This window comes from Cygnus atratus, chromosome 1 (genome assembly GCF_013377495.2).
Source record: "Cygnus atratus isolate AKBS03 ecotype Queensland, Australia chromosome 1, CAtr_DNAZoo_HiC_assembly, whole genome shotgun sequence".
Taxonomy (NCBI): Eukaryota; Metazoa; Chordata; class Aves; order Anseriformes; family Anatidae; genus Cygnus; species Cygnus atratus.
In genome coordinates, this window is record NC_066362.1 from 42,906,130 (window position 1) to 42,978,218 (window position 72,089).

At 37.2% G+C, this 72,089-nt stretch overlaps 1 protein-coding gene and 1 pseudogene across 1 annotated transcript; one reads left to right on the forward strand and one right to left on the reverse strand.

Moving 5' to 3' along the window:
• The first annotated feature begins 5,391 nt into the window (after nt 1–5,391).
• Nucleotides 5,392–57,441, forward strand: LOC118246871 (acyl-CoA synthetase short-chain family member 3, mitochondrial-like). Its single transcript, XM_035544350.1, is given in 14 exon segments — nt 5,392–5,409; nt 5,770–5,901; nt 6,168–6,308; nt 7,783–7,863; nt 7,953–8,048; nt 19,000–19,151; nt 26,975–27,078; nt 41,823–41,912; nt 45,259–45,322; nt 51,992–52,073; nt 53,062–53,184; nt 56,679–56,778; nt 56,858–57,024; nt 57,325–57,441. Coding segments are annotated over 14 exon segments (1,467 nt in total).
• A 7,770-nt stretch (nt 57,442–65,211) lies between these two features.
• Nucleotides 65,212–72,089, reverse strand: part of LOC118246872 (liprin-alpha-2-like) — a 17,525-nt pseudogene continuing 10,647 nt past the window's right edge.

A 72,089-nucleotide genomic window follows, 5' to 3' on the forward strand; every position in this document is an offset into this window, starting at 1 on the left:
ATGCCTCGCGTATGCATATTTTAAAATATTAAAATTGAGAAATGTAAGTGAGCTGGCTAAAGGAATTTATGGTTAGAGTGGCATTTAAAAATTGCAAAACCTTGCTATTGATTTTTGCTATAATATTATAATAATAATAATAATTCGTGTCAATCCACTTTCATTTTATATAAAAAGATGTATTACAGTGTTTTAAAAAGTATAAATTGTCTCTTCAGATCCCTAAAGTTTGAATTTTATGAATATCTGTAAACTGAAAGCACTTCTTTTAAAAAGTTGAATTCATTTCCCCTTTCCTGCCACCCCCGTTTGGTGTCTTAACAAAGCAGAAGTTAATAGAAGAGCTGAAGCGCTTTGCTGGATTTATGAAAAGTAGCTTGAAGGAGACTAATGGCAGGTCCAGTTTTTCCACGTCTTTCTTCCCGCTCCCTGACTTTTTCAACAAGCTGTAAAAATTAATTTTAACTCATAGAAGTTTTTGATTAGGAGAAAAGTAATAGATTAGATTTTGATTAGAAAAAAATAAACTTTTAAAATGAAGGTTGTTACAATATGAATCATCCAGCATGTTTATTTTTAGACTATTTTGCAATTGCTAACTATTTAATCTCAGTAGAGTTTCTCTGAGGGACAAAAAGAGACAGCACTGTAATCATAGTCTTTTAGTCTTTGCTTCATGCATTGAAAGGAAAACAGAGAAAATTTAAGTTATTTACTCAAGGTCACATAGCAGATCTTTTTAATGGTTAACTATAGAAATACTACCTGCAGGCCATGGATTAAATCTTAATTTATGTTGCCTTTTTCTCCTTTAAAAGGCAAAGCTAAATATTTTGTTTTATTTTTTGATCCATCTGATGTACAACAAAAGTGTAAGAAAATAGGAGAGGCACATTATCAATCTAAATTTCAAGCCTTTCCCCAGTTATGCAATACTATAAAACTTCCCTGATAAGTGAATTGCACACTACTGGATTATCTTTAAGATATGAATATAAGTAGCTGTGATAGAAAGTGTTCTCCTGAACTCAGATATTAATTGAAGCAGTCTCAAAACCCGCCAGTATTTGTATTAGGCTTTTGTATGAATTAGGTACTGCAGTACAGGGCCTAATTTTGGAAAGATTGACTAGAAAGAGTTAAAGACATGAAATGGAAATCTGGCTTTGAGGTGTTTTTTCGGAAGAAAGGTCAAACTTCAAGTTTTGTCAGAAGAGCTAAATAACAGACACTTTCTAGTGACTATGAAAAGCTACATATACTTTAACAGCTTGCCTTAATTTAACATGAATATTAAATAGGACTGGGAATGCTGCAGAGTCCTGCAGCTGATAATTTCTACTCTTGTCAGGTATCGGCAGTGTTATAGACCTTCTGTGGTGAATTGTGATGAAGTGATACAGTGTATGAGAAGAGGCATTTCTTCTAATCTTTTATTTCATCTGAATTTGAGAATATGTAGTTTTCAATATCAAAACAGTAGATACTTTTGAAGAACATTAATTATATTTTGAGAAATTAACATGACATTTGTTTAAGCACTTTATCTTAATAAACTAGGAAAGCTGAGAAGGATGTTTTAAGAACAGTGCTTCTATGTTTATTTAATAAGGTAGTTGCTGTGCCTTTGACAAACAGATTTTTTTTTTTTGAATCACAAAAATTATATAGCAAGTCCAGAGGGCTTTTTAGACTTTAAGTCTTAACCCTGCAAAATAAATATGAGTAATAGAGTTTTTCGGACATGGTTTTTGAAAGCTCTTCAGGCTAAAGCAGAATTATGGTTTGCACATGAACAACAGTTCTTTGAAATGCAAAATATAAGAGATACCCAAGTTATTCAAAACTATCTTTTATTATCCTCCACTGAGGTCAGAAATATTGTATTCCTCACTTATTTACAGTTGACACAGTCAGGGATTTTAATAAGGCATCCTTGAAAAAATGAGTTAATATTTTGTAATAGTTTATTCTGAATAAGACATAGTTCCTGTGCACAGATGTGGCTATAAATGGTTACACCTACTTCTCGTCATAATGAGCACATACAGGACCATGGAGAGTGATCAGAAGCAGCCAGCATGGGTTTATGAAGGGCAGGTCCTGCCTGACTAACTTGGTCTCCTTCTAAGATACGGTGACCTGCTTAGTGGATGCGGGAAAGGCTATGGATGTTGTTTACCTTGATTTTAGTGAGGTGAGGCATTTGACACCATTTTTCATAGTATTCTCCCAGAGAAATGCAGCTCAGGTGTACAATTTGCTGGGTGAAGAATTTGCTGGAGAGTCATAGTGAATGGAGTTCTGTCCAGATGGCGGCTGGTCACCAGTGGAGTTCTCCAGGGCTCAGTACTGGGGCCAGTTTTGTTTAACATTTTTGTCAATGTGGATGAGGGAATTGAATGCATCCTCAGTAAGTCTGTAGATGACATCAAGTTAGGCAGGAGTGTTGATCTGCTTGAGGGTAGGAAGGCTCTGCAGAGGGATCTGGATAGGCTGGACCAATGGGCTGAGTCCAATCACAAGATATCCAACAAGGCTAAGTACTGGGTCCTGCACCTGGGTCATAACAACCCCATGCAGTGGTATAGGCTGGGGGAAGAGTGGCTAGGAAGTCGCCTGGCAGAAAAGGACCTGGGAGTGCTGTTTGACAGCCGGCTGAACATGAGCCACCAGTTAGCCCAGGTGTCCAAGAAGGCCAACAGCATCCTGGCCTGCATCAGAAATAGTATGGCCAGCAGGACTGGGGAAGAGATTTTTCCTTTGCACTTGGCACTGGTGCCACTACACCTCAAGTACTATGTTCAGTTCTGGGCCCCTCACTACAAGAACAACATTGAGGTGCTGGAGTGTGTGTAGAGAAGAGCAATGAAGCTGGTGAAGGGACTAGAAAACAAGGCTTATGAGGAGCAGCTGAGGGAACTGGGGAGTTTGGAGAAGAGGAGGCTTAGGGGAGACCTCATTGCTCTCTACAACTGCCTGAAAGGAGGTTGCAGTGAGGAGGGTGTCCATCTCTTTTCACAGATGACAAGTGGTAGAATGCGAGGAAACGGCCTCAAGTGGCATTAGGGGAGGTTTAGATTGGATATTAGGAAGAATTTTTTTATGGAGAGGGTGGTTATGTGTTGCAACGGGCTGCCCAGGGAAGTGGTGGAGTCCCAGTCCCTGAAGGTATTTAAGAGACATGGGGACGTGGCATTAAGGGGCATGGTTTAGTGATGGGACTCAGTAGGTCAGGTTGATGGTTGGTTGGACTTGGTGGTCTTGAAGGTCTTTTCCAGCCTAGATGGTTGTATGATTAAGACTGCAGGCTCAGCTGCTAAAACTTAATTGCCTTATAATATTTGCAGTTCTGTCCTGTCTTGAAGCACTATTTATTTTTGTAATATGTTTTTAGAAAAGTATTATAGATTAGAAGGCAGTATCTTGCTCTTTATTTTTTACTTGTATGGTATGATTCAAGTCTCTTTGTAGAGCAGTGTATAATACCTGATGGAAATAAATGTTCATGGCAGTCTGAAATGGACCATGTAACAACATAACCAGAGTGGTATCAGCAGGTGCAGCAGAGTTATATAATGGTTGTATGAGCACTGGATTTCTTTAAAATGTGTGTCACTTTTCTTAAGGAGGAGGGAGATGCAACGAAAGTGCAAGAAGTTTGAAGACAGGCTTGTGATCAGATGTGTGGCTGGGGCAAGAAATGGAAAGAGCTTTGTGTTGAATGGTTGGTTCAGTGCTTGAGTGCAGGATCTCTTTGTAAACGTCTTCATGATGGTACTGACATTTTGTGCTTGCCTGTTTTCAGTTTAGGCTTTCTGAAGCTTTCTGAGTTGGCCCACTAAAAGCATTTGTTGCTTCTTCTAAACCTTGCCTTGCATGCTGCTAGGCACTATGAAAGAATTTGTAGAAGGAGCCTTCACAGAAGAATAAAATTGTTGGTCTAGTACTATTGGACCTTGCTTTATCTCACTTCTACTTCTTCATTTTTTTTTTTTCTACAGCTCACTATCTCTGGCATTTCTTCACCAGCAAACCTCAGAACTTCTCTGCTTTTCCATCGTACTAGTTGTATTTCTATGTAATCTATCATGCAGGATCACATGGAGGCATGGAAAAGGTGGGAAACGGGTGTGTAAAAGCAATATGGGAGTGGAGGTGCAGGGAAAATAATATCAGTAGACAGAGACGTAAATCACTAGAAAACAACCAGTGATGAACCTTTGATTTGCACAGAGTGATCCATGATGCTTACAAGCATCGCTTGGGAAATACATCACCTTAGCCAATGTAGTACTGGCTCTATTTAGATTTCATTGCTGCTTACGAAGTAGTTGATGAGCAGAGGGGGCACAATTTACAAATGACTCTAAACCTGGCATTGACAAGTCGTTCATTGTAACAATTGAATACAAACATGTTAATAACATATTAATTATAACTAATTCCAGGGTAGCCTCACGATGAATTTTCAGTTTAACTGCATTGTATTGTATCATCTTTTTATCAAAATAGCTCCATCCCAAAAGGGAAAGATGACACATGCTGAAATTTTAAAGCTCATCAGAAACCTTTATTTTGAGTATAAGCTAATTAGCAAACTTCCCTGAATGGCAGATTTAGACAGGAAAAGTTTTGTTATTATTTGAAATAATCTTAAGAATAAATTTTAAGAAAACAGTCTGTGCTTTCTGTGTAAAGCTTAATGCAACCTTAACTGTGGCATTGCGGTTTGCACCTACCTAATGAGATTTATGCTAATGCATACATTTACTAAACTAGTTGGATCAGACTGAGGTACACAAGATAAATATACTTCTAAAACTCCAGAAGCAAGGAGATTGAAGGCTCATTCTTCTATAATTAAAATGTGTTCTAACATATAGTTTCTTTGGTGCTTTTTGTTTCCTGAAATACAAGAAATAAAAATACTTATCTTGGGACTTAAATCAAAATTGTTTGTATGCAGTGAAGTGACTTTTTTGCCTTAGGAAATCTTACATCAGCATCTTACTGAGGTTGATTTAATGAAAAATGTAATGGAAAAGCTGGAAATCTTCTAAATCCACATCTGGAGATAGAAATTATTAAAAAAAAAAAAAGCCAACAACAAAGCAGAACTACAGAAATTTGATTTTAACAGGATTTGCATCCTGAATCCTGCAGCCATCACTTGAAAGACTCTAGCTTAAATTCCCTCATGTGCTTTATGACTTTAGCTTATTCTTTTCTGGTATTTCTAGTTTCTTGTCATCTCTTGTGTGTTTTCTTTTTCCTCTTTCCCCCTCTTACCCTTCCGTGTCATTTAATTGCAGGCTGAGAAAGAGCCACCAAAGCGCTATAGCTAGTTGGGTTCAGACAGATAATTAGGAAGAAGGCTAACTAGGATAGATGGTTGTTGACATTGCGGTAGAGCTTTTCCTTTAGTGGAGGGCTACATGGAGATGGGGTTTTCTGTCTGATCAGTAAATTTTGTGCAATTTACAAGATCTTAATATTGTTGCTCAAATTTGGTTGAAAATGGTGAGGTGTGTCAGAGTTATTAGAGTACTGAAGAACAAAAAACAGATGCATGGAGAGCAAGATCACACAAGCTTTGTTTCCTTAGAAAACTGATCTAACCCCTTGTTCTAATTACACCAAGATAGATTTTCTATATTGAGTTCCATTAACCAACTAATTGCATGGAAAACATGTTATTAGGTTACATATACTTTATAAAAATATATTGCAAATGTATATATTAACAGTCTAACTTCTTCATTTTAGCCCAAACTTATTGTAACAGCAAGTTTTGGAGTTGAACCGAAAAGGTAAGTGGAATACATATCACTCCGAGAAGTTGCACTTGCAAGAGTACAGAACAAACCTGAGAAAGTTCTTTACAGGTGACCTAACTTGGTGAGTGTACAGTTGCAGTGCCTTACTGTTAACTTTCAGATATATATGTAGTCCGTGTTTCTTCTGTCTTCTACAAGTAAAATTTTTTTATGTATGTGTTCTAGTTTGGTTTTGTATTTTATGGGGAAAAGTTAAATGCATAATATTTACATAGTAAATAGAACTAATGCTACTGTACAGAAAATTGAATAGTATGTTTTTTTGACCCATTTACATTTTATTCCATCTGTTTGTCTTTGAACTTTTTTCTGTTTTTCGATGGGCAGGGACATGTTCCTCTTGCCCCAGGTCATGATCTTGACTGGGAAGAAGAGCTTTCAAAAGCACAATGTTATAAGTGTGTCTCTGTTCCTTCAGACCATCCGCTTTATATTCTGTATACTTCTGGAACAACAGGCTTCCCCAAGGTAAAGGACTATCTGTAGTCTAACTGTCTGTAACCTATTTGCAGTTCCACTTGAGGAAAATATTTAACTAAAAAGGTTGAAAATGTTTACCGGAGCTCACTGCTATAAATTATTAGCATTGCTAGATATGCTTTAATCTCATTTATTCATATTTTTCTACTTCAAAGTCCAGGAGAAAATTGTGTTTGTTTATTTAAATAGTAGTAATATAAAAATATACTTCATTTAACCCCAAATATTCATACAATAAAGCTTGTGAGGATAGCAGAAGGTCTTCCATCCATGAATATCTTCTGTACTTTAACTGTTTGAGATAAGCATAAGATACTCCTTTAATGGCAAGATTAGTTAATATATCACTTCTACGATAGCATTTATAGCTGAATAGTCTTTGCTTATTCGTTATTTACATATTAGCTAATCTTCTCATAGATGAGGTGTAATGGATGACATTACAGATTAAATGTAATTAGGCATCTTCTAAAGGCTTGCACTGCTGAACAGTTCGGAGACTATAAATCCCATGAAGATGAAAGTTAAGACTGAGTAAGACTGAAAATCAACATAGGGCATTCTTTGGAAATGTTTGCTTTCAAGTGTCAAGTAGTCTTAATGATCTGTTTTTTAAAGATCTTATTTTAAAAGCAAACTCTGTGTTTCCTTGGTTCTTACAATTCTTTTATGAAGAGTAGTTCAATCTGAACGTAGTTTACCAGCAGTGATCTCACTACCACAAATTCAGAGCCAGTATCACACTGATATGACTTAATTCTAAGTGATCATGCAAGTAAAATTGTTAAGTTGTGATACCTTCATAACAAAACTTCTGTTAATCTCAGAGTGGAGACTAAGTTAGAGACTGAGACTAACAAAGGCAAACAGCTTTCTGAAATTCACAAAGCATTAGTTAACCATTCTCTGTTGTGGCAATCTCCATTTTAATGAGCTAATGTGTCTCAATGGTCCCAGGTTCTTGGACAAGGTCTGAAATAATGCATGCAGAAAGAGAGAGTAATTCACCCCAGTTATTTTAGGTGTTGGCTATTCCACAGTTGCCCATTTTTCTCTATTGATACCGGGATTCCGGGAGACTAGACAGTAAGTGTAAAATATGACTAACTTTTAGATGGATAAAATGAGGTAAAGGTTTGATCTCTTATATTTTTGGCAGCATATGTTGACTAAATATTTGTATCTGATTTCAGTGAGACAACTTCAGTCTTTGTTAGTTGTCTTCAGAAAACTGTTGTCATAGGGCTTGGGTTTTTCTTTTTTTTTTCTTCCCAAAATTACTTCTTCAGTTGGAACATTAGCAGAAGCATATACTTGTAAGAAAGGATCCTTTTATTAAGTGAGGAGTATTGGAATTGGATAACTGTAAGTCTCTTACTGCTAAAAATTCAAAATTTCATTGAAGACAGGCATATTATTGCATCCTTTAAATGATGTTAAACATTCAAATTTTCTTGTTTAGGATTTTATCAGACCAACAGATGGCTATGCAGTAATGCTGAACTGGACAATCTCAGCTGTATATGGATTCAAACCTGGTGAGGTAATTCTGTATAAATGTCATGTAAATTTTTTGGAACTTGTCTTAAAAAAAACACCTAACAGTATTCTTATTTTTTTATTTCATTTTAGGTGTGCTGGGCAGCTTCTGATTTAGGCTGGGTAGTTGGCCATTCCTACATTTGCTATGGGCCTCTCCTTCATGGGAATCCTACAGTTTTGTATGAGGTAAATGCATACTATCAATTCCGACATTTCTGCAATAAGTGCAATGTGGAATTAGGGCACTGCTTTTTCTTTCAAATTTTTCTTCTCAGGTTGTTTCAAAGTAAAAATATTTTAATTGAGTTCATCAAACTTCCATTACTGGCTCATAGTACAAATCTAGTTTGTGAGCCACTTCGAATGACTTCATGGGCAGCCTAAGTAGCGCACAGAGAAGTTGTTTGCCCTCCTGTCTGACAACTGCAGTGAAGAGTAAAAGCTGAGTATGACAGATTCCAAAGCTGATTCTTGGATTAGCATCAAGGCAGAAGATGGTGCCTGAGCTGGAACTACAGCAGAGAGTCTGGGCTGTAAACTAGCATTTTCTGGCCTAGTTGTCACTACTGTTATTTTCGTAAGAGAGGAGACTGTGTCTCCATTGCTGTGTGAAAGAGTATAATAAAGGCATGTCCTGCTCTCCGTTGATGTGTTCCTGAAAGTACAGTGGTTAGTTGTACAAAGGCAGAGCAAAAGATAAATATAATAGGAATGTAATAAGGAATTAATGTAATAGGATGCATGCAGGGACTTGCACGCAATTTAAATACAGATGCCTGCCTGAGTAAGTGCATTTATTCCTTTCCTACATGTGTATTCAGTGAGGAATTGTGTTTAGGAGATTTCTGGTCCAGTCAGGGCACTGGTCCCAGAGCTGTGGAAAGGCAATGCAAGTCTGCCTGTGAGAGCTATAATGTCTTGAGATGATTCCCCAGGGGCAGTGGGCTGTGAAGCAATATCTGTGGGGCAGGAAGCTCCATCAGAGACCACCTGTCCTGACCCTCCTCTGCCTGTGTGCCAGGCACGGTCCTGGCAACTCCATAAGCCATGCATGTGGCATGCCTTGATAGCACGGCCCCTGCAGGTTTCTGCACAAAATTCCACTGCACTGTCTCTTCCTCTCCTCAAATGCAGTATACAAGGGACCTACCTAGTGGTTGTAGTGCTTGTGGTGGTACTGGTCCTTGTGGCCATGTTTCAGATCCTGTTCCTATCTTGCAGTTAGCTGCTTGTACAACAGATACCATTCAGGATGATTTCATTTCTTTGAAATGGAATGGGTAAGGTAGTGTTTTTTGAGAGTGTATCATTTATTTCTCCACCCAAAGTCACACTAGGAAAGTTCATAAAGGGAAGGGCACTGAGACCTGGGTTATGGCATAGTTGGATTTGCGAGGTTTACCCAAAACAAATGGATTGAATACAGCAAGGGTGTATGTGGAACACCAATGTGGAGGATGGGAAAACTGAGGACAGCGAGTAGTACTGGGAATCAGTTCCTTCTTAATCTTTGCACAGCATTTGCAAGAATAAAGATTTAGATGTCCTGTGGTAATACCCCCATTTGACTACATGCACACCTGAGTGCTCAGTGGGTAGAGAACTCCTTAGCAGAACAGAGTCCTGACAAAAATGCGTTGCTGGATGCCCCATGTATGACAAAGAGCAGAGAAATGAGCATACAGGTATTCCAGAAGCTGTCTTCAGAATTTCAGTCTGAAGGACTGGTGGTGGGCTAGTGGTGTCCTCAGAGATGGTTCAGGCACACAGCTGATACCTTGAATTTGGAAGGTATAGGAAACATTTGCAGAGTGTCTGTCCCACATAGCCCAGTGTCTTTCAGATGAACAAATATAGATTGTAGTTCCATTACGCATTCAGTAAAAGCACAATTAAATTAGACGTGCTGTGTCATTGTCCAGGTGTACCTTATGGCTTGGGGCACAAGGGTATGCAGCATCTTCTCCTGGTGCTCACTGGCATTGAGGAAACCATGAATGATTCTGCCCCTTCTTGGCAAGAAAGCAGTGGCATATGCTTTGGTTCTGTGACCAGAGTTAGTGAAAATAGGGGATACAGAAATTTTCTGGCGGTGCCTACTGGTGATATGTGACATGCTGGTGACATGCTACTGTCATCTGCAAGAGACAGATGAAAGGGACAGCTTGACACTTCCTAGAACTTTCATCCAACGAAGCAAAGATCTGTAGGATATCTCTCCATCAGAATGATTTGAATTGCATTTTTGGTCCAGTGAGCAAGGCTAAATCTAGTCTAAAACAACCTCCAAATAACATCTAATAGAAGATGTAAAGAGCATTGGCATTAAATGGTTTGATCTACTAATCTGCTCTAATTCACCTCACTATCTGCTATGTGAACCATGTCTGTGACACCGTATGTGCTCACATTCATGTTTCATGTTACTATTTCACATGATACTAAGTTTATATTTGACAGTGTGTGTAGTAAGAAGAAGATTGGTAATCTCTCAAAGAACAGCAGATTGTGCCCATCTGACACCTGTGTATGTTGCTTTGTGCTTTTGCTTATCATTTTTATAATGGAAAAATGTGAAAAAAAGAAACACAATGCAATGTTTAAAAGCATAGAAAACTTTGAGATCTTAAAAATGAGGTATGGAATTTGGTCTCGTCTTCATGGTTTTACTGATTTCTTTTCTTCGCTGAAAGACTCCAGGTAAAGTGTTAAGCTGTTATATGAAACAGAAAGTGATCTTTTTTTAGGGTGTTTTTCTTCCATATGTTGTGATCTGTAAGGTCTGAGGCAAATAACTTTGTTTTTTAGCGTCTAGGCCTTGAATTGATTTTTCAATAATCTCTCAGGAAAGCAGGCGTGCAAAACAAGTATTTTTTATTAAATATTCAAGTACACAGAGTGATAACAATAAGTTTTGTTTTGTTTTGTTTTCCTAAACTGCTAAGTCATAGAGAATCTCACATACTTTAATATTCCCAGCCAATGTCTGCAGCAACTGGAGGAAACTTAAACAAATGGTTATTCTTAATTTCAAACCCAGTTTCCCTTCGGGAAAGATGTTGTTTACTGACTTGCTGAATGTGTCAGCATTCAGCATGAAAGCTTGAAGTGAATGCATTATTTTCCTGTGAAGATGACAAATAGTCTGGACACTCCTTTTAGCATTATGGGGTGACAGAAGAGATGACTGTGAGCAAGCTTTGGCTCTGAAAAATTAACTAAAGTTAAAATTTTGCATACAGATATATTCAGTATCCAGTTTTCACCTGTGTTTTTCTGAGGTGGAGAGATGAAGAAAAACAGTCCGTGTTTTGCACACAATGTCCCACAAGATTCCATTTGTCCTTCTCCTTTTAGGTGGTAATGATCTTTGCTGTTACACCTGTACTCTATGTAAAAGCTCTGCAAGGTCTTTGGAAAAAAGATCTTTGGAAATTCAGTATCTTTAAGCAAAAATCTGTTACTTATTTTGACCTTGTCCTGTTTTCTGGAAATGAAGGCTTAAAAGTATGTGTGGCCATCACTGCAGGCTATATTTAATTACTAAGAAGCCATCCCTCAATCTTGAACCTACTTTCCCAGCAACCTAAATGATTCGTATAGGTGATCAGAGTTAATGTTAGGTATGTTCAAAATTCAAGAAGCTGAAATACACTCTAGGAAATACTTCTGTTATTTGCTGAACTTCCAGTTGATGACTTTTTTTTTGTAGGAAAAGAATAGGTTAATAAATGAGGTTACATTTCTGGTATGTGGTCTCCACACAAGCTAGAAATCTTTGTATTCTTCCTTTGCTTGGATTTACTCATATGGGGTAGATCTTCTGGGCAAATTTAGGAGATAGACAAACAAACAAATTGTGGGGAATGCTAGTAGCACTGGTGCTAGCATTTAATATTGCTCCCTGTAAGAAGGGCATACGGTATTGATTAAAATACCATTTACTGAAGCTAACACTAGGAGGAAAGGGGACAGATGTCCCCTGATACGTCTCTTCTGATACGTCCCTTCTGATGCTGCTCAAATTGTGCAGCATTGTAAAACAAATTAAAAAAAAACTCTTCATTTTTGCTGCTGCTAAACAAAAATATGTTCACATGAGAGCATGCTGCTTTGCTCTAAAATAAATACAAGGCCACTCTGGTAGCCACTGCCAAGAGGGAGCTGTCTACAGACAGGCTCCTCCGTTAGGATTAGCTGGCAAAGTTTGTCCTGCAGCCAAGGGTTATGTGCAACACAGCCCAGCCTTTAGGGCCAAATTTTATGTGCAGCACAGCACAGGCCTGCATCTCCTCAGGTCAACTGTTAAGTGGATTGCTAACTTTGTGATGTGCAATAGTCTTCCAGTTCAGATCACTTCTGGTTTTGGAGTACATGAAGGAGTAAACCATTGACTGTTTTGACTAAATATTTTGTAGACTGAATTCTTACTTATATGTGTATGAATTTGAGAAATCTCAGCATATGCTGCTAGGAGCTGGTGCTTGCAATGTCAGTGTGTGTTGGGCATGTGCATTCTCCTATGCTGGTGTGTGTCCATCAAGGTAAACCTAAATGCCACATAAATATACCTATATAGATACTAATCTCTTTTCCTGCCCTTGTGTTTGTGTTCTTTACATTTCTAAGTGTATTTAATTATCCAGAGTTTTCAGTTGATTTGTTCATCTGTTCCATCCACTAGTCAAAATGTGCTTTTTTTTTAAATTTTCTTTCTAGAAATCTAGTTTCTAAATAATAGAGTCATAGAGTCATAGAATCATTAGGGTTGGAAAAGACCTTCAAGATCATCTGGTCCAACTATCCCCCTACCACCAATAATACCCACTAAATCATGTCCCTAAGCACCACGTCCAACCTTTCCTTGAACACCCCCAGGGACGGTGACTCAGGCTCCTTTGCTGTTTAATTAAGAAATTTTGCAGGCAGTGAACACATAACATACCTATTTGGAGTGTATTGACACTAAATGTGTGAGCTCAGCTGAAGTTTGGAAAAGAAAGAAATTAAGCACTTTTCTATGTCGATTTTGCGGTTTGGACAATTTACCTAATGTTGCCTACCTTCCAAACCCATCTTCATCTTTATTTCATTTCCAGGTGCTCAGTGTAGTTCTGGTATACAATTTTGGGGGCTTCAGTGGCTTAAGGATCTCTACAAATAATTAAGCAGAGAATTCCAGTAATAAATGTCTTTCATTAGAAAAACAAAGAAAATAGAGTAAAGAAAAAAGAAATAGTTGTTACTCCTTTTCAAGTTTAATTCTTTTATAAAATAGTTCCATTTCCTAGTATGGAAAAAAACAACACACAATGGTTTCCCAGTGGACTGGTGGAATTTTAAGGCTGGGGACCACCACGATTGACTTTTCTGATATTCTGAATAACACAGAGCAAAAACTTCAGCTGGTAGCAGAAGTACACATTCATAGAATCAAATATCATATTAGCTTGAGTATTAAATTATTATACTCTAATTAATGTTTAAGCACATAATAGATGTTAATTGGATTCTTTGTTCCAGAGGGATTAACTCATCACCACCGCTCTAGTTAAGTAGAAGAGGAAAGTGGTGTGGGTAAATGACATTTTCCCAGACCTCAGAAAAAGACTTGGATAGTTTTATAGTATCTATTCTTGAGCACTGAAAACGTTAAAGTTGTTGCATGCATTTGTCAGAAGAGAATCAATAAAATGAATACTGCAATGAAGATGTTTTCATTCTAGAAGGTATGAAGTAACACAAGAAGAAATGATGAGGAAAGAATGTGTTCCTTCAGTAGACTCTTACATGATTGTCTTACAGAGGAGCTTTATCTCTGTGTGAATGTGTGAGGATCAGGATGGTTACTGTAATTATAAAAGTACCTCTGAATTTAAAATGTGTTGTTTTTGGAAAACATGTAAAAATCATATTTCTTCAACAAGAAATATTAAAGAAGAAGCAGAGTTAGTATCTGGTTGACCTATGTGCCTGGTTTGTGACTTTGCTCTCAGTGAGATCATCATTAAACAGTAATAGTACATTTCCCATCTTTCTGTCTCTAAGATGCCAGCAATGGAGCTTTCAGACAATGTTCATGACATCAGTGACTTCTTTTTGAGGACTAAAAATGGGAAGAAAAGAATTCTGTACACATAGGGAGAAAAATGATGTTTATGAAAGGGAATAGCATATAATTTTTCCTCTGGTCAGAAGACTCCCTCAACAGTGAATATTCATAAATTTGTAGTCAAAGTTTTTCCTGAAGATAGCCTAATGCCAAGTTTTGGTTAGGGAGTATCAGCAATGTTCTTCAGGTAAGAGGAAAGAAGACCTGATCACATTTGCCCACAGGTAAATATAGACTGGACTGACTTCTTAGCCACACTTCTCAGAGTGATTTGTTTATTTTTAAATGACATCTTGTCATTTGACAACTTGTCGTTTTAATAATTGCTATGGAAACTACATGCTTTCAGTTTTTACTTGCTACCAAACCATTGTCAGGAATGTGAGAACAGTAATGAATTCCTTTGAATACAACAAGTATGTTTTTATCTGTCCTGGATTGTTTTTCTCTGAGGAATGACAGACTTCAGATATAAATAAGCTACCTGAAGTCTCACAGCCCAGTCTGTGTTGTTTGTGAGGATTGGATCCCAAGCAAAAGGGCAGCAGAAAGAGAAAGTCTAGTTTCCTCTTGTGATCTGAAATGCCAGGAAGAAGGCAGCATTGTCATTACTGTAATGCTCAGGACGTGGAATTAGAGCTAGGGAAAGGAAGAGGACAATGCCCATGCCTGCCAAGGAGCTGTGCCTTGAGGACTTCATTTGAGTGGTCTAGGACAGAGAAGGAGTTGTAGTCCCACACAGAGCTGTAGTGAGACATTTTTGTGCTTGGGGAGCCTTCCCCCCAGCTCTCACAGGGGTCCTTCCAGTCACTGCTCTTGCAACAAGCCTACAGCCTACACAGCAGCAGCAGCAACAGAAGGGTCCAGGTTTACAATTACTCTACTTTGCCACATTTCTTAGCTACTCAGGGGCATCCAGCCTTGCTACAGTTCTTGTAAGCCATTATCAGCTTCCAAAGAAAGCACTGTCCCTGGAATTTGCCAGTTCTGCCATTGCCCGTATTGGTCACATTTGCAGAATGAATTCAGTAGGATGTGTCATCTCAAGTCTGTAGTGAGGGGTTGGCAGCAGGGCTGGCAGCAGAAGGAGGAACACCTCAGAATATTTTCTTTTGAATCCTGATACCTCTTTGGTGTCAGCAGATTTTAGTGGCATTGAGCTCCATGTATAATATTCTCTATGCAAAGAGAATTTCCTCATCATGAGTTGAAGTTTATCTTTAATTGAATAGCCCCATGTTGTTAGGAGTCAGGCAGAAAGGGAATTGCTGAGCTGTTACTGATGTGTAGTTGGTTATTTTATTATAGCTTTTCTAACATGTCTTTTTTCTCAAGTAATCCATCCCAATGGCTTCTGACTTTCTCCACAGGAGAACTTTTCTATCCCCTTGATCATCCTTGCTGCCTGTGAATTTTCTTTCATAATCATGCATTATCCATCAACACATTCTGCCTGAGGATGTCTGCTCAGTTGGTAGACATTTGATAAATTACAGGATCAGTCTAGGTACTTCTAGAAAGAAAGACACTCCTATCTGTCTGTCATTCTGAGTCTCTTGGTAGGTTATTAAAAGAAAGTCTTTTCTACCTGAATCTCCCTATCTGATTCAAGAAGTGTCTGTTCCTACATCTCTTTTTTAAAATTGGGTGATGCAGATCACTCTTTTCCTGACTGCCTTGTTCTTGATCATCTTGAACATCTCAGTTCCTGCCAACCACGGATGCTATTGACAGTGATCTTTTTTAATAAGTTTTCATCTGCAGTATTGATGCAAATATTGCATCAGGTCTTGAGCTGATCCCTGCAGAAATGCAGTGGAGTCATCTCATTTGCTAACGTTCCCCACTTGACTCAGCAACCTTTCAGCATGTTTTGAATTCAATTACCTTGTGCTGTACTTTTTATAGCAGTGACTTTTTAAGAATCAAAACTGCATGTGATAATAAGCCTCTCATGGCATCTTGCAGTACTCTTTACAATTTTTTGTATGATAAATGATAACACAGTTTGGTAATTTTATTTGTAGTTTTTTTGTGATCTGAAATTAATTTGCTCTGTCTCAGATTTGTTTTGCCTATGTCAGTTTTTGTTCATGCATTTGCTAAACTGTGAACATCTGCCAAGGCACTGGAGAGCATTTTCTGCAGAATGAGTAAGAATATTTTGCAGCTAGGCCAGATTTTTTTCTCCTAAATGAAAATTTTAAGTGTTGCCTTATTGGGAACTATTTCCAATTGACTGTCAGGGGAATTTTCTATTCCTTTACTTCCACAGTTCTTGTTGTTTTACTTGTTTTTCTCCTAGATCTGAGAATTGCACTTCTCCAAACTGAAGCTGAGGTCAGGGTTTGGGCCAGCTGGAGCTCACTGGAGGTGCAAGGCCCAGGCAGTGCTGCAGCACGACTTGGCCAGGCACCAAGGGCAAGGGCCTTGAGTGTACATCACCTCTGAGCCAAAGGAGGTTCCTCACAGCTCTTCAGAGCTCTCTCGCCACAGGTTACACAGCCACACCATAGCAAACCTGGCCTTGAGCACTTGCAGCCAAGCCCAGAGGAGGGAGTTGGGTGTACTCAGGGCCAGACACAGCATTTTTAGGGGCTCTGGAAATTTTCATTTGCTTAAAAATTGCAGGCTACATTATTATAGGCAGAGGAACCAATTTCAGATTGCCTCACAGTTAGGTTTTTGTTTGTTTGTTCTCTTCTGTCCAAGATGACTACAAATGGTACTAGTTCAATTATATAATTAATTAATGAGAATTTTATGGAAATTTGGATTTTTTTGCTCAAAGTCCATTTGTTTTACTGATGCAATGTTTAACTCCTTCGGAGATTATTGCAGATCTGCAGGTATAGTGACTATTATATGGAGACAACATGAACTTGAATAAAGAGGTTCATCAACGAATACTGATGAACACTTGGATGAATACATGAAAGTTACAATGAAGATGTGTGTGAGGAGAAGTCTTAAGGACAGAAAATCTGATGAAAGGTTTTTCTTTCGGAACTGTGTGTTATATGAAACAAACAAACAAACAAAATTTTTTTTCAGTACAGAAATCTCCTTCTGCATGCCTCTTTGGGAATCTAGGACAGGCTATTAGTAAAAAGAAAGTTTTGGGCATTAGTGGTATTCCTCCCTACTTCTTTGGCTGGTAAGTCTTTCTTTTGGTTATTCTCTCTTCATTTGCTTCTCATCACCTCCTCTATCCTTTAAAAAAAAAAAAAAAGACTTCAGTTGTGCCTTCTGATTTGCCCTGCTTTTTTTCCTTTTGCGGCCATCCTCCACTGCGGCGCTGCTCTCACCAGCAGTAGCTCACCATAGGGCTGCAAAGCCAGCAGTAGGTGGCCAGCCTCGGTCCGGCATCCTGTGCTCTTGAAATTGCCAGCTGGCTATTGTTGGTCTTGCAGCTGGTGCCCAGCGAGCATGGGGGGATTTGCAGTGGGGAAGGCAGGAAGAGGGAAAAGGAATACCTGGAAACCTGCATCACAGCCAGCAGGCAGTTTGCTGTGTTGGGATGGGGCAACAAACCTGATTTGTGTGTGTTTCTGTAAAGGCATTTACTGTTAGTGCCTTCTTACTGCAATAAAAATATGGGATTTAGTAAACTCTTCAAGGTATTCAAATGCCTATGTTCCATTTGCATTTCGACAAATTGAAAAGTATTAATTAGAGTTTTATATGTTACTTTTTTTCACTGGACCTATTAATCTATCTGTTGTATTATGTTTGTGTTATTGCAAATGTGCTGCTTCAGAGGAAAAAAGCAAAAGAAATAAAAGTTTCTTGAACATTACTGGCAGATGTCCAGACCGTACTGCCTGTGGCTGGTAAAGAATTCAAAGTTGTGCCTGCAGCTCTTGAAAGTAATAAAATAAATGAACGTAGGTGACGCTTGTTGGGAAGGACACACTCCAAATTTGCATTTACACAAGGCTGGTAGAGGTATAAATTTGTTTTGTGGCTGGTAAACTGCTGTAAAATTGGTGACATTTTCAGTGGTGAAACTTTCTCTTTATTCATGGTTTCCTGCATAACGCATTGACAAAGCTGTGTTTTGCATTATGAAAAGCATTTGTTTCTCCTATCTTGTTTGTATACTTTGTCAAAGTTCATCTTCCAAGCTTGGCCTTTCTAGCGAAAAGGTTATGTAGCAATACCTGTAGAGCTAAAGACCATTCCACTTTAACAACATCTTTTCATCATTTTGATATACGTATGAAGCAATTCGTTCATTCCAGTAACACATACAGAAAGATTGTTGTTAGGTGATCCTGTGCTGACTGCTTTTCATATTTGCAGCACCACAGAAAAATATTTTTGATTATTTTTTGTTATTATTATTATTTACCAGTGGACAATTTGTCATGTCCAATTACTTCTGTTTACAATTTTCCTGCCTGTGCCCTGTAGCTCAAGACAATGTTTAGTTTTCTAAAAACAAACAAACAAATCCAACAGATACCACACTAACACAGTTAAAGGGGTCTTTGGCTTCTCTCCAGTTTTCACATGCAGTAGCAGCACAAAGATGCCAATAAACCAGTTGTAAGCAGCTGAGTGGGAATTTTTCCAGAAACAAGAGACAAATCCTAAGTGACAAAAAGGGTATATGGCTGACGTGCCACTGTATCCAGAGACTCCTAGTTCAGTGGGACTCCGAACGTTTTACAGCCTGTTTCACAGTAAGGACAGATGTAGGCATGACTCCCTCTGCTGGCAGTGTGATAACAGCTGTTTGAGGCTGTCTTTTCATTTGCTTGTCCGTTTGTCCTATTTTTCTCAGTAGCAGCCAGTACGTCCTTTGGTCATTCAAGAGATTGTGCCCAAAGCTTGTGAAATTTATTTCTGCAAGTGAGTACGCTTGCTTTATTATTATTTTTAACAAACCCTTCTTTAAAGTCTTACATGAAATTAGTTCAGTTGCTGTGCTACCGCTACTATTACATGTTAAAGCCTTGAACTGTCAAGGAATTATGAAGTATTTTTATCCTGTGACATTTTAAATTATTCTCTCCATAGGGGAAGCCTGTGGGAATGCCAGATGCTGGTGCCTATTTCCAAGTGCTAGCAGAGCATGAAGTAGCTGCCCTCTTTACTTCACCAACTGCAATTAGAGCAATCCGTCAGCAGGACCCTGAGGCAGCCCTGGGAAAGCAGTACTCTCTGAAAAGGTGAACTAAGGATACACTGGAAGCAGTTTCTTACAGAAGCAGACTGGATGAGCTAAGAATAGCAATGTCTGGGGCTTTGCCCACCTCTGTATAGCAGAATTCAAATATAGTCTAGGTGTACGTGTATTTGCTTGTGAATTTATATTGATAGTTTGGAGGAAAGGCAAGCTATTAAAAAGATGACTCTTTAATTGCTCATTAAAAAGAAGACTCTAAGGTTAAGAATTCTTAGCGAGTTAAGATTGCTTACTGAATCTTCATTTTACTCCACTGTGTTCATACCCTGTAATACAGACTTGGATTACACAATCCCATACTGTTTTCCCACGTGACCTCCCACTTCTCTGAGTTCACAGGATCTTCAGTGTTCATTTAATCAGCAGCTAGTCAATATCTATCTCCCTAAAATTTAGTTACTGCTTATGGTTATATGTTGCTATTTCATGCTGTTTTTAAGTGTTTATCACTGTGCTACCTCATGCTTCAAAATCATGACTGAGTTCATCCTCACAAATCCCTTGTGAGATGAGAGAGTGGTATTATCCGTGTTTTGCAGATGAGAAGCTGAGGCACGGAGAGATTAAGGTCAAAGTCTTCTATTAATTTTGCATACCCAGACCGAGCCACTGAACTACCACTATTTCCGCGTTTTTAGCACGATATGGTTAAAATACATTATTAGTATTTTGTGGTTAAAATGCCTCTCACACTGACTTGATGCATCCGTGAGTGTTTAGTACTTCTACAAATCATGTTTCAGCATTGTATGCCAAATATTCTAAAAAAGAAAAATATGTGGTTTTAGACCAGATGCAATCTTGGACCTGAATAATTTGCTCAGCATCAAACAAGGGCCATGTCAGATTGTAGGCAGTATTCAGTCATGAACATCTTTTATCGCGCTTCTCTGTAGGCAGTATTCAGTCATGAACATCTTTTATCGCGCTTCTCCAAAGAGAAAAGGAAGATGTAAAGTCATGTAGCTTAATTAGACCTCCACTCTCATAATTGCTCTGGGAAGTTTTGTTTATCAATAAGCTGGATTTATTCCTCATGTACATTACAAGTTCATCATTACTTTCTTCCATCTATTTTGAGTGTTGTCATCAATCATTTCCCTTCCATGAAATGGGGAACAAGCTCGTTTGGGACCCTAATGCCCTGTTCTTCTATGATGTTTAGTGACAAGAAAATGATACATATGCTAGAAAATTTAATTGCTATTCCTCAGCATTTTTTTAGTTACTAAAATGAGTCAGTGTGTAATTAGAGTAATAATTGACTAGAAAATCTGCTAACCTGTTCTGTAAGTTGTTGCATTTTCTGACCAAAGAATTCCAGGCAAGTTAGAGTCCCTGTGCTGATAGCAGTTGCCCCAGATGTAAAGAGGTATTTCATCATTCCTACTCAGTGCGTAGTTCATGAGCTTCTCCATTTGTGCACAGATTTAGTCATCTCATAATTCATTCGTCTTTGGGCTATGCAATCTCTTGGTATGCAACTTCTCTAGTGAAGCATTTAGTATCTAGTATTCTTGTGGATTGTCTTTAGTCACTTATATGAAAAATCCAAAGCCTTTTGCACCTGTGATAAAAAAGCCAAGTCCAGTGACTGTTCTCTGAATCCCAGTGTAGTGCTATAAGTCTTCTTAGTGTAGTGCTGACAGTCTTCTACGTGCCTTTCTTTCCATGTTAGGTAAGGACTATCTTACTGTAATTTCTAGTCATGGCTCTAACTTCCTGGCTATGTGTGATACTGTGGTGTATATTATTGAATTGGGAAAGGTGCTTAAATTAGACTGGCTATCCTATAATGATTTCAATATTAATGTCCAACTAGTTACAGTGAGTGTTATTTTATAGGTTAAGCTTCAATTCTTAAGAAATCGAATCCAACAGATGATTAAAATTTTCTTCCTAGGAAAATTCTTGCTTTTGGGTGTTATTTAGATGGACTTTTCCATCCAAGGTCAAGATAATTTTCTGTTTCAGTTTGGATTAAGACTTACTTTTACTTGATACTCTCGATCTATGATACTTTCTTCTCCATTATTTGGTGCCGAATCTGTGAAGTGGGATGTCTGTCTCCCACCTGGGGTAAAATGTATTCCTATTTAGTCTAGAGACTCTAAGTCAAATGGTTAGGAATGCATCCCTGAAAGAGGGTACCACCATGTTACATTTAATTCCTGAAAAATTCTATTAAAAACTGAAATAGGTTAAGGCGATTTATTTTTAAATCCGATTTTAAAAAAAAAAATATTGCTGATAAGGTACAGAGGTGGTGGACAATGCCAGCTTCCAGTATACAAGGGAGTACTTGATTTACAAGAGTAAATTGAATGATGAAGAGATTTTTGTTCTTTTGAAATAAGTTAAACAAGTCCCTGTTAAAAACTAATGTTGGCGGCATCACTGACAACTGCACAAAATTATGTGTGATGTTTCCAAAGGTTATAGTGTGCCTGCTTCAAAATCCTTGTTGGCTTTTGGAGTCAACTCTTGAAATTTGTTTGCTTTCAAAACATCACCTGTGTCTTAAACATGACTTATGCTAAACAGCAAAAGAAATTTTTAATTTGTATTACTACAGGATAAAAGCCCTGTTCAACCACATATTGCTACAGGATCTGTAGCAGACCTGTTTTTATGATAACTCACAGTGCTGCTAAGCAGGCCATCTAATCATTGCTGCCTGTTGTGTTTGAAAAGCAGCGAACACCCAAATTCCATGACCTGGGTGTATTCTGGTTGGCTTGTGGATTCTGTTCTCATCTTCACAAGGTAACTCTGTAACGTCGACCCATTGACTCTTTCCCTGTTTAGAATCACACTTCATCTTTTAATCGACTTAATTCTTATGAACTGTATAGGTCTGATTTCCAAATGACTGACAACTGACATTGCACATGAAATGGGGCAATAACACTACAGATTAGATTAAGATACGAGTAGAAATCTGTAGCTTGTGTTCCATAGCGTAATTGGCTTTCTTTGCCTTAGGTCAGTTTTGAATGTTCTGCCATTTTATACCGAGAGAATCTGGAGACTGAAGCATGTTCATCTGATACCAGATATTAATGTGCTTGCTTTAGAAAGAAATACGAGGCTGCCTAAAATGTGTTCAGAAATAATGGATATGAAGTCAATTAGTAACTGCTAGTTTCTGTCTCACACAGAAACATAACACAGGAACAAGGGGATCTGAAATTAAAGTAGCAAATTCAAAGTTGTTAGAAAGAAATGCTTTCTCACATAATTCATGTCTCGCACGTGCTGCTAGAGGAGATGTGATTAAGACTCAGAATCTAGAACAATTGAAGTACAGTATGCAGTGCTCTCTGCTACCCCCTACTCTGTGCTACTGAAGTTTATGTATGGCCATTCCTATTGGAGTCTTGAGCTGAATTTATGAAGAGTCTTTGTGGAACTCCCCTTCACCTGCATTGGGAGAAGGAGCTGAGCTGCTTTTAATGTTCTGCATTTCTGACTCTGTCACCCAAACCTCAAGTGCTTGGATTGTCATGAACAAGGTAAAATCTGTTTAGGGGAGAAGAACGAACGAAGACACCAAGAGAGGAAAAATAAAAGATCTCAAATTTTTTATTTATTTATTTATTTGTTACATATTTAAGTGTCTACAGTCTCCAGGTGCATTAAGAATTAGTAAGAGTTCTTTATTTCCAGTTTCTGTAAAGAAGTGCAAATTAACCTCCTCACTGTTTATTCAGAAAAAAAAAAAAGAGGGGAGGGGAAGCTTATTTAGTGTGATGCAGAGATTTTCTTTGCCAGGAAAAACTGGTATATACATTTCAGAGTTAAAAACACTTTTATTATCTTTTAATCTTGAATAATGTAACTGAGATTATTACCCATGTGAACGCTCCTGCTCTGGGGCAATGTTTTGCCTATGTGGTTTCTTCTGTGCTTGGAGTATGAAAAGGTACACGCTGTGCTGAACAACTTAGGTTGTGCTAGGGCCACTAGGGACCTTGATCTGTCCCCTGCATTAGGGGGGTACTTCACATCCAGTCCACTGGACTCCTGAATAGGGTCTGAAGTCTGGATTGAACTGAAATTTATGTTAGGAGTGTAGGTTTTCAGAATGACAGCGCAGGACATGTTTACTTAGAGAGGTTTTATGATCCTTCTTCCCCATTAAATGTGTTGCAGTGGTAGATGATTGCAATAATAGGTGCATTGACATGCTGTGAAGTTTTAAGTAGATTGTTTAAAAATTGTTCACAGCAGGACGTTTTATAACCATTGCTATCTCTCTTGTTCTACTGTTTGATAGGAGAAGATAATTACATATCCTTACACTTTGTTAGGCTTATGGCACTTTTCTCTTGTACTCTTTTTGATGGATTTGAACCATAAGTTGTCCAAAGAGCTGGTCCCAGTCCTTCCCACAACATAGGATTGCTCTAGAGCCTGCAGATCCAGGCCTGATTATTAAAGCGGGGAATTCAAAAGGAGGAATTCTGGTTTCGGTCCAGGGGATAACACACTGATTTAACTTTTTGGCAAGCCTTTTAAGATATTGGGGTATTGTTAGCCCTGTTTTTAAAACAAGGACACTTAACAGAGTTTTTCAACAATTTATAAAGTTAATAAGTTCATAAATTTAATTTTTAAATCAAAGCTGAAATTTTGTGGTTAGCATGCCTAGTTACAGGATATACAATGCAAAGTAAATTTAGCAGTGCTTAACAGGAGTGTCCTGAATGTAAACATGAGTCTTAAAAAACTTTTCAGAAAATACAATATGTTTTTTACTTATACAATATTTTGATTTCTTCTATCATAAACTTTTATCTGTTCCGTAACTCCCACTTAGCTATTAGCTGTTATTGTCAGCAATGGCTTGTGCTTTCAAAGAAAATGAATTCTTGTGCAAGACTGGGGACACACTCATTATCTTCTAATTGTCTTCAAATATCTTCACTGTGCTTCTTTGATGTAAAAGCTGCTTGCTTACACATTTGCTTTAAGGCTTTGTATATTTTATCTGTACCTTGTATGAAAATACATACTCCAGAGTAACCTGGAAGTTCCAACAAGAAGTCCAAGGGCAATCAAGAGAGACTTCAGGGCTTTGGGACAACTCATTAAGGGATCAGGACCACAAGTATCTTTGTCCTCTATCTCTCCAGTTGCAGGGAATGATGAGGGGAGAAGCAGGAAATGACAGCAGATCAATCTCTGGCTCCAAGCCTGGTGTTGTTAGCAGAACTTTGTTTTGTTTTTTTGATCACGGGTCATTTTACATGACCCCAGGCCTGCTGGCAACAGTGGGGTTCACCAGTCTCAAAGGGGGAAAGGGGTTTTGCACAGGAGTTAGCAGGGCTCACTGAGAGATCTTTAAACTAGATTTGAAGGAGGAAAGGGATAAAAACAGGCTCACTAAAGATAAGCCAGGGGGTGGTATGTCAGTGGCTGTGGGACAGTGTGCTAGCAAAGCCCTTCAGTCTGCTGCCAGGTAGGGGATGGAGAGCCATGTGACAGCAAAGACACAAGGCATATTGATGGGTTAGAAATCATGGAAGTGCCTGAGAAAGGTCGTGTAGCAATTAGGGCTTCTCCCCACAGAAAGGTGATGGGATCACTAAACCAACTGAAGTGCATCTACACCAGTGCACACAGCATGGGAAACAAACAGGGGGATATGGAAGCCATTGTGCAGCAGGAAAACGGATATAGCTGCCATCACAGAAACATGGTAGGATGACTTGCACAACTGGAGTGCTGTAGTGGGTGGGTATAGGCTCTTCAGAAGGGATAGGACCAGAAAGAGAGGTGGTGGGCTAGCCCTGTATGTTAGGGAATGTTTTGACTGTCTTGAGCTTGGTGATGGTGACAATCGGGTTGAGTGTTTATGGGTAAGAATCGGGGAGAGCCAACAAGGCAGATGTCATGGGAGTCTGCTACAGACTGCCCAACCAGGATGAAAAGGCAGTTGAAATAGAGAACAGGAGGCTGAGGAGAATCCTCATTGTGGTCTACACCTTCCTCACAAGGGGGAGCAGAGAGGCAGCTTCTCTCTGGTGAACAGCAATAAGACAGGAGGGAATGGTTTGAAGCTGCCACAGGGGAGGGTCAGGCTGGACATCAGGAAAAGGTTTTTCACCAAAAGGGTGGTCAGGCACTGGAACAGTCTACGCAGGGAAGTGGTCATGGCACGGAGCCTGCCAGATTTCAGGAAGTGTTTGGACAATACGCTCAGACACATGGTCTGATTTTAATTTTTCTTTTTTTTTTTTTTTTGATGGGGGTGGTCCTTTGGGGGAGTGTGTTGCAAAGAAAGCTAGGTGGTATTTTGGAGTAGTTTTAATGCCAGGGTCTGTTGTTGGGCTACTTGAAGCTCCAAAAGTAAGTTACTCTCTAAAGTTGCCTCTTACTCTTTTTGTGGACTATAGAAGCCTAGAGAACTAGTTCAGCTTAGACATTTTTTTTTTTATGATAAGAATCAAATAAGATAAATAGTATGCATTGCTGTCACAAAATAGATTATAAAACCAGGCATATACTAATGCTACAGTGCTGAATATAAATGAGTGGTTCATCTCAGCATAGTTGGCCATTTGTTTTCATCTGTACTTCATGAACCTGAATTCAAAGTTCTGTGTTTCTACCTGAAGATGACTGCTTATTTTTTTGTTGGAGGTGCGGGGGCAAGACCATAAATCATTCTTCACTTCAGTACCTTCTTATTAGATGATGATGTTTGGTCATTGTCATGAGTATCCATGAGTTTAAATGCAATTTTAAGTTGCTTGTTAGGAAATTAAAAGCGAAAAAAAATCTGCTATGACAAGAATAAAGTTATTGTACAAGTGTTACAAAGATCGAAACCTTGGCAGCATGCAGTAATATACTGTAACGTCTCACTTCTAAGTACAAATAGTCATGTTTAAGAAAGCTACAGCTGACATAGAGGACCTTGCCATACTAAACTGGGCATGAAGTGAATTTGTAATGTTTAAGGAAGGACAACAAAGTGTGACAGAACATCCAATAAAAGGTGATGAAGATTAAGACTGTGGGGGGGTTTATTGCCCAGGTGTATATCACTGCATAATTTAGTGGTACAAAAATGGAGATTGTACCTGTTGTGACTGCCAGGTGTTGCATTTCTTTTCTGCCAAAACTGGCTGCAGAGTATCCATCCAAATAAGCTGAATTCCAGTACTATTGTTATGAGATTGATATTATCTGGTAGAATTGCATTTTTTTTTTTATTATTTATAAGTAAATAGCTTCTGTCTATGCGGGAAAAGGGATTTAGCTGCTATTGTTTCTCCACAAAAATCATTTCCAAAGGCTTCTAAAAAGATGACTGAACAACTCAAAAAGCATTAAGATCTGTTTAAATAGAACATTATTAACAACTTAACGCTAAGAGTTATGCTACAGGTATTTCCTATTTGTTCTGTTTATTTCTTTACTAATTTTTCTGCTATATTTTTGGTATTTTGTAATTATGTTTTGCCTGAGAGGTATCTATCTAGATCCTGTGTACAAGGTATTTAACTATTCTTTACTTCCATTGACAATTGTTTGCCACTGGCCTCCCGAGATCTTTGAATTCTGAAAATAAAGCTTCTTTTACATGATATATCAGGTAGCATAAATTAGTATAGCTAAGATTCTAATTGTTACTCAGTAGGATGGAGCATACAAGGAATAACCGTCTTCCCTCCCCTTTTGTCTTTATCCCATCTGGGACACAGGCCACAGATGTTTATTGAATTTGTTTTCTTGTTTTCCTTTCCTGTCCAGATCAAGACAAATACTTTTTTTTTTTTTAATTTTTATTTAAAGGTTCAGAATGTTGTTTGTAGCTGGTGAGAGCTGTGATGTGGACACACTAGAATGGTCCAAAAAAGTCTTCAAGGTACCTGTCTTAGACCACTGGTGGCAAACTGGTGAGTGTTTTGAACTATCATTTGTAAAATATGGTGATGAAATATTTTCAGACTTGGTTCCTGAGTCTGCAGGTAGGTCAGCTATGTGTTTCGATGAACATTGAAATAGGCAAGGCTAACAGTGAAAATAAAAATTCAGCAGAAAGAGCGTGTTTGTTTTGGAAGTGGTCTGAAAAATAACTTCAGGATATATTTAAAACACGGCCTTTTTAAAAGCTATGTAGAAAAACAAAAGCATTATCTGATCCCTGTCTTTAAGAAAAGTTAGCATTATTTCTGTATTTTTCCAGGTGTAATTGTATACATTTGTATGTTTGACTTCTTCATACCAGAAAATTTTGTGTTTGGAGAAGCTTTCATGTGTAAGGTATGTTTTTTCACATATATTTCGCATAATTAAAAATAAATGATGGAGTGCTGGAATGGAGGGTTATTGACTGCTCATGAAAGATAGGCATGGCAGGTGAGATGGAGGTGTTGCATTGTACGTAAGGGAGAGATAAGACTGTATGGCTGTTAGGGATGATGCAGTAGAGAGCCTCTGGGTGAGGATTAAGAGGATGGAAACCCAAGCAGATGTTGTGGGTGTCTACCATTGATTGGCGACCCACGACAATAGCATACATGAGATATTCTGTAGGCAATTAGGAGTTGCCTACAGTTGCCTGATCAGTTGCTTTTGTCCTTATGGGACTTCAATTTTCCAGACATAAACTGGGAATATCATACCGCCACAACAAGTAAGGCTGGGAATCATAAAGCATGTTGTAGATTAACTTCTTGTCACAAATACTAAGTGTGTCAACTAGGAAAGGAGCCCTCCCAGATCTGTTGTTTGAGAATAGGGAAGGCCTTGGGAGACGTGGTATTAAGGGGCTGTCTTGGCCACAGTGATCATGAATTACTTGAGTTCAAAATTTTTGAAGTAAGCAGAGAAAACGTCAGCGCAGTTGCCACCCTGGGTTTTAAAAGAGTGTGCTTTAAGCTCCTTGGGAAGCTAGTGAGCAGTGTCCCCTGGGAGTCTACTCTAGAGAATTTTGGGGGATCCATGAAAGCTGGTCAATTTTCAAGAATTCAAGAATTTCAAGAATTCAAGCTGGTCAATTTTCACCTTTTTAAAGTCCCAGGATTGAAAGCTAATGGCTTATTTCTACATATGAAAATGCTTTTTACCTCTAATAATCTAGCAAATTATTCCATATTCCCAGATTTGATATTTGTCTGTATTCTTCCAAAGAACATCACAGAACTGTGAGAAATATTGGCACCTTAGTTTTACCTGAATACTGTAGTCTTATTAATGCAATTCTGTCTTAGTTGTTGACTCTTTCAAATGAGGCTAAAGCAGAAGATAGTGGAGGAGAGGAGTCTAGTATCTGTGTTATCAGTATTTCTTGTAAGATGGAGTAATTTCTATTACCTTGCTTATGACTGAGCTAAGTAGGGAAGAGATCAGCTTTGCAGAGTGTAGGTGACTGAGTCACTATTTGGAGGCAGAAATGAGTGAAAGGAAGTAAAAGTTTGACATGCTAAGGTATTATAAAAAAGAGAAAAGGGAATATAAAAGTTATTGAAAAATCTAGGTAAAGTCTTTCATTTTGTCTTCGAAAGATTTATGGAGTATATGAAATCATTGTGAATTGAAACAGTGGAAATGAAAGGAAGCTTTCATTAGAGGCCTTCAAGGTGTTTACACCAGGAAAGCCCAATTGATTACAGCTTTGATTTGTGTCAATGTCTTCAACAATAACGTTTTTTTATTTGAATATTTGTGTTGCAAACATAGTAAGCACATCCTAAAAGATGTGCAATACATGTCACAGGATCAATAAGTGGCACATACGATTTTAGGAAATAAGGACTGCTAAGCAGTTGCTGTTTTCTTTGGAGATGTGGCAGTGAAAGAAAGAACAGCCCTTTCAGATCCTGTACTCATCTGTACATAGGGAGAGGATAATCTTGTTTTGGATTTGTGCAGGTGTTTTGTTTTTGCTTATTTATACAAAATGGCACTTAGTATTTAAATAGCAATTTTCATCTTCAAAATAATTGTGCAAACACAAGTAAATTAATTCTTTCAACACCCTGGTGAAGTAACTAAAGTTATTCCAGTCTGGCAGACGTTAAATTGAGAAAGATAAGTATCTTGCCTACCCCAAGCTATTCAGGAAGCCACTGCAAATTCGATGTTAGAAAACAGTTTTCTGTGCTCAGAGATAGATTTTTATGTCGTATTTACATGTGTTTTGTGGTATTTTGAGTTTTTGTGAAGGAAAACAAAAAGTGTCTTTCAGACCTTGTTCTAAGTCTCTGTGTGTGATGATGTTTATAGAGAATGATGCTGCATTTCAGTATTCCTGCTAGGAGCTTCGCAAGGAACTTTTCCAAATTTATTTGAAATAACCTAAACAACGTTTAAGTTGTACTCACTGTGTCAAATTCTTTGGAGCGGTCTCAGTACACAAAGAAATGTGGGTTACCTTGGTTTTGGATCTAGCTTTCAAATCAAGAATTAAAAAAAAAAAAAAAAAACAGCAATGAAGGTGTGAAGAGCTACGGAAGCACAGACGCTCTGAAAGCTTGTGTTAAATATTCCTAGCTGCTTCCATGGTAGCTATTCAGTATTTGTAGCAGAAAGAAATAAAATGAGTCTTCTACACTTTTTTTGACATTTTTAGAAGTTAGCAAGTAAGATTTCCACTTCTTCATAATAAATATAGGATGCAAAGAAAAAATTCAGGGATAAATTTGAAGTGTATAAAATGCCAGTCAAGAGACACGTTTTTTGGGGGGCTTTTTTATTTATTTTTGGTTGTGTACTTCTTATACTACGGGAATCTAAGTTACAGAGTATGCAAGCGTAGGGGGTTCAAGTTGGAGAATCAGCTGTTTCATGTTGTGATACGATTGCCTTAAGTGTTCTGACTGTCAGCTCACTAAGAGGCAGAACTACGAGAAGATTGTGCATGTTTTCAGTTTTCGTGGAATCACCGACTGGCTTGGGTTGGAAGGGACCTTAAAGATCATCTAGTTCCAACCTCCCTGCCATGGGCAGGGACACCTCCCACTTGACCAGGTTGGCCAAGGCCCCATCCAGCCTGATCTTGAACACCTCCAGGGATGGAGCATCCACAGCTTCTCTGGGCAACCTGTGCCACTTCTAATTCCACAGGACTACTGGTCATACTGATATTTTATTAGGACTATACAAACAGAAAATTGTACCATTGAAATCAGTATAAAAAATATACACAGTGTAATATATTTCAATGAATTATTTCCTACTACAATCATTTAAGCAGAAGAGTTTATTAATGTGGTCTCCAAGCAGCATGGTCTGGTCCCCTGTCTTCAGTTTCCATTGTGTTGTCTTGGCAACGTTGTGCATAATGTTCTTGTGAGCATCCAGAAAGATGGATTTTGCAGCTGAATTCTGTTAGGTAATCTATGCAGGTTTCTGCTACAGAACTGTTCTTCAGGTGAGTTACCTTGTCAATGTAGACATCCATCGCCCCCCATTTGACAATTGGGTTCTACATTTTGTTCTTCAGTCATCTCTGCTTTGCCTGGGTCAAAACTGTATAGATGTGCGTTTCAATCCATTGAAAAGGATGAAATTTTCAGAGGAAGAGGCAACAGGAAAAGCAAATTAAACAAAAGGTAACTGTTTCATTTACAGCAAAAGATTCAGTTCATGGATTTTTTTTATTATTTTTTTTTGTCAGAGTTGCAGTTGTGGAGTTACGTAACCAAAGCATCTAGAGCTCAGATGGAAGATGATGCTCAGATCTAGGTGCTCAGATGGCTGGCAGAGATTTCTTTCAGAGTTCAGACTGTTGTTTTATGTTATCAGATAGTTCCTCAGTGCACATTCTGTTCTTGCTTTTAAATACATTTGTATCCTGTAGACTAAGATCATATTTTGCTTTTGGTGGAAACTAATCTACAAAACAGTTCTTTAAAACTTGGAATTACTCTGTGGAAAATTCTGCAGCTATGTAGCCCTGAATTGCAGAGGCCTCAGAGCATAATGTTGTGGATAACTGAACTTGTAACAGATGTTCATGTAGAGGGAGAGGAGAAACGCGGTCATTCATTCCAAGTGAACTATTCTATTCTATTCTATTCTATTCTATTCTATTCTATTCTATTCTATTCTAATTTAATGTAACTTCAAAGAGCCAATGTAATTTAATGTAACCAGTTTTCCAATGAGCCAAGTAAAATTGCTTTGGGCAAGCCAACCAATCTCTTAAACCTGTGAAGAGCATTCAGCGCCTCTCTTTCTCAGTATTTAAGTAATGTTAGCATTCAGACATGGAGGGAGAGAGGGGAAACTGCTCCTTTTCAGCATGGGACATGGGAGACCTGAATCCACATGTACATCCCAGGTTGCAAAGATGATACTGGTTCAGTGAGAGGAGGAGTGTTGTGGCTTGCAATAAAAATAATAATAATTTATAAAAAAAAGGGGGGGGGGGGGAATCTCTTGTTTTTATTTATGGAATTGACTGTACTCTGAGCATGTTAGCCAGTAAGCACACCAGGTCCTTCTAGTAAAAAAAAAAAAGCACCTCTTGTCTTTAAATTCCTGGGAATTCTCTTTTCTCTCTTTTCCACCTGGGTGTTCTGTCTTTTTTCCTCCCACTGGTGAGCACCTCTTCTGTGTTGATTAAACATTCAGTATCAAGCGTGCTGTCTCATGTACAATTTCAGTTTTCTGTCTTACATATACTGACATTTTCTAATTTAAAATAATTAGAAAGTACCTTAAGCTTTTCTGTTCCCATTTGACTTCAGTTTCTCTGTGCTTATTAATCTTAATCACTTCTGATTGCCTTTCCACATGCAGCCAGGGGCATCCATTAATATGAATGAAGCATTATTCATGTTTTTCTGCTTTTAAAAATTTATTTGTATGGTTGAGATGACTGAGAATAAAAGAACTGTAAAGCAAACTTAAGTTACGGAGTTCATCCATGAACAATGTTTAGAGTGCCCTGCATAGGCAAATGAAGAAAAGAGGACACCTTTAGGAGCTAGTGTGTTAAGTGAGAGTAGAGCAGCCTCAAGTGCCCAAAGGAGACAAGCTGTGGCAGCACCTCCAGTTTGTGTGTGTGAAGATGTTACAGGTTGCTGATCTCGTTCTTGTTGCATGGCAACTGCTTTTTTTGTAGCTCAGAGAGTAAAGCCCTCATTAGTGTAAAGTAGATGATTTTTTTCTGATGATTTGAGAACAGAAACACTAGTAGTAAGCTGCATGAATCTACTGCTTGTAAGGAATAATCCTTTACAAGATTTAGAGCTGTCCAGTGAAAGTAGAGAGAGAACAGGAGTTTCTAAGATGTTAAACCCAGATACAGAAAAAAAAATATTGTGAATTGCATAGTAGTAATTTTATCTGTCTTTTCTATCTTGGTAGTATTACTATGCATACAATATATTGAGATTTCCCCAAACGATTAAACAGTAAACTGTTAGCACTGAGATATGTAATTACTTTTTATAATCTCCATTTATCTCTTAGTACTTCATCACGTATCGGTTATGATATTACAGTAGGAAGGAAATAAAAATCTGAAATTCATTTGCAGTCTGAAAGCATATTATAATTCAGTGCATTTCCTGACATCTTTAAACATGCTATCTGACATCTTCAAAATATGACCACAAAACCACATTTTGCTATACACAAGTTATAAGACGTACATTACAAATTACTATTTGATAGCAAAGGAGCCGGGTATGTTTATTAGAAAATGAATGCATAAACTTCAGGTGTCTTGTGACTAGCTTGCCAGTTCATGACGACTGATGTTATTTCCTTTTTTGGATAATTTTATTTTGATAATTGCCACGGTCCACCAACATTTAATTAAGCTGATTGATATATATATATAGCTAACTAAACTGTATTTTGTACATTTATTGTCGATTTTCATTGGATATGCTTTGAAATCTTCAGAGGCCTTGTATGTATGTATGATACCCCTCCACACAGCACAGTTTGTAAATATGTTCTGTATTTGGATAAAATCATGAAAGGGAGCCTTGAGGGAATTCTAATGTTTTGGGGGGTTGATTTTATTTTTAAATGAATGGATCAAATGTAGCAATAGAATCATTATACAAGAAGTATTTGGCCTTCGCAAGTGTAATATGTATTCATGGTAATTGATGCATTATGCCTACAAGTGCTTTGAAACATTTAGAAATACTTCAAAAATTACTTGTTTCTTATCTGACTTTCAATTCTAAAAATAAGCATGGAAACTCAGGCACTTCAGGCACTTCAGAAAATATATTACTTTATAAACAAATGGATTTTTTTGAGAAACAGGCTTCAGATTTTCAAATAGCTTTAGCTTATTTTGCAGTTTTCCTAAGCTTCTGTACATCTGCAAGAAATGAGGCAAATACTCTGTTTCTGGCTAGCTGCGCACAGCTGTTATACAGGTATTAACATGGCTCCACAGTCAAGTTGATATTAATATGATAATTCCTAGGTTGTGCAAAGAAGCTTGAAGCTGTCGTACTCAGCACTGTATGCATGCCTAATAATATGGGAATGCCTGCCCATTCATTTAAAAAATTAAGATATATTTAATTCATGCAACTTGCAACATAATGCAATATTCACTTCTAAAGGTGGGGAATTGTGTCCCAGCTGAGGTGGGAGGCATTCATCAACACAGCTGAAGGTTAGAATCTGAAATAAAGTGAAACCAACGGAATAACTACCTAGATGAGCTTTGAGTAAGCTAGTTGTTGCTAAAGCTCTGTTCCAGAAAAATGGCCCATTTTATGGAAGCACTTAAATGTGTACCTGTGTTGCATTCATCATTTAAAATGTAAAGTGATATTCTGAATCAGGGACAAATGGACAAATGGATTATGCGGGAGACAATACTTATGATCCTATTCCTGTTTTGATGAAACATACTGAAATAAATGGCTCTGCACTGTGGGTGTGTGATATTGTGAATGGGAAGTGGAAACCAACCCTGAAAAAGGGAGATTATCTCTGGCTATTTGTTTGTACCCCTTCTTTTAGGCCAGTCCTAGCACGCATGTGGCTGTGTGGTGAGCAATATCAGCCAAAAACTAACCTAGCTAAAAGGAAGAACATTTTTTTAAACCTTTGTCAGTTCATCCAGTTCCATATAAAAGCATGGGAGTATTCATGCTGGAAAAAAAAGAAAGATGGGAAAGTACAGCCAACATGCAGAATGATAATGAGAACCTATTTTGTTTTTCCGTGATCTGCGCTGATGTGCATTTAAATCAACTCAAGTCAGCTGTGCAACTTATTGTCCGGTTGTGCATTTTAATTGCAAAACTAGCCTTCTTCATATGTTGGATAATTAAAATGAATATGGCTGTCACATCATTGTCCCTTTACGCTTTTGTTTGTTCTGCCTTTAAGACAGTAAACTTTTTCTGTGGTGTCTGTACTGTATGGCCCTGTTGTTTAAGCATTCTTGATGCTACTGTACATTAAAGAATATGGAGAATAAGGAAAACTTGAAATGGAAGTGAATAAGGAACAGTAAGTAGCCATAACCAGAAGGAATGCAAATTTTTGTTCCAAGCACTGGTTGTTTTGTGCAAATGCACAAGTACTGGACAGTCTGCTTAATTAACATGTCTTTCTGATTTCTTTAGTCACCCTTTTAGAAATGGGTTAATTTCCTATTTATGTCTCTTTGCCATGCATTTTTTCTGGTAGTTAATGTATCACAGTTTCTGAGTAGAGAAAATTAAGCAATTCAGCAATTTTTTAAGGTACTGTATACAAATTAACACAATGAGAAAGGTTGAATTTATTTTCACTTGGATGTGAAGAATAAGGTGAACGAAACAGTTGTTTTTCCATGAGGCTTACAGTTAATTTGTTACACTGCTTTGTAGAGTAATAGTGAGAGTAATAAGCATGTTTTACAGCTGTCCCACCACAAGGTAACAAATAGTCTGTTCTGATCTGCCGAATGAATGTAATCTAAATGGTAGGCAGCCTGAAGGAAAAATCGCGCTTTAGGTATGATAGCGTCTCTAAGGCTGGCGCAAGAAAGTCTTAGCTGACTTTTTCTTTCCCGCTGGTTTCCTGCACATGCTTCACACTAGCTTTACATATTTTTGTAATGTGTTTCAAAACTCCCTATAAAACATGTATGAAAAAGAGTACCTATGGAAGTCCTGATTACAAATCGCTCAGCTTGTGTACCTCACCTAAAATTGGGTATTTCTTTTGGGTTTTGCTATTAGGATAGACCCCTACTACTTACTGTATTTTGACATTCTGTATGTACCTTGTATGTATTGTGTTGATTCTGTATGAGTTTAATTCACAAGAGGAGTAAGTTAAGAATAAAGTCAGACGGAGGAAAAATAAATGGTAATTGCTGTCACTGTTCAAGAATTTATCTGCTGCATCCATCACACTTCTCAAAAATAAGGGTTGAAATGAAATACAAAATGATGCATGACAGTTTTTGAAGTTTCGCTATTATTCAGCAAAGCCTTTCACAGTTTAGGATGACAGATTGTCTTTACTCTAACCTAATTGTGCATAATGTGTGAATTAGATTTAATTTCACACTTTCTTTCTGACAGCATTAGTAAAACTGAATCAGGGAATCCTTAAGAATTTACAGGTCTCCAGATTCTTCAGTCATTGTTGTCCTCTTGTGGATTTTCTCATTTCTCTCTTATAATTCACTGTAATACTCTGCTAAATATGTTAAGAAGAAGATAAAATTTCACTTCATTTGATGACAGGCTTAAGTATATTGAAGAGGGAGTAGGTAAAAGAAATGGAGAATTTCTTGATATGATTATCATATATCTAAAAAAGCAATTTTCGCTAGCCTTTAATCTTAGAAGGCTGTAAAAATAATTGCATATCAATGTACACTGACAATATGGATTCATCTGTACTGTACTTTTTTGGCAGTCTTCCAGCTTACAGCCCAGCATCACATCCCATTCCCTTGGGATCAGCCAACCTGTGTACCTCTTTGCCGTGTATGGTGCTGGGGTAAGAGTGGCCAGGTGTCATCTCCTTGCTTTAATTTTGATGGATAATTAGGGTCAGACTATTTGTAGTGAAATGCCCAGCACTAGCCAAGTGTACTTGGTATATCTACACATTAATACTTCATTAGGTGTCAACCTGGAGCTCTGCAGAGAATATAGATATCTTCTAGGGAAAAGATGCAGAAAACTTTATGGCAAAATTATGCAGTTGATGTTTTTGAGTGTCTGCTGAAGGCATGGCTGAGCTATACTGTAAAAAGATTATCTGAAATTCTCTTCCAAGACCAATGAGCATAAGACTAAAGTGGTGCTTGGGCTACCAGCCCAGCAGTATGCCTATCTATAATTTATCATGGCTTAATAGTGCTAAATCAGAAGTTATGGATGAGGCCACCTACTGCTAGTGCAGTCAGAGAATTGGAAGCTTGCTTGGGTTTTAATGATGGAGAATCACCTGGGAAACTGACAAATGTACGCAGTTGTATGCTGAAGGATGAAGAACACAAGGGCTGTATGAACACTTGATGAGCTGGTCCCTGAATGTCAGAGTCCTCCCCAGCACATATTTCTGTGATGTGTTAGGTTTAGTTTTATTATAAGGAAGCAGCATGGCATGCTGTGATGTGGATTTTGAGTGCTAGAACTCATCTGGTACTGTGGTTTTCTGTTTCTGGGTGCCCATTAGTTGTTGCCATGCTGAGAATACATGTTCCTGGTACATTATTGATTTCTTCATTCCATCCTTCCTGGCATAACTAAAATGACCACTGTGTGGAGGGAGCATGTGCAGGGAGTTTTCAGAGCTGTCTTCTTGCTGTGTAGATGGATACTGCATGTTAATGGGTACTGCCTAAGCTTCCTCCCTTCTGTAGACCCTTGTCTCTATTTTATCTGTTATCTTCTGCTGTAGTAATCCCTTTAATTTCCCTCAACCAAAATGACAACTTTGCCAGGAAAATGCCACAGTAAGAATTTAGCTTATTACATTTACCAGTATATGTTAATGTGTTAATGTATGACAATTGGTCCTTTTTCTTTTCTTCATCTTCTGCTACATAAGAACTCGCCACCTCTACTGCATGCTTCAAGCATCTATATGTGGCATCCTGACAAATTCAGCCATACGTTAGTCACTTAGTGCAGCCCAAACCCAAATATTAATGTCGGAGTGAAGTGTATTTTCCCTAAGTATATCCCAGCAGAAAATAAAATATTTTAGCAGTCTAACAGTTTATTATATTGAAGAACATGAGACAGTTTAGAAATTGTAAGTGGTACAGGGCATTTTTCATCTTGAAAGTTGTGAGTTAATTCAAAACTGTTTATTTTGATTGAACGTGAATGTGTACTGTGAATGAGCAAGACTATTTGGGGCACAGAACTACTAGCTGTTGCTCTGCATCATTTAGCAAAGCCCAGCTTCTTCAAGTCAGGCATGTGGGCAGATGGAGGAATTGTGATGAATAAAGTCAGGCATACAGACTTCCCGTAGTACTCATAAGCAAATGCATGCTTTGCTTCTGCATCAGCAGCACTTTCAGTAATATAAGAATTGCTTTCAGAGACACAAATGCAACAAAAATGCCTGTATCAGTCTATCCATTAAGTGTCCAATATAGCACAATAATATTGAAATCTCTTTGAAATATCTTTCTCTTACATGTAGAGAGAGGCACGTCTTTGAAATTCGAGGGTGATTTTCTTTAGATCAACTCCTATCCTGAAAGTAGAGATGTAAGGAGGGACTTGGGAAATTTTAACAGCTATGATTTTAAGACAATCTCTCAGTTATTCTGTCTTGCAAGTCTCAGTAAAGTGCTTTTCATTATTCTCAGAGGTATATATATTGCCTCCATTGTAACTCATAGCAGATGTTGAATGTAGTTCACCATCTGAACTGTAGTTCAGACTAGTTGTGAAACATTGCTCTTCTAAATAGCTGTTTCATTGTCACATTATAAGGTGTTAGGCAAGAAGTAAATCGGGTTTATGCTCCAGTTGTCCCTGAAAAGCCTTCCACAGCCGGAGGGCTGCTGACTTGCTCGCATAGGGAATGGAAGGCTAGCACCTTAGATGTGTGCAGAAGGGATTGATCGAAGACAGATCTACTCTTCTATTTGTTACATTAAATATATGCAAGTTCCTAAAGATTGTGGTATTGGGAATCTGTCTAGACACTGCACAATAATTTCAGAGAATCTCCAACTATAAACAAACGAGTCAGGTAAGGGATATCTGTGTGCACATTTAGACACCTGGTGTAAGGGGTGGGTAGGAATACAACATCCATTTGACAAATGTTATCCTACTTCAAACTGCTGCTGTTTTTACTTTCTGACCTGTGTCTTGTAACCTGCATATAAATCCTGACTTTAATTGTAAATAAACCAAACTTAATTCAAACAAAGATTCTTAAGCAGCTTTGCTTATTGGAAATATAAAAAATGGCCACACAGAACTTGTAGTACACGTAATTGGTAAGGAAAATTTCTCATCAGTAGTTGTTTTTCTGTATTCTTCTGAACAGTGTTGATTTCTTTTCAGCAGGATTTTCTATTCAATTCTTTCAAGTCCGGCTGTTTTTTCCTTGATGAAAAATGCTGTTCTGGAAAGCAGTTGCTGTTTTCTGATTGGTTTGGGAAATTGATATTTCAATCCAGCATCCTGTTTGAAAGATACACATTGATTTCCTAAGAAATGTACAGCACAAAGATGCATGCAATCCTTTGGCAATACTCCTTGGTGCTTCTATTTTGTAAGAGAATCTTTAGCATTCAGGAACAGTTAACCTAACATAAAGAGTGGATGCTTCTGGGATTCTCTCTCTTAATTAGTATCTGGTCCAAATACCAACAAGCCATATTTTTTCATGTATATAAAAAGTCTTATTGACCCATGGGAATTGAATGCATAGCCTAGAGATTAGAGCACTGGGTAAATATGAAAGTGATATATTTCTACTGGTAATTGAGAAGACAATAGAAGAAACAGCAGCAATTTTAAAGACTTACTCAGAAAGTTTTAGAACTTGTGATTCTTGTTTAGAATAAATGGGCTTACATTCAGTCTTATTCACTGTTTTCCAAAAAGCAGAAACACAAACTAGTATGACCATGTTTCCTTTCTAGTTTGTATTCTTTTAATTAACAGTGTATCAAAGAGCCAAACAAATCCAAACTAATTTTCAGAAATTTCACATATTCCCCTTCTTCCCCAAGGGTTTTTTGATTGAGAGCTCTGCAATTAGAAATCTCTGTCAGTTCCTGAGTCATGCTAAATCTTACTGGTGCATCTGGTTACAGTGGTGCTGTGTTGCCTTCTCTCTCAACAGTGAATCTAATGACTGCATTTTGTTGATGAGTACCTTTCTCATCTGATCTGTTACAGTATGGTTTTTAGCTCTTGCCTTGCAATATGTAAAGCAAGATATAATCTGTGCCATCACTTCTTTTCCTGCCAAAGCAGTCAAAAAGAAATTGTCCCTTCCACTGTCTTTTCCAATTCACTTTTCTCTAAGGAATATACCTTTTTTCATTCTGCTCTAAGGAAAAAAAGGGAAAAAGTTGAGATCAGTGACTTCAGTATTGTGTAGAATATGGAGCTCTGAAACTGCTGAATAAATTGTGGGTTTCTCTTCCTGCAGCTTTCAGCATGATCACTTGCTGACTACATTAGGTCATGTTGATGTTGTGTCATCTCTATAATTGCAGCTTGGATGTTCTGCTTTTTGGAAAAAAAAAAAAAAAGAAAGAAAAAAAAAAACAAGGTCAGTGTTTGTGCGGGAAATGTGCATTATGTAGAAAAAATAGAACAATGGAAAATGGGAAGCAACCAACCAAACTTTTTAGTATTGAGGGTTGATAATTCTTGGTCTGTGCTCTGCAGCTGGAGTTAGGCCCTAGCGTAACTGTGTAATGTTAATGCTAATCTTCAGCTACTTACTAACACCTAACTTAATATTATACAAACTCGTGGTGGTTTTGTTCTTGCTCTTGCTTCTTTAAGCAATTGAGTAGTCATTTAACTACTTCTGAAGTGGCAGAGAAATACTGTGGAAGCTGAGAAAATTCACAGCAAAAACAACTCTAGTGAGCTAATGCAAGAGAACTGAAGATAAATTTGGGCTTACTGATCAGAGCCCAAATACAGAGCTGAACACAGACCTGCTTAGCTGTGTTGAAACTTGAGTATGATGTGGACTATGAATTCCGGGTCAAGTGACCTGAGACCTGGGACATCTCCAGAATGATAAAACTGCGTTTTTATAGTGCTAGCCCCATATTGTGTCCCTGCTAATATCTATAGCCACCTACACTTTTTTTTTCCCTACAGCTCAGAGTTATAGCAGCATTCAAATAAATTTCTCTGTTTTTCTTACAGGGAAAGGAAGGAGAACTGGTCTTTTTTCAAACTTAGACTCTGCTATATGACTTAATATTTTTTTTTATTCCTTTTTCTTAATAATAGCTCTTGTAGTCTAAAAGCATTATGTGAAATTGAACTTTCTTAAGGGGAAAAAACAGGGGGCGGGTGAGAAGGGAGGACTTTGTAGCTGCCTAACTGTGGGGATAATTAGGAAGGTGTAGGCACTACAGGGGATATTCATGCTGTCTGAAGAAGGTATTTTATGTTACCAGTGAAGCACGGATTCCAGACCTACTTGCCTTCAGGTGAGCTCCACACAGGGAGCAAAGGCATGCAGTGCAAGTGTTTAAGTTATTTATCTGCAGTTAGATGAATGCATTTCTTCCGAAGATTCAAAAACCAGGAAATATTTGTCTTTTGGAAAAATAAATAAATAAATAAATAAACACAACAAAACTCTAATATGCTGTCATTAGTAAAAAATTAATGTTTGTAGATGCGTTTGTAGATGGAGGAGAAAACAACTGGATTATGATCACAGAATCTTGGAGCAGTTTGATTCGCATTCCTTACAGGATTCTTTTCAAGTTTATTTTGGCAACATGAAATTTAGGTCTGACTTTTCTACCTTATTTCTTCTTGAATCTTTTTATTGCCTGAAATAGTTCTCACCAAGAAATACTAGTGAGATCTCCAGGATTATAAAAGAGGTATTCCTGAATTTTCTGCATTATTTACAATAAATGTTGTGAAGTTTTTCCTTTTTTATGATTTTGCTGACCAATATTGTTGTGGAGATTTTGTGTTTATTTACCTTCCAAACCTCAGAATATGTAGAATTTTTCAGCTCCACGGTAGAACAACAGATACTTTGATATCACTGCCCTACAGTGATAAGATAATCAACCAACAGTGGATTGATGTTTTTTCTGGAATTCATTCTTTCCAAAGATATTGTTTTGTAAAACAACCCCTGAAATACGCCTGCCATACACAGTATTTCTGTCATGGCTTTGCTGTAGGCAGTTTCCTACTGGTGTGGTATAACATCATACTCATAGCAGAATAAGCTAAAGGTGTAATGCAGAATGTTTGTATTTTGGATTGTTTCCTATGGAATGGAAAAGCTCCCCTGTGAAGAATGCAGATTTCTGTGATGAACTGATATTTATTAGATAACAGATACGAAGCTCCTGAATTCTAAATCTTCCATTGCCTGTCTGGCATTTTTATTTTTATTTTTTTAATTGTGATACGCTGAGCTAGAAGCAAAATTTAGAAACAATAAATACTCAATGACACAAGAAGCAATCTTGGTTGATGTATTTGTGTTCTTTTACCAGAATCTGGTTCTGCAATTACCACTTCCTGTATTGGTCTGGGAAACTCTACAACGCCTCCACCTGGACAAGCAGGAAAACCAGGATACAGTGGTAAGACTGTGCCAAGTATGCTGCTAGAAAAGGATATTGCTTATATTCCTGAGTAAGTGCGCTTTAATCTAAGACTTCTTAGGGAAAGCAAATTACAGTCTTGGTAACACATTTTCCTCCTTCTTGTAACAGGAAGCTGCCTTTTTGTGTGTCGTGGAATGTGACTGTGCTTAAGAAATTCAGAGTAATTCTCCAAAACATTGAGAAGCTACTCCTACCTTTGTTACATAAAAGGGCTACCACATACTTCTAAACTGGATATAACAAAGATATGAAAAAAATACTGTGCTTTAAGGCTTTACCTACAATTGCACAGAATTAAATGAGAAGCAGCAGTAAAACTGTATTGGCACAGCGGGAAGAAAAATGTTAGTCATAACCATCAGCAGAAGAGGAAATGATAACTAGACAAATAATTGCTGTAACTTGCACTTTGAATGTTTTGTCATACCTGTATTTTCAATTTTCAGAGTCTAGTTTTGTTTTGGAAGATGTATGTCAAATAACTATGTCTCAGAGACTTATTGATTAGATTCTCTTTTGGTGCTACAGTTTTATATGAGAAGTATCCTAAAGTGCACAAAGAGAATTCTTACTGTGAGGCCTGTGTCTTCCACAAATGTGTCACGAGTGAACTAACAAGCAACCTGGCAAGGATATGAATCTTTTTTCTTTCATTCTTTATTAATCAAAAGTAGTTTGCTGACTGTATGTACAGGTGTATGGACTCATATTTGAGAGAGATGTTAAGCACATTATCTTTGAGTACTTGTAGAGCGTTTTTATTTCCAGCTGGGAAAATGGTAGGTTATGAACCAGCAGTAAAAGGGAGAGCACTCATTGTCTGGAAGCTATTTGTTTGTAGAGGGTACAGCTACAGGATTAAGAATGCAAAAATGTTTTCATACCTAGGAAGCCTGATCTTAACACAGTTCTCAAGAGTTACTTAAGTCCAAATAATAATTACATTTCTTAAAGATCAAACTGTCTTCAGAAAAGGTTCTCACATTCTTGGGCAGAAAAAGCTTAGCTATTTTTTCTCCTAATAGATGGAAGAAATGGAAATGAACATTGAAGAAAATACTTTCAGCGGTTCTGGGTTCTAGCACTTAGCGTGAAGACAAACACCAGGTTAAAAACAGCATTAAAACCAAGCTGTGAAGTTCGTCTACAGTTGTAATAAATAGGGAAGAGTGGAAGAAGGTACGACACATGCTAGAAAATGTCCTGCCCCAAAATGTATGAGTAGCAAGAATATAAAAATTTCACATGAATTTTTTGAAACATGACACCAAGTGTAAGTAAGGAATTCCTTCAAATAGAACAGAGGAAATATCTTAAACATGCAATAAAAAAGAAAAATAAAATGAACACTGAAATTCACTAAAGATTTAGGAAAGAACTGCACCTTTTTTACTTACTGGTTTGAGGCCAATTATGTCCTGTAATGCAGCCATTCATTAAGTAGTGGATCTTCTGAAATTACTCTGTGCAGACAGCTGTCTCGCTGTCACCCACATCTGTTTTGATGTTGTTTTGGCTGCTGTTACTGTATTAATTAGAAGAGTTCCTTATGCCTTATGCATTAGAGGATAGATTTTGTATTCTTAGATTATGCAACTGGTAATGATTTTTGGACATTGCTAAAGTTTTGTTTTATTTATGCTATGATGTAAACAGAAAGTTACAAAGTCTACTTAAGTAGACTTCTTTCCTGTCATACTGCTGAAATAAATTGATTTCTTTGAATCTTTTCAGATAATTTATTGCATTCTTCACAAACTGAAGCAAGTCCTGCATTTAGAAGTACTGTCACTTTTTCAGTAATTCGAGAGTAAGCAGTGTAGTACCCACCTTCCCCAGATTTTTGTACATCAAAATAAACTGCTTGTGAGGAGGAGAATAAATGCTGGAATTACTACCCTAATAAAATAAACTGTTTAGATTTTACTTTAATATAATAAAAACATGAAAAATAAACTGGGGATTAGGGAAGCGTTGAAAGATACAGGTGAGTGGGTCTTTGTCTTTCCGTGTTCTAAGTCTAAATTCTCCAAATGTAACATTACCATGTTCTCACAACATCTAAAATGATACAAGATTCCAAGTCACTGAATTGTAAAACCGGTGTGGTTGACTTGCCTGTGTCTGTGTGCTGGGCCGTTGCTTTCAGCAGGCTCTTCAGTCACTTAAAAAATACCATTCTCTGTGAAGAAGTGGCTTCATCCAGAAACAGTAAATTACAGATTTTTCTGTTCTTTGGACAGATAAGATATGATATGACTCATAAGACTCTTAGCAGGGTTTTAGTCAAAAGTCTGTCATCCTGTTTTCCCCATTTCCTCTGTAGCTTTTTAATACAGAATGTAAGATTATTTGTATTAGTTTAATTCCAGCTGAACATAGCTTTCTTTGCTTGGGCAGACTTCAGAAAGCATGTTTTTAAATCCATGTCAGCTTAGTCTGTCAGAACCATTCCTCCCTGTTTTTCCATGGTTTAGTCATTTCATTTTGTTTAATTCCATTTATCATAGGCCAAGTTGGTACTCTAGTTAAGAAGTACTGTGGCCTATCTACCATTCTTCCTTATCCCTATGCCTTCAGATGAAAAGGGTGGTTGTAGTGGGTTTCCCAGCTGACTGCCCTGAGGAGGCCATTTCAGGCAGTTTTCCTCAGAAGCCTACATACTTCATACCAAGATACGATCTGAAGGTGATGGCTCATTGTCATCTGGGGAAAAGTCTTCTGTTCAAAGGTCTGGATTTTTTGGTGTTGTCTAGCATTATGCTGCTGCACAGCTTTGAGTAATTCACAAGGTAAAATACATCTTTGTGTTGGACTAGAATAACCTTGTCATGGGGACCACCTTTCTGAGTCTCCTGAGAGCCTTTGAACACCAGGCACATTTATTTACTGCTAATGGCACTTCTCACATCAGCTAGATGAGCCTCCAGTAATCTTAGTTGTTATTTCTTACTTATGTTATCTGAATACTTTTTCTTGTAATATATCTGAAAAATCTTTCATTATTTGCAAGCTTAGAATTTCCGATATGAAGGTGTCTTTTAATTTTTGGTTCTATATTTTTCCTTTTTTGACTTTGTGCTGTCTACTCCCAGAGCACAAGTGTTATTCAAGACTTTTTGGATTTAATGCTGAATGTTAATAAGGTCATAGGATTATCCAGTTTTGTACTCTCAAATTACTTAATACCTTTTGTTGCTTGGTGTATTGCCGTTCTCAACTGTGACATAAATTGATAACCTTGAACAAAGACACTGTCCTCCACCTAAAAATACTCTACTTAACAGGAGTTCTCTTCCTATATTTATTTATTTTTTTACAGTGATGATTCTGGATGAAAATAATGAAACAGTGAAGACGAGGACTTTAGGAAATATTGTGGTAAAGTAAGCAAACTAAGTATTTTTTGAAACTTCTGCCTCTTTAGTGCCTAACTGTTGCCATAATAAAACTTAGGTTTGTAAGTGGATAGACAAACGTATTTTGAAAGAAAATTGCCCCTAGCTGTCTTAGACATTCAGCTAGGATGGAAGAAATCACCTTCCAAATGTGCTTATGTCTCTTCACTGGCTGTAAGGGTGACACAGACAGCTTAGAATAGGTGCTTAACATTAGCTACCTAAAGCTAAGTGAAATTAATTTCATCCTTAGTAACTCTCTGCCAAATGATCTGAATTATATCTAAAAACAGGTAGATAACATTTCTGAGTCATGACTATCTTGGTATTTACATGCCTGTCAGAAGTGGATATTGTCACATTAGGAGATCCATTGGGGCTGTTGTCAAAGTTTTAAAGCCAAGATTTATCTTCCCTAACACTGCCCAATATTTAAGCCTTTTTCTTAAGGGATTACAAGTGTGTTTATGTATTGATTTGTTGTTTTATCTTTCCCAGCATGATTTTTGCTGCAGCCAAATAAACTGATAGGGAAATTGTGGGGAGATTTTCCTGCTTTCCCCCTTCCCCCTTCCCCTTCCCCTTCCTTCTTTTCTTCCTTTTTATTTTTTTTTCCGCATTGGATCACTCAATGAGTAGTGTCCCTGTACCATTACTATTATTTTATTATCATGTCCTTATTTATTATAATATCCATTCTGAAATAGGGGAAAGAGTAGTAAGGGTGAAATTACACTGTTTCAAAAAAAGTCATTATGAAACAAATTTTGTGTAGGTTAATTCTCACACATCTTTCTGTTTCTTTTCTGACAATCTTTCAAGACACTAGGACCTCTTAAAATTCATTCTGCAGCTTAACTGTAAAATACAAACAAAACAAAACAAAACAAGACAAAGGTTTTGATGAGCTTTAGTAGATCCAATTCTGGGTGTTTTTAACATGTCCAATGTTAATCTGTAGACTGTTAGCAGAAGTTGTTTTTAGGATATCATGGTTTGGAGTGTCTTAATAGTTTTGATCCAGGTTTCATTCTAATAAGTGACAATTTCGTGACAGTGTTTAGTTGGTTATTTTGTTCATAAAGGTCTGTGGCTGTTAGGTTAAGTCATCACATTTTCTATCTTCTGCTGCATTCAGCTCAATTGTTGTTTAGCTGTAAAACTTTTTTTCTTTTTCTTTTTTTTTTTTCTTAATTTTTAGATTAGGACTAGTTTTCATAAAGCTCTCCTGCAAAGGAAGCCTTTCCCCTCTTCGTTTCTTTAGCAGACTCATACAGACCCCTTAAAAATAGTGGTGATGATCCTTGTTACTACCAGGGTTTGTTTATCACCCCAGGATCCTCAGGCATCTTGAAGTGATGAAGTGAGGGAATCAGGATAGTTTTGAATCTTCCTCTGTCATACAGTCAGCAGCAAAATATGGTCTACTGCTTTAGAAAAACAAAACAAAACACAACAAAACACAGGTATTTGCTTTACCTGCAGCATATGTGAATTGAGAAATATTCTTCAGTATTTCTGGGAATGTAGGATGACCACACACTGCCTACAATACAAGCTGTGCAAAAGTGGTATGATGCAGATCTTGGTTATTTTTAGCCTAGTCTAACTGCTGGTAAGGACTGTTGGGGGCTGCTTGAGGCCTGCAGCGCTCATAAGTATAGTATTTAAAATACCTGTTCTTGAAATAGAGTTTTAAAATTTAATTTTATCCTGCAGGAGTCAAATAGTTTAGAAAGGTCGTTCTTACACCTCATTGCTCCATCTCCCTGCATATAACTTAACTTCTCCCTGCAAAATAACATAAGTATGTTATTTTCTTTACTCATACCTACCAGATGTTTTTTCATATAATCATCATCTTTGTGCCCTCTGGAAAGATTTTTTACTGATGAGAACTCTCACAGAGGATAATTTACCTGGACATGCAATAATATTTTTGACTTCACAAGTCTTTCAGGATAGAGTAATCAAATGCAGTGTCACAACATTTATGATGAAAGGGCAAAGGAAAATGAAGATTACTGCAGCTCATGAGAGTGGATTTATATGAATTGTTTCCACATTTATGTTTTTTTGAGCTAGAATCTTTGGACGTGAAGGATAATTAACTAAGAATTCATTCTGAAGTGAAAATCGTACCAGCAGCGACTTCCACTTCCTTTAGCAAGACCAGTCTGATTTAGTGACACACTTGTGCTTGCTTTGTTCTGACCTGCCTGTAATTAATACAAAGCGGAGAAGCTGTGTGTGTGTGTATATGTGTAATCGTGATTAGCAATGAGAATTTTCAAAGGAATGTTAGCAAAGAGAAATACTATTTAAATTCCAATGCAGTGGGAAACTTAATTTTGCTCTTTTTCATTATGAACATCGCAAACCTATTATTTTTATTTAATGAGACAGTTGTCAGCATTGTCTCATCCTTTATGTTCATTCACGAAAGAAAGAGGACTACATTTGCCATATATTCATTCTATCCAGAGAGTAATGTCTACCAGTAAATTTCCCTCTAGATCCTTTTAGGAATGTCCATAACCATGTTACACTTCCTCTAGCATTTTGTGTAGTTAATTTTGTGCCGCTGTAATGGTGCTTTATGTGATAAGTATTTAAAACTTAGTTTTACCATTCTCCACTGCATAGAATCACATAAATATTTCTGTTCCCTATTCAGAAAGAGGAGAGACAATGCATTACACATACAGTGATTCTGGAATGTTTTTTAAGTTGGAGTGGACAACTGATAAGTATTACATTAGTTAAATTGCATTTAAGATAAGAATCACAGAATATCCGAGTTGGAAGGGACCCACAAGGATCATCAAGTCCAACGCCTGAGTCTCCAAAGGACCACCCCCAAAAAAAAAACAAAACACCCCAAACCACCAGATCATGTGTCTGAGAGCGTTCTCCAAACACTTCTTGAAGACTGCTGCAGAGAGGAAAGTGTTTCTTGTAGAACTCTTTAAAGAAAGTGTCATCCTGCTTAGACTACTCGCAATACATTTTTGTAATTAACAGCCATACACCTAAGAAAAATTTGCTAAATTTATAAAATGAAAGACTGTACCCTAGAAAGCAATGTCTTACAAATGAGCTATTGGCACAGCTCTCTTAGGAATACGGTGTTTTTCCTTGACACCACTAAGTCATACGTGGATATCTATTGTAAAGATACGCTCATTTTACTGAATGTTACAGGCTCGAGGTAGAATTTAGTAGATGACATCCTTTAGCCTGTGTTGTATGGGAGTTCATTTTAGATGATTATTTTTTGTTTTGTTTTGTTTTTATCAGCTTTGTCTTTTCGCTTTTCAAGTAAAACAATGAGTAGGACTTTCAATGTGTAATTTGTCCAAAAATGAGCTGAATACATGTGGGTAGCATTTGAACTTTTTTACTTTTAACTCTTTCCAGGCATTTTAACAATTTTTTGATGCTTTTCCTCTTCCCCTTTAAACTGTAGGGTTTTTTTTTCCTGCAAAATCCACACTGAAGCCAACTACTTCTGTGACCTTTTTCAAGTAACTAAAGGTGCATTTCATGCAGAATCATAAATTCTCGAGATCCTCTCTTCTCTTACCCCTTCTCCACCCTTGTTCCAGTGCTGTTGTTCTTTGTGTCTGAAAAAGCTTCAAGATTGGAGATGATTTTCAAACTTGCAATCAAAACAAATTTTTGAAGAGTGCTGTTTACACACAGCACTACATAAATGCTGAGTAATAATATAGCTGCCAATCAGGATGACTTAGTTCCATTCACAGGCCTAACTCATAACAATGGCATATCCTTGCTTTGACTGGCTGTAATGTACAGCCTGTGACTGCCATTGTCTACCATAAAATAAAGGGATGACTTTTCTCTTTTCTGAAACTCAGCAAGGTAGAACCTCTAATAGTTTTGACTTTCAGCTGTACTTTCAGAAAGCTGTTTTTTTTTTCCCTATAAATTATCTTCTGAGTGCTGTGTCAATAATTTGTTCCAGCAGCAAGAAATCTTGCATCATTTTGCCAAGTGGCATCCTGAAAGGATGTGACACAGTTGACTTTTCCTGGGCTGTGTTAGAGGTGGGTCAGTCACTGTTGCATGAAAAACAAATGAACTGTGAAACAATGCTCAAAAAACAAGTAATGATTGTAGTTTCAAACTGGCTACTAGAAAACAGTTACTGTAAGAGTACTTCAGAGTTTTTTGTGATGCTGTCGAGCTCACCTAACCTTAATATCTCACTTTGTAATAAAATTACCTTATTTTTATAAAATGTAACCAGAGTGTTACATTTCAGCCTTCTGTCTCCTCTCACATCATTATGATCCAGCACTGGTCCCTTTAGAATTCATGGCAGCATTCCCATGGACAGCAGCGGGATGGAGATACTTTTGGCTCTGGGTATTTTAATCCTGATGTCTTGGCAAAATTCCAGTACGATGAATTATTTTCTGGCAAGCTGAATTCCACCTTTATTAATTTTATTAGCAATTTGTGTTTTCCCAGCACCTACAAATTCTAGTCAGTTGTGATCCTAAGCACTTTGCTATCACTGAAGAATTGTATGTGCCTATCACTGTGCAATTATTTTGCCCGAAAGACCAACACATAGAAGGTGGCATTTATTTTTTGCTTAGGAGATGGAATTGAGTCCTAACTGCAAATAGTGTTTTATAGAAAACAAAGGAGGAGTATTTTCAGATAGTGTCTGTATTGTGCTATGTTTTGTGCTGTGGGAATAGCTGTGGTAGCCAGTAGTTTAGCAGCCTGGTTTCCATAGACTGAGGAAGATTTTTTTCTCTTGCTTCTCAGTAATATGCACTGTGGATGTACTAATCATTGCAGTTTTCCTTAACACAAAACAAACTAACTAACCAGGCAAACAAAAATGTTGGAGGCAGGGATTATGTTTTTGATGATATGTTGCACAGTTCTTGGTTTAGATTTCTAAACAATTGTAATTACAGAAAGCAAAATGTTTTTCTGGTTTCTGCAATAAAATCGGTTCTTCTATTTAATGGCTAACTGGAAACCACTGAATAGAGCCTTGGGGAATTTATTAAGGATTTTGTCAATGTGAATTGTCCTTTCTCTCCCATCACAAGAATGTTTCAGACTGTTAAATAAATTGAAAGTTCAAAATTTGCAATGATTCAGGCCGTTATGAACTGCTATGCTATTAGCAACCAAGCAACAACCATAGTAACTACCATTCTCAGGTGATTTTTCTTTAATCTGAACAAGAGGTTTTTCATTTTAAACTCATACATACACAAACATGGGGATTGATATATTGCTTTTCTAATTTATTTCTTTCAAGGCAAATACTCTGTCATGTTTGTGTATCACAAGGGTGCTTACTAAGCTGGTAGGTCACATGGTAGGCCAGTGAGTTCCTGCCAGAGGGGCAGAAGCCAGCCTGCTCTCCTGAAACCTGGGTGCCTAACTCGGAAGTGTCTGGCATTTGTGGCCTTGCCTTAACCATACTTTCAGGGAATGTGATTTGTAGGATGCGTTGAGCCAAAACAGTAATAGAAATAACAGTAGTATTTATAGTGGTATATTCCATAATGCTACTTGAGCTGAATTAGCCTGGAGATACCTGCGGTTGTTAAAGGTCATGAATTTAAATCATTGTTAGATGATGTGGCCTTAGCAGCATTATGCCTTATTTAGATAAAAATAAATGAATATATATATATATATATAATTTTTATGACTGTAACAGAATATGCTTCCTGATCATTCTCTCTCTGTTACTAGGGTTAAGCTTTATAAAATTTGTGTTGGATGTTCTGTGCCTGAATATGTGTCTTTTAGAGTTAAACACAGCTTCCTACCTTTGAAGGACAAAAATGTCCACTTCTCTGTTAGCCGTCTTGTCTAGCTTCTCCTATTCTGGCAGATAGGTGCAATGTCCTGTCTTTTGTCTTGTCCCTATTCTTGACTGAAGAATGGATATATAGTATGCATTGAAAACTCAACTAATAAATCATTCCCGAATTTTGCAGCTTCACTTCTTAAAGTGTATATATATATATATATATATAACTCCAGTTATTTTAAGAAGTTTTAAATTTGACTTTTTATCAATATACTTTCAAATAATTCATCAAATAATTCCAATAATATTATGTGGGGAAAAAAAAAAAAAAAAAGAAAAAAAATTTATTCATATTATTGTGACTGAAATCGTTATATCTTTTTACAGAAACTGAAGATTTGTGTGCCTGATAATCTGTTTGCCTATACATGAGCTTGTATGTGTTAGGTAAATAGATAGCTATAGTAATGACATTATCTGAATCATAGCATATATGCACACATTTCTGAGAGCTACTTAATTCATCAAAATATTGAAAGCTGAATGCTGATAACGTATTTGTAGTGTAGTGTATAATACATATAGACCAAACATCATTTTGTTGAATGTTAGACACAGTTATGTTATATAAAAGGTATGGACTGGATATAGTACAGAGACATATGCATGTGATCACACAAATGCACGGTCTTGTTGATCTGTTGTCAACGTATTATTAAAAAATTGTTTTCTTATTCCTACTCAATGACTGTTATCTGAATATAAAGTATGAATGGAGAGCATGAGCTATACTTGTTATATCTGTGTTTCTAACTACTTCACTCTGCTCTTTTTAATTTAAGGTTGCCTTTGCCTCCTGGATCATTCTCAGGACTTTGGGAAAATCAGGAAACATTCCAGAAGTTGTATTTCCAAAAATTTCCAGTAAGAATTACAAAATGTTTTATGTAAACTTTTGGTAATCTTGCAGCACTGAATGACATGAGTTTTCAGTCGGGTAATATAAAAAAATATTGTATCTTATTTTAATGGGAGATCCTTGATACATTTCTTACAGGCTGAAAAACATTTCAAGTTAAACATTTCCTCATACATACCTCCAGCTTTTGGTCACGCTGATTTTTTTCAGATCTGAAACAAAAGAAGTAAACCTTAAGATTCTGAACCTAAAAGTTGTTTTATGTCATTTGGTCTAATAAAGATGAAAGCTTTGCTGCATTTCAAACTTAGACTGGAATAACTTCAAATTTATTACTACCGCTGACATGCAGTCATTCTAGTTTAGCATCAGTCCAAAATACACACTTGTCTACCGCATGTGTAAATATTTAGGAGGCTCCTTACTGAATTGTCCTTGTCAGATGGACTATCTAGGGACTCGTGTCCTCCCTTCCACTTAGACAGTCTGCTCCAGATAGACTGTCCAGAATGGAAGGTTTGGTCCAGTAAAAGTAAATGAGTGAACTGAGCAGACAGATTATTTTCTTTGTGCACTGGCATGATGATGGTGATGGTGGTGTATGAATGGATCCAGCAAACAGGTACCATAAGGGTCAATTTGACAACTGTCATTGTATTGTAACAATGCCACTCGTCTTGTGTAGATTCAGGCAACATCCTTCTCCAAGCTGTCAGGGATCAAAGTAGGCAGAGTGGAAAAAATCCAGGCTTATGTATTTATTGTCTTCTGCTCTGTCTTAATGAAGTCTGCAAAAGCCCTCTGGAAAAGGAGCCCCAAGGTTTATGATGACATAAGAATGGTGAAAAAAAAAATAGAATCAAATCTTTCAGGCACCAACAATTTACTTCATTTAACACAATCAGTTTTGTGTGTTGGCTTCATGGGAAATGGATGGATCTTTCTATTACTCTTTCTTGAGTTTATTTTTATTTTTGGTTATGTTGTGTTTAGGGATATTATGATACTATGGATGCAGGCTATATGGATGAAGATGGCTATTTATATGTCCTGTCTCAAGCTGATGACGTGATCAGTATTGCGGGACACAGAATTTCAGCAGGCGCAATTGAAGAGGTGAGCTCTGCCTGACAGTAAATAGAAGGGTGAAATATGAATAAAGCAAGCTGAGTTCATGAAGACTAAAAATCTCACAAAAATCTATTTTCATTCTGCTTATCTTGATTGCATTTGCACTGGTACTTTTAGGAAAAACATTAATTGTTTCAGGTCCTTCCTATTAAGGTGTGCTCCAGGACAATAATAAGCAATTTGTATCATAGGCTTGAGAAAACAGGCATGATTTGTCATATGAAGATGGAGGTAAGGGGCAGTGTGGTAGCATGGAAAGCATTCCAGAGGCTCTAACATATTTACTTGGGAACACTTTAAGGTAATGTAGGCTCGGCGTGTCAAGTTGTTGCATTAGCTACTGAAATCACTTAGGAGTAGAAACTTTTTTTCTTAAAATACAGTTTTTATTCTTTCGGGTTTTGTCTTTTTTTTTCTTTTTTTAGTGTTTGGTGTTATCTGAATTCTTTTTGCATAGATTCACATTTCGTGCGTTTTCTTGTTTTGAAGAATTTCCTTCTCAGTTCCTCGAGACCTGTTTTTTGTCTCTCTCTTACTGTAAGAGCAGTGCTAAATGAACAATAAAATTTTCTTTAAAAACAATCCTACTGCTAAACTTGAAAATCATTAATGTAATTCCCATGAAACTCAAAAAGTTGCAAATACTGCAGTTCATAATCGTATCTTAATGTCATATCTTTGCTCACTTACCCCTTCACAACTGCTGTGATTGCCAGTTATAAATTTCCCTGATGACATATCAGTTGCTTATTCAGGGAGGCTAGGAAAAGGTGTGCTAGGTAAGTACGAGGGAAAAATACATTTAAAATTCTGAATTTAACTGTTCACTGAATCACAAACTAGTTTGTCTTTTTTTTTTCCTTTCTAATATTTGTATTAGCAATATGTTAATTAGTATGTTTTAGTGACTGTATTTTTTTTAAAGACTGGAAGACTTAAAAAAGAATAGAAGAAACTCTGGTTTCACACAGGTGAACAAATCCTGATAAATGTAGGCAGTCCTTCAAGGATCAGTCAGCCAGGAAGTTGGATCCGCTGCTGTACTGACAGGTTTGTGAAGACATAAGACATAGTTTCAGTCTGCTTAAACCTATTTCCCCTTTGAAGTGAGTGTTTTGTGTTGCTCTACAGCAACAGGGAACCTCATCCCCACCCATTACTGCTCTGCTACTACAAGGGCATTGTTTCCTGGCATCAAGCTAGATCTGAAGCTAGCGCAGCAAATGAGGAACTGAATTACCTCAAAGATGACATTTGTGTCATCTTTGTATCCATCTGAAACAGGTCAGCTCAGTGTTGCTGTTTTTCTCCCTGTTAGTTAGAGCTTTCCACAGAAATGGTGTTTCGTCACTACAGACTTCTAGATGCTTCTCTATTCACCTTCTGAACAAAGCTAAAAAATAGTGTTCTTAATACATGCACAGCAAATTGCTAGTTAAATCGGAAAGCATTAACAAGAACACAGTTAGCTTTTCACTAAGATCAGTAAATACAGAATTAGAGGTTCATTGAATAGCCTTCTAATTCAGTGACAGTCACCTTGTTGAGCAAGTATATTAACTGCATTTATATTATAGCTGCGTTACAAGCTTAACAAGTTTTTCCTTAGTGCTTTGGCGTTTCAGCTTCATTATGTTCCAAACAATTAGTTTCTTTTTCTATTAGTATCATCCGGGCTCCATCTTTACTGAGATGCAGTAGGAGTTACTGTTTACCTTGCCAATCACTGAATCTTAGCCATTTTGGTAACCTCAGCTTGTGTTGATCCATCCATCTCTGTACATCAATGGTTCAGTGCTTGGCTCGACTCTTTCTAAAATTGCTCTGATGTTAAGGAATTTAACATGAAAAATTCCCATACTGACAGTGGGGTTTCTGTCTGCTGCTACATTAGAAGTCCATCCTTGTGCCCACTGATCACAGTCAAGGAATTCCCCTTCACTTTCTCTGTTTCTTACTTGTAAGCAGTTTTTAGATGGCTAGTGTTGATTCTGTTCTCTGATCATCATTTCAGCCTGTCTTACAAAATTTGATAACCTTTAACTTAGTATTTACATTTTCAGTCATACGAAATTAGCTGTTCCAGTGTCAAAGGCATGCTTATGGGATTTTTTTGGATAAATTAGTGAAGGAAAATATTGCAGTGATCAGAATATTCCAGCTCAACATAAGACTTTTCTGAACAGGTGACAGGCTGGAACAATGCAAACAAGCTCCTACAGAACGAAGCTGGGTACACTTTACATCTTCACCTTAGGGGTCCTGTTGGATCCTGATGAATAATTATCGAATTGATGGTAATGTCACATTACTGAAGATATTATTCCTATGATTTTGAGGAAAGGCCTCAGCACCTCTGGTCATAGACCTTACTAGTCTACTTCTGTATAATTCATTGAAAAGTAGATGAAAAATAGTTTCATCTTTTTCTTTCTTTCTTAATTCTATGACAATCAAGTTGCTGTGGTCAGGATCAAGAACTCCGAGCAGTAAATAATGGGTATTTAAGCATGAAATAGAATGCATTACTGAGGCTCTGGACTAGAGGTGACCCAAGCTCATAGGTGTATGTGATGCAGACAAATATCACCAGGATTTGGAGTTGCATGAAAAGATCTAGGTGCTTTGGAAGAGGATTCATAACTGATGGTGTCTTAAGTCCAACTTTATACCAGACTTCGTGATGCATATCTCAGTATGTATTGAGACATCTTCGTGATTTTTCTTCCAGAAAGTAAGAACCTCAGCTGGCTAATTGGAAACAAGAGAGTTGAGTCTCTCACATTTTGTTTTCCTGAAAGAGATTTTGAGGTAGTGCCCATCACTTGTGTAATTGTGTACATGTGCAGTAGGAAAGAAGGGACTTTGGTTTAACTCCCTTTTTTGTCTAAGAATGTTGAGACCTCACATTTCCAAGAGGATCAGCTGAATGCTAGGTTGGCTGCAAGCTGAGCCAGGGATTGTATTTGGCAAAGAATTAAAAAGATAAAAGGCATCAGAGAGAATAAGAATGAGTAAATACAACTTGATAGCCCTGTAATAGAAGTGCTTCTGTGGTTTTGGTCCTTACTCAACTCCACAATATTCGTAGTGTTAGACTAACGTTAATTGTCCCACCAAAAAATCAAACTAACAAAAACATAGATGTGATACTCTTGTTTTCCCAAAACTATAAGGAAATCACCTTTGCTTTGTTCAAACCTAGATAATTCCATGATTCTTTGATTCTGTATTTGTACCTTGTGCTGCCACAGTTTTTATTTCTTCCACTTATTTGATAACTACACATAAGTGTGTGTGAAAATATTCACAGGTACATTTGCAACATGTGTAATTGGAATCCTGAGTTGTACTGACTAAACAATTATTGATGTCAAAATTTAAGAAGTCTATTTTTTATGTCCTTGCCTATGGATTTTTTTTAACTGAGATGTTTAAATTATTATTAATCTGTTTTAGTTTTGTTTTCTGTCCCTCAGTGTGTTCTGTTCCATCATGCTGTGGCAGACTGTGCTGTTGTAGGCCAGGAGGATGCATTAAAAGGGCACGTTCCCTTTGCCCTGTGCGTACTCAGAGAAGGTGAGAGCTCATTGCTACTGGTGGTACTAAAACTTGCAAAAGGCCTGGAAAGGTTAAAGGATATGAACTTCCTTACTAGATATAAAGACAGAAGAGGGGAAGATTTTGGAAGAGATTATTGAGAGTGTTCGAAATAATGTTGGTCCAGTGGCAGCTTTTCAGAAGGGGGTGTTTGTGAAACAGCTACTAAAAACGCGCTCTGGCAAGATACTACGTTCAGCTCTTTCTGCACTAGTCAGTGGAAAGCTGTATAAGTTAAGTTGGAGATGTATGCTTTAATGAACTAGGCACATAAGTGCATCCAAAGACCCAACATCAAGGTTTTGATTCTCTAGACCATTCTGCAACTGGTCCATGACTTCAAGTATTACATTGTATTTTATTTCTACTATTTATTACCCAAAAGATTTTCATGTTCCAGACTTTACCAGATACTTTTTTTTTCTTGGCTGTTTTCAAAGGCTAGATTTAGAAGATTCTCTGGATGAAATTCTGTTTTACTGTTGAAGGACTACAATCTACTATCACGTGCTTATGTATATTCTTCCTTTTCAGATAACACCAACCATTGAAGATGCTAATGTGTTTAAACACATAGAAGAAGTGCTGAAGAAAGAATCAATGGGTAATAGGTTAGTAAAAGTGTCAGTTACTGAAATATAGAGACTTTGTATTAGGAAATACATATTTTAAAAACGAGTCATGATTGGGGCTTTTTTTTTTCTTTACTACATAAATGGTACTGTGTTCTTTACTGTATTGCCATAGCCAATGAAGCATATTGAAGACTCTGCATGTTGTCATTATATGCTGTATATTAAGATTGCTAAGAATTTTAAATAGAATTCATACACTTCTGTAGCCTCGGAAGGAGTCACTGCATTATCTCATTATAACAGAATCATGAAATCACAGAACAGCCCAGGTTGGAAAGGACCTTGAAAGATCATCAGGTCCAACCTTTCATGGGGAAAGGGAACCTAGATGAAATTACCTGGTACCCTGTCCAATTACATCTTGAAAATCTCTAGTGGTGGAGATTCTACAACATCCATTATTGTATAATGAAACCAATATCTTGAGTTTGCCTAAAACAGCTTTCAGAAGGTAAGTCACAAACTGAAGACAGCAATAAGTAGGAATTCTGATGTGAAAATTGTTGCAGACATAACTTGTCTTCACTTATAAATTATGAGCCTTATGCCAGTTAAATTTTTATTAATTTTTAAATTAGTTTTCTCTATTCACTGATTTTTCCTAAATCTTTATGCTATAAATTCCTCTAATTGCTTTATTCAATGACTTTTTGAAGTGCCTTTTTTTTTGTAAAATAATAGGTGATTTCTGTCTTTCAGGTCTGTTAAAATCTTAATTTATCTGTAGTAATGTTGAATAGAAAATAAGTATTTTAAATAAATGCAAGCATTTACCCCTTGCATTTTCTGATAATTTTGTTGTTGTGTTTTTTTATCACTTATGAAAAGGATAAACCAGGATGTGCTTTCACTGACATAATTAGATGTTTCAGGCTTGCTGAGATACATATCACTAAGAAACATAGCAGATACACATACTAGGCAACCCCTCCTTGAGGGTATAGGCATTTTCAAAATACTTTCAGGGTTCTTATATCAGGAAGTGGAGGATCTAAATGCATTACTTTAAATGCATTACTTCTTAAGCTGCAGTTTTTAACTGAACAAGAAATGTAAAAATCCTTGTAAAAATATATGAAATACATTGAAATATGTGTAAAAATAAATGAAAAGTTTAAAAGCAGAAAGGTTACTCAAATGCAGCATTGCTATTCAGAGGAATAAACAATAAGCAATTGGCAAATTCAGAAGCTGTGAGCATATTTTAAGACTTTTTTTTTTTCCTGTCTGCTGGAAAACATTCAAGATAAAAACAGAGATAAGAGAGGGGCAGAGTGGTCAGGTGTACTCACTGCTACTGCCATGATAATGTGGAGGATTCCAGAAAAGCCAAAGGGCTCATTCATCAGTATTCAGAAAACCCAGATAAAGAGAGCCACATCATAGCAGTGATGCAGTATGGAAAAACAGGTGTGGGTTGTTTTGTTTTGTTTTTTTTTTTCATGAGCATTGCTTTTGTTTCCCAAAGGAGCCTTTTTCTGAGGATCTGTGATTGCAGAATTTTCTGCTTACAGGCTTTAGGTTTGTGCCAAGCTGTGGAAAGGGAAAGAGGTAATCATTCTTGTACCCAGGTCCATTGCTGCACTGCAACCTGGTTGTACAGTCAAGAAAGAACAAGCCCATTTAACAAGTGATAGGAGAGCACTTGTTTTTTCTTATTTTTTTTTTTAATAGAGAAGAAGCATGTGGGTCATGGGGGTATATCTGAATGGCCAGTGATATACTGAAATTTGGGTGGAAGAGGTTGATACAATAATTATTCACCGATTGTGGATCGTAGCCTAACATAGCCACAATTTCTAGCTGTTGAGAGTAGAGCTGTGGCTGTTACTAGGAGTTTTGATATGTTAGCCTGAGATCAAAAATGAAGTCACAGTAGCACTTTATATATATTTTTTTTTTCAATATATTTTTAATTCTTCTGGCTTGTTTTTTCAACTGTGGAAATAAGCAGGGGGTACTCTCAGGGCAGTATTCCTAGAGTTTCATTTGCAGATCTTGCTCACTCTTTTCCCTAACACAGCTCATTTTCTTCTGCCCCCTATCGCCCACGCCACCGAATTTGTGTGGACTGTGACTAGAAATGTACACTGGAAAAGAAATTCTGGAAAATTGGAACTGGAGTTTATGAGGAGAAGTGTATACAAATGATACTACAAACACTGCAAAGGGTGTTTGCATTGCTTTACTTGGTGACATTCTGGACTAAACTAGTCCAAAATAGGGCTGAGGGTGGTGAAGGAGCATCAGCAGCAAGGTCAGGTAAGCCCCAGAAGCTGTATGTAAAAGAGCTGTGTCTGGTGTTTCTGTACAGCTCTGTTCTACCCAAAGCCATCCGATAGATGCATCAGCAAGTTCCGTGCTCCCTCTCGTGGCAGATTCTGACCAGAAAATTCATCGTAACTCATACCTGTTAGTGGCAAAATGTGCTTCTACTTAGCTAGCTATGACAAGTACATGACATCCAAACTATTTTAATGCTACTACATACCAAACTTAGTAGACTTCTAAACACAAATAGCACTGAATTCTTTTTTATTGACCTTGGGGGAGAAAAATCTTTCACCATCTGATGGACTGAAGTTTGCCAAATGAAAATAGACAAAACAAATGTTTATGTACATGCAAACATGGCAGATCAAACTGCTAAAAGAAAGAACTAAAAGACAGGTCTTGAGCTAAGATCAAGCAGCAGAAAAATAGCGAATAGGTAAATGACTATTAAGTAGGTCTTAGTTTGAAACTTCCCATTTAAACAAAGAATAAACAACAATAAGACCACAAAATAAAGACACAGCAGGTAATATTTGCTCTTCTAAACTTTTATACACTATATATTAATCACTCTGTCTTTCAGTTATTTCCTCTGATAAAACAGACTTGCGTGAAGTCTCAGCAAGGCCCTCTTGGCTAAAAGCAGAACATGAGACAGGAGCCTGTCTAATGCCCTGTTATGATGAAGAAATGGTAGGGTTTGGCTTCTCTTTCATTTTCTTCATGGAATATATTTGGAAACTTGAGAATCTCACTCTATTCATTCTGTGCAATTATTAGATTTAATTTTTCAGTGCTGGCTGGTGTCTGAAGATCCTGGAACAAAAAGGTGGCTCGTGGTAAACCAAGATTCTTCTTGGTCCGCAGGTAACATAGAAGAAAGTTTTTTTTTCTTTTTTTTTTTTTGTATAAATCCTGTTTTATTAAATTGTGCTTTTTTTTCTTTTCTTTTTTTTTTTTTTTGTAAACATTTCTGGGTTTGTTTGTATGTTTTTAAGAGGTGAGCCATCATGGTGCTTCTCTGTAGATATCTAACATTTCCATTTTGTCTTTAGAGGTCCGTTTTGGCTCCAGTTCCAGGTTATGTCATTCTAGTATACATCATTAGAGGCAGGTGTTCAGCTTTATATATTGACAGATTTTACAGTAAGAACATGTTGAAGCTTCTAACTCTGCTAAACATATTTATTTGACTGTTACAATCCAAAAACTGTAAAAATGGTGGAATGGAAAGTTACGAACAGTATTATTGACGCTGTATTGTCAAACGTTTGCACTGAGACCCCATGTACCATAGATTTTATTTTTTAAAAATGATATTTATATCCATTTACATAAGACTTACACATTTTAAAAGAAATTCATACACAGTAAATATGTAAATGTCTAGTATTTTACAATAAAACAGAAGAAACAATGTAAAAATGAGCTAGAGGCCTCATTTGATAAAAGCTTTGGATGTGCACTACTGCCAAATTTCTGATGACAGAGATGCTGGGAGGAAAGGGGGAAGTTGTTTTGTCTTTTTTTTTTTAAGCAACTTAGTTTTTTTAATTTTTATTCTTATTTTAAATTAAAAAATACATGAAAGAAACATCAGATCTGTTTGTCTGATAAAACTTTTGTGTTCTTTTCCCTATTACCCTGTTCGTGCAGAGAGTTTTAATGCTCTTTTTCATAAGTAGTGGTAGTGCACTTCAGGTAAAGTAGAAGAAAGCGATGACATCTAAAGGAAAAAATAAACATTAATTAGTAAGGCTTTTTTGCTTGTAATTGGATCCAGGATGCAAGGACTCTAGAAAATATTATAGCACTAAATAAGCTGTTGCACATTTTACTGAAAATTGAGCATCTGAGGGAGACATGTATTTGTTCTTTAATTTTAGATCTATAATATAAATCTATTAGTTATGCATTTTGATCTTTTAGTAATGTATACTAATTATTGGTCAAAACAAACTCTTGTATATGTTCATTTTACAGCTGTTTTCTTTATGTTTTGATTCTGTATTGGTGGTTAGATTTTCCTGCATCTTTAGACCTTTGCCTCTTTGGCACAAGGTCAAACACATTTTAAGTGTATAGACTGTATTGATATACTCTGTGATTCTCCTTGTTCACTGCAGCTTGACAGCATTTACCTTTTTTACCCTGATGATTTCTTTGCTGTGGACCAGCTGTTTCCAGATTACCATTCACATCTTTTTGAAACACTTCTTCCCCATCTGTCTTTACAAATCCTCTTTGGAATCCTTCATTGATGAAGTACACGGTTGATTTACCAAATCCCCCCTGACATTTCATTAGAAGAAATGTGAAACTGTAGCATGTGCTATTGCACCAGCCCCTGGCAATGAAACTGTCCTCGTTGAGCCTTCTGATGAGGTGGTGACAACTATTTTGTAAGACAGAAGTGCAAGGAAAACATACAACCACCGCAGCAGAAAGCTGGACCATCCCGTGTGTGCTATCTTAAACTTCTTTGCAAAATTAAACGTCTAGGCAACAGTGGCATTGAATGTTCTTATATTAATGATTTTGAGAGTATACTCAAACTGGGCTGCGTGGACGATGTTCATATAACTGTTCTGAAAATGTCAGTTCATGTTTTATGTAAACTCATCGGGGTAGTTTCAACAGATGTTTAAAAAATACCTGAAATATGACCTGAAAGCATGTGGATTGAATCCAGTTGTTGTGAAGAAACTTCCAGAGACACTGTAAGATTGTACCTGGTTGGTATTGTTGGAATAAGCTATTTTGAAATATGAGGCTTTGACATTTTCTGTAAGAAATGTGAGTAGCAAAATAAAAGAATTCTGCAGCCTGTCATCATAGACCATCTCATTTGTTTTACGTGTAACCCATTTGCAGCTCTCTTTTTAGTCTGCTCTACACACGCATAATGTTTTTTTACTGTTCTAAGAGTTCTCTTATATTGCTATTGTGCAACAGCTCTTCAAACTTGCCATCTCCTCTTCTGCCTGGTTAGAATCAGTCCCACATGCAAATACTTTAGTCATGGTAGTAACAGGCCTACTGATGTGTTTTAGGCAAGGTGTTGCAAACCTGGGTCACAGTCTGACCTGTATCTGAAAAATTTCAGATCTTATAATGAATAATCTCTCTTCTACAAGTATCAATCAGTTCCTTCCATGAAGAAACTGTTGCTCAGGAAATGTGATTACAAATTCTGAAAAGACTTCTGTAGTCCTTCACCAATTTCAGATAAATTCAGGCCATTGGTTTTAATATCTGATATAATAATAAAGGAAATATTTTCCCTGTATAATTTTTATATAATTTACTGAAATTCCAAACTATTTTAACTTGGTATCCAACCTAGGTGACATCTTGAAATTGCACTGATAAACTGTGCTTGTACTGAAGTTCTAGTTGACACCATCTTGCTGCTTCTCTAAAAGGACTCTATGGGAAGTTAAAAGACATAGCAGTACATTAGTTTCAGTCATCCTTATATATTAACCTTTACTAATTTATATCTAAATTATCTCTAAAATCTGATAGAGCTCTCAAGTGTTTAAGATCAGTATGTAATTAGCACGCTGGCCAAGCTACAAGCACCGATGTGATACATGTATCACTGATACTTGAAACACTTGAAATACTCGATCGGCTCCTATAGAATTTGAAGTTAATTTGTATAGCTTGTATAATTTTGTAAACATCTTTTTGCTCAAAATACCTAACTCCCATATGCATACAGTGCCAACAAAGTTTCACCACTTTCCTTCGGTTTGTGGATTACTATTTTTAGACAATTACTGAAGAATAAACCAGGAATAAACATCTTAGAAAACTCTAAGTTAATTTTTATTAATATATACATTTTCAATTTCTGCCTTTGTTGCACTATTCAGACCTGTTGGAAAATATTGTCTTATGTGCTTGGCCTATTTTTGGCCTGTTAGATTGCTTGGCATTTGAACTTACTTTCTCGGTCATGATGTATTGCTTTCAACATTCCAAGTTTGAAACATGTAGGAGAAAAGATGCACATCTCTGCTATCAGTTTCTGCCTCCACCGAACCCATTGGGAGTATTGTCATTGACTTTATTGACATAACATAAAGTAAGCCCTAATCTATACACACATACATTTAAAAAAAAAAAAAAAAGAAAAAAGATTTATATAGTTTGTGCTCCATCATCAGCTTTGTAGGACAAGCTTTCCTATTTTAGAAAAAAAAAATAAATCTGTGCTTATTTTTTACTGGTGGCTTGAAGTTTCTTTTTTAACTACATGACAATTTTATACACCTGCAGTCTTCTGAGATCTATGAAGTAAGGCTGACACCATCAGCAGAATTCCTGAGCAATCTACATTTTCCAATGGTAACATTTGCTGTTCATTAGTTGTCTTTGAATATGCCCAGAATTAGTAAAATCATAATGGTCCCCAGCCTCTCCAGACTGAAGATCTAAAAATGGACTTTGTTGGGTAAAAACTAGGAACAGCAATTCCTTTCTTGCAGATCCTGGCATGTCTTGTCTATAACATGCAATAGCTATCAAAGCATGTTCAATGTGGGGTTTTGGTGCTGTCCAAAAACACTTTCTAACTCCTCTGAGTAACTAAACAAACAAAAAAAAAGCCTCTGTTACTGAGAAAATATTAGCATGAAATGGTGCCATATTGATGAAAGCGCTCATCATGTTAGTCTTTTCTGCAAAACTTGCAATGCAGCAGCAAACAGTATTTTTCTGCAGAACTCTGGAAGGATAACAGATTCCTAGCCATATTTAAAAGAGAAGTGGTGAGAAATGAAACATGGACTCTGGTTCTAGATTTGATCTAAAGCTGCATCCAGCTCAGAATATCTTTTCTTTACCACTGGTCATTTCTGAATGATTTGGGAAGCATGAGATTCTCTGTAATGGATAACTCTGGGAGATTTTCTGTACAGGGGACGTTCTGTCCTAGTTTTATTCAGCTACCTGATGTTTTAAATGGATCCATATCTCTTATTAAAAGAAAAATAAATAAATAAATAAAAAAGCAATAAACAAATAAACAAATAAATAAATAAATCTCTTCTGCTTTACTAGATTTTTTTCCCTCTCTTGAGCTCCTGGTAGAACTATTTCAGGTTCTCATAAAGTAAAATCAGTGCCCTGTGCTCTCTCTCTCCCCCGTGTTCTAGCTCTAAGTTTGAGAGCACACAAGTATGTTATGCTTGGTGAGCTATCATCTGAAGAGAAGTTGTCTGTAAACTGTCTCATCTGCTAAGGTGGCACCAGCAGAGAGAACCTGCTACTTGAGGTGGGGAAGGAATGGTGTAGTGTCTCCTGGACTGAGCTTAAGGCTGTTGTCTTAACCAAGTGGCCACCTTAGTGAGTCAAAGTTAGTACCTCTGCTCCAAGCTGTCTCTTGCTTGAATAATGCCAAAGAATACTGGTTGTAGTGTACATAAAGAGGTTTCATGATGGCCCCTTATGAATACTCACAACAATTCAGTGCTGGCTTCTTTGCTGGGCCTTGTCAGCATGAGTATGTGCGAACTGTTGAGCTGCCTAACCTCTGCAGTTGTGATGAAGCAACTGCAAATTGCAAGGAAAAAAAAAAAAAAAAAAAACTGAACCTCTTTAAAATCATGAAGAAAATAAATCAGTCTGTTTCCCAGTGGAAGGATGGCTGCTAAACTGCTCTGTGACTTTCTCTGACATTATCTGGGCATGGTGCAGTGCAGAACTCATTCAAAATCTCTTCACGTCTGGTCTACTATTGAATCTGCCTTCCTTAAGTAAGTACAGTTTAAAATTTTATTTTATTGAAGTCCTCACAATGTACTTGTCATGATGTTTAAATACCACAGTGTTCTCATCACTGGAAGATAGGAAGCCAAATTCTGGATAAAGATGTAGGTCTTCAAAGCTACATACTTTTAAGTCTACTGAGTTCTGGACCCAGCTCAGCAATAAACCGTCTGGAAGATCTGCAGTAAATCGCTAAATCTTCTCTGTGCCTTAGTTCCGCAACTGTAAAATGGGAATAGTATCTTCTACTTTATAGTAAGGCTAAAAGATGAAGTCTATAAATGTTTGTAATGTTCTTAGCTACTACAGTAATGTTGGCCATGGAAATGCCAAGGAAGCTTGCACCTTTATTTGTGCATGGATTTTGCCTTGGAATGGATTCTTGTCTTACGACTTCAAAATTGCCAAAAAGTGCAGGATTAAAAGCAAAGGGTGCACATGAGCAGTGGAGTCAATGGAATATAGTGATGCAATCAGTAAATTATTCAATTTGTATCTGCAATTATAAAGTAATATTTTTAAAAGGCAAGATACTTTAATGGAATTTAGATGGTTGTATTTTCCTGCCAAGTTTGTTAAAGAATTACAAAATGTAATCACTACCGTGTATTACGTTACTGTAATATAAATCTATTCATAGACCTAAGCCCTCTCATGAGGCAACAAAGAGCAGTATTTGAAATGGGACAGCCTGTGCACTGGTACTTCTCAGAACTGACAGGTGTACTCACATGTTTTCTGTTGTCCATATACCTGAAGGAATAGCTGCAGTGGGATTTTCCCCTTCTCCCTGCCTTCTTAAAACAATTTTAAAATTTCACTTATTTATTATTTATGATCTGCTTGATACTTTTCAAGTCATTGCTGCATTAATATATCTTTTAGAAGTGGAAAGATTTCCAGAGAAAACTAAGACTAGTCTACAGTAATGGAAGTAGTATCTGAATTTCAGTATTTGTTAACTGCTGGTTGTTATTAGTTCTTAGCAACTTCAGTTATTTGATGGTTTGAAAGTCAAGTAGGAAAATAAGGATGATAGTCCCTTGTAAGTTCATCCTCCAAAATAAACTCCACCTAGTAGAGAGGCTTATGAGCTGAGAAAGGTGCTTCGATACTATATGTAATCCTAGATGCATGTCAGTAAATTAATTCCTCTCTTTCTGAGTGTTTTCTTTGCACCCTGACAGCCTGAAGCAAACAAGAAAAAAAATCAATAGTGCGCCAAGTCAGTGAGTGCTTTTCCATTCCCTAATTTTACTTTCCCAGCCTCCTTATGCTAGGTAGATGAACTCAGCCGTTCCGTTGCAGGGCAAACATACACTAAAAGTCAATTTAGCATACTAGAATAAACCTCTTGCTTTTCAACGGTAAGTGCAGAAACGAGTTCATACCATCAGTTGCCATTTTCCAAGACTGCCCCGATGTCGTGGTTAGTCTGAACCCGGCTGGCAGTATTTCGGAGGAGTCAGGCATCATGCTGATGCCGTGGACCTCACGGGGAGTGAACTGTCATCGCCAGGAGGGGCCGCGTCTGAAGTTCTTGTCGTCACTCTGTCAAGACACAGAGTTGTATTGGATAAAGCAAAATGAAGTTTGTGATTGGTAATCTGCCTGCTGCCTCTCCCACTGTCAAATTTGTTTCGCAGCAAATGCCCTGCTTTCTTGCACTGCATCCAGTAACCACAATTCATTTGAGACACTTGTATAAAAGTAAATGCTTCAGAAATATTAAATGCTAGAGTGGAAAGCTTTCTTTATGATATTTTGCTATACTGGAGGATTCTGCTAAAGCAGAACTTAGAAGTTAGTTCTCTTCCAAATACAGTGATTTGTTACTGTATTTGATGCAGTGATTTGTTGCTGCATTAGGAGGCTTACATAAAGTGCTAATAAAGAATTAAACACTCATGTATACACAGAATCATAGGCATTTTCATCACGTACTTAAAAGTTTTGTTCCTCATTGAACTTGAACATTTGTGTGACAGACTCTTACCTTAAGATGAATATTTTACGTAGGTCGATTTTAGATTTCCCCATCTGAGGTAACTGCCCCAAATCCCACTCTAAGATACATTGATTATCTTCAAAGAAATACCCCTCCCCCCCAAAAAAAAAAAAAAATCCACTTTTTTCTCTGGTTTTTTTTTTTTGATAAGAAAAGGTGTAAGTATCCCAAGGAATAAGTTGCATGGGCACCCCCACACACACCTCCCCACACTCCGGTCATTGAATCTTCCACTCCTTTCTGCATTTTAACTCTACGTAAAGTGTTCATCTTAAGGTAAGAGTGCAGAACAAAATTTAGCTCCCCAAATGATATGGATATGTAGCCATACAGAGGTCACTTTAAAAACCTTGTTTGGTATTTCCTTTTTTTAATACCTGTAACTGCCTCTTTTGAACAATGTGTGTGAATTCTTCATGTCTTCATGCATTGCATTCAATGTATATATTTTACTATGATAGTTAATAAATACTTAAAATTAATTACTTCCTCGAGTCGTCTTTCAGTTCCTAGTGCAAAAGGTTGTTGTATTCTCTCTCAAGGATCTGCCGTGCCTAGAGATACCAAAGTAAAAAATTAAAATGGTTGAAGAGGGATGAATGGCAATCGTGGGTACAGATTAACCAGAAGTAGCATGAGCAAACTTGCCTGGGTGTTTTGTGTTGGCGTCTGTAAGAGTAAAGCTAAACTGCAGTAATCAAAGTTTTCATCCAGTGTTATAAGTGAACCATGTACACCACTTTCTAGAATATTATTTGCATATTCTCGCAGGCCAATAGCTTGTATCCAGTGTATGATTCGATCGTTGTTCCACACCAGCGCATCTGAAAGGACACACTACCTCAGTCTCCTGGTCACTGATAGCGTCCAAAGTATACAGGTGCATGCATTCATACTGCTTTAATTTAATATGAGGAATACCAGGAAACTATTAATATAGCTTTAATGGCCTCAACATCTCCCAAAACCCCAAATTGTGGGAGTAACTGTGGTTTTAGTTACCTTCATGTTGAATGTTTATTCTGAATTGGTTCCAAGGTGCCGCCAGAGGGCATCTGCAGAACACAATTCCTCCCACCTCTTCTAGATAACCTTGTCTCCGTTTATCAGGTGTAAGATGACATACTCTCTGTGACTTGCTGAGACAAGCACCTCACTTTCAGACAGATGAACTTAAGGCAAGAGAGTAACAGAAAGTAAGAAGCCTGAGAAAGGACAGTGGTGGAATTAACACCCCCCAAACTCTTTTCAATTCTTAGGCAAGATTTTACAGTTTAACAGTGCAAGGGCACAGGAGAAATAACAATTCCTCAAGGCTTCACTTGAGACCTTTGTATTAAACATTTGGCGAGTTAGGTCAGCACCTACCATTTTATAACTTGCCAGAAAGCAAACGAGGAGTTCACAGTTTTAGAGACTAAAACTCTTTTTAGTTTTGAAAGCTAGTAGAGCTGTTCAGGTCCCTGCCAATTATAAAGCTAAGGCAACAAAATGAGCTTGGAAATAATTTTTGAGGATTTTTCTCTTAAAAAAAAAAAAATTACTCTGTTAGATTAAAAGAAAATCACTCACACTGATCTCTGTACTGGTGAGTGGGAAATGCAATGCTGTGTTTTGTGTTGCTAAGTGATGGGGACTGTTCCTGAACCCTCTGCAGAAGTACAGCTAAGGTAGCATTTCCTGGGAGTGGCGTTCTCCATCGCCAGGCCAAGAGCATCCCAAACTTTGGGGTCAGGATGTGCTGAAACACAGCGTGGCAGCCAGTGATCAGAGAGACCAAATCCTGCTTGGGACCATGTCTAGCTGACTGATGCCCAGCAGGGTGGACTAGATGGGGGTTATTATCCTTCTCCTGAAGCAAGTGAGGCACCACCAGGACCCGAGACCAATAACCAAATCTCCACGGGAGCCTCCAGCGCTGCCTGCTCAAGCAACCTGGCACTGGTGCCTCTGCACCCACTTCCAGATCTCTGAGCAAAAGAGCATGTTCACTGCAGCCATTCACTCTTCTATTTCCTCCTCTTTTTTTTTTTTTTTTTTTTTTTTTTTCCAATAAGGTCAGTTCTGCTAGAGGCTATTCCTATATTTATCAAGCAGCTGCCTCAGTGGCCACTCCTCCAATCAACCTTTTCTGTGGTGCACATTGTGAAGTAAGAAATCAAGGGCAAATTCAAAAAGCTTCAAAAAGCAGGAGCATAGTGTTAGGGCCCTGAGTGCTCCGATGTCCCAGCGTTGCCCCCGTGGGTCCCAGTGAGCTGCAGGCTGTTTGGCCTTCTTCTGAGACTGAACAAGGGGTTAATAGTGTCAAGCTTCAAAAGAACAAACATTCTCAGTATTCGTTCCCAGGAACTATCACCTTTTATTTCATGCTGACTCATTTCTCTTCGCTTTTCCAGTTCTTTTCTATCATAATTCAACCTCTTTAAACACATGATTCCATACTGCAAGCTTTTTCTGTTATTTAAAGAGAAACATTTACAGAGTTAATAAAGAAAATTTTGAAGATGGGAACATATTTAGGATGTATTTCCTGCATGTCACATGAGGTGTTTCATGGTGCTAATTTAGCAAATCTTGAGGCAAGAGAGGACAGTGAAATCGTTAAAAAAAAAAAATCCACAGACTTTAAAAATGAAATGGACAAAACCAAAATGAAAACATTTGAATACATGTTCTAGTGTAAGAAACCCCAAACATTAAAAATTGTATTCAGAAAAGGTCTGCCCTTGGGAGCTCAGTGAAATGATTTGTCAAATCAGTCCTCAAAAGTTGTCAAATCAGACAGTAAATTTAACAAAATCCACTTCTTGTCACATAAACATCATTCCCCCTAAAGTCTAAATGCCTTTATTTCCATATTTCCAATTTAGCTTCCTGGCTATATCCCTAGATAACCTGAGCAATGTCAATTTGCTGGTACTGTTAACAGCCTTTAAGTGCTACACACAATAATTTTTCATTACTGTGAGATCTCAGGGCTTCAAATGTTAGTCTGCCATTTTCTGATACTTTAAACTGCTTAATAAATTATTAGTGGTTCTGTATTGTCGTGGCTTTATTTATACATTAATGGTTTCCTGCTCATTATGAAATGATCCATAAAAGTATCTTAGTTATGAGAGAGAATTGTGATGCAGTAGCTATTACTAAAGGAATATCTCCATTCACATTTCTGACACTTAACACATACTTTTAGCTGTAGTTTTCCAAGCCAGAACAACAAATAGCCAGTGCTGTTATTCTGTGCAGCACTGAGCACTGCATCACACACAAGAGGCTTTATACATGCAGTCTTTATGCAAACATACCGATGAAAGCTGTCCACCATTTTTAAGTGCACACGCACATCTGTCTTCGTCAGATGGTTTAACATCCTTGCATCGACCAGGCACTCCATAAAATAACTGCGGTACTGAGGTAAACCAAGACTGGGGAGCCATTCGCTACCTATCCATTCGCGGTTCATATCACCGTAAGCCCGTGTCTACAGAAAAATTAAAAGTAAAGAAAAAAGGGGAGATCATTTCTTAAGTTTGTTCATGGTTGCACCACAGACTGAAGAGCATGTATCAATATACACTGGTTCTAGTTAGACTTCTTAGTTTAGAAAATCTGTCTAAAGGAAAAAAAATCCATTTTTTCATTGTATCAACATTTGAGTTGTTAGCCACTGTGAGATATTTGTTACTAAAAGCAATGCTTTGCATTTTTCATCTTTTTTTCTATCTTTGCAAAATTCGAACAACTGTTGTAATACAAAATCATAGTTTCAATTTTGAGTTTTAAATGCTTGCAAACATATTACACAACCAAAATGTGTTTGTTTAATGGTCTTACTGGCTTTCAGTTAAACTTCTGGATTATTCTGTTAATCAGATATTTTCAGCTGTGGCCATCTTAAACCAAAATGCATCATATGCAGAGCTCAATAAATGAATTCTTTAAAACAGGAGCAAGCCAAATTCCTTATAGAAGCTAGGCCTGAAGCTACTATACTACATAGCTGAGATTTCAAGAGGGAGATGAAAAATAAATGTGGAACAAGCATGTGAATGTTGAGATATTTTTTATATAGTTTGCATAATGAAGATAAAAAATAGACACATTTTGTATCATACTAATGTCAATTATTTCAGCACTATTGCAGTTAACAGAAAAAAAGAACACATAAATTGCAAGATTAACATCTCCTTAAGAGGGTGGTTCTCAAAACTGATTTTCAAGTCTAACTACTGTTTTTATTTTGGTATGTCTCCTGTCATAGACAAAAGGATAACACAGTGCAAGCTACGTATACTGTCTGTGGGGGAAAATACAGTACTCCCCTCTCTCATTCTTGTGAGATTTTGAAGAGAAGAGGAATGCCATAAGTAAAGACAATAAGATTGTGTGTGTTATCTATTATACAGAGAGAGAAGGAAATTTAATAATTTAAATACGTGATAGTCCAACTAAGAAGAAAAATATTATTCCTTATTATACAAGACAATCTGTAGACTGATGCTTGAGTATGATTTATAGAGTTGTGCGTCTGATTTTTTCTAAAAACATCTGGTGTAATTTTAGAAATGTTGGCTCTCTAACTAGGCATACTT